We start from the raw sequence: 72,089 nt of genomic DNA, 5'->3' as shown, positions 1-72,089 counted from the left end.
TAACGCCCACTCATGCACCTGTGGCTATTCCATGGCCTGTATATTATTAACTACCCCTGTTTCCATAACTACAATTCCAACTACAACCCCAAATGAATGGGAAAGATAAGCACCATATCATTTCCAGATCTTATTGGGTGCTATACTCTTTCCATTCATTTGGGGTTGAGACATTTAGATGGATCGACAGAATTGATGGCGTGAGACCTGGATTCGTCTTGACGTCTGGCAAATGTACATTTTTGACTGTAATATCCCTTGAAAGCTATTTGTGCTCTGTTTGTCCCTGGATCTGCTTATCAGTGAAACTCAATGCCTCAGAGGCTCCGTTAAAAATAACACATCGGCAAGAAGAGTGGGATGCTGCTTAGTAACATGAGGTATTGTTGGCCTGCATAAGTGTCTGCTGAGCCTTTGAAGTGAAAAATGAATCACGAACTGAACTGTACCGTAATGGGGAAGCTATCGGGGTTTCTCAAGTCATTCACGAACTGAACTGTACCGTAATGGGGAAGCTATCGGGTTTCTCAACTCATTCACTAGGGAGCATTCTCGCACTGCCTCCTTCATTTGTCTCTGTTTGTCTTCTCCCCCTCTTCCTTTATGTCTATGTATGTTTGTCTCCCCTCTTTCTCTCTCTTTCTCTACTCAGTGTCTCCTGAGCTGCTAGGGGTCCTGTCCTCCATTGCAGCCTTCATGGGCCTGATGGCTCTATTTTTTCTTTACCTCAGCAACAAGCTGTCAGTGGAGAGCACAAGCGACCTGTCATGTCTAGACGACTATAGCCCCGACCAGCAAGGTAAACACGTCAAGGTGTATAACATGCAAAGTCTGTAAACAGTTTGTTTATTGTTCAATGGGCCTGAGATAGTTTCTCGGACCAAGATTAAGCCTAGTTCTGGACTGAAAATAATATTTTTCTTGTCCAGGTTTAGGTGTAATCTGGGCCTGGGAAATTGTCTCATAATGACATAAATAAATCCATATACATTGCCTTATGAAAGTATTCAGACCCCTTGACTTTTTCCACATTTTGTTACGTTACAGCCTTATTCCAAAATTGATTATATACATTTTTTTCCTCAGCAATCTACACACAATACCCCATAATGACAAAGCAAAAACAGGTTTTTAGACATTTTAGCAAATTTATTAAAAAGAAAAAACAGATACCTTATTTACCTAAGTATTAAGACTCTTTGCTATGAGACTCAAAATGGAGCTCAGGTGGATCCTGTTTCCATTGATCTCCAACTTGATTGGAGTCCACCTGTGGTAAATTCAATTGATTGGACATGATTTGGAATGGCACACAACTGTCTATATAAGTTCCCACAATTAACAGTGCATGTCAGAATAAAAGGGAATTGTCCGTAGAGCTCTGATACAGGATTGTGTCGAGGCACAGATCTGGGGAAGGGTACCAAAAAATGTCTGCAGCATTGAAGATCCCCAAGAACACGGTGGCCTCCATCATTCTTAAATGGAAGAAGTTTGGAACCACCAAGACTCATCCTAGAACTGAGCAATTGGGGGAGAAGAGCCTTGGTCAGAGAGGTGACCAAGAACCCAATGGTAACTCTGACAGAGCTCTAGAGTTCCTCTGTGGAGATGGGAGAACCTTCCAGAAGGACAACCATCTCTGCAGCACTCCAGCTATCAGGCCTTAATCGTAGAGTGGCCAGACGAAAGCCACTCCTCAGTAAAAGGCACATGACAGCCCGCTTGGAGTTTGCCAAAAGGCACCTAGAGACTCTCAGACGATGAGAAACAAGATTCTCTGGTCTGATGAAACCAAGATTGAACTCTTTGGCCTGAATGCCAAGTGTCATATCTGGAGGAAACCTGGCACCATCCCTACGGTGAAGCATGGTGGTGTGGGGATGTTTTTCAGTGGCAGGGACTGGAAGACTAGTCAGGATCGATGCAAAGATTAACGGAGCAAAGTACAGAGAGATCCTTGATGAAAACCTGCTGCAGAGCTCTCAGGACCTATAGTCACTGCCAAAGGTGCTTCAACAAAGTACTGAGTAAAGGGTCTGAATACTTATGTAAATGTGATATCAGTTTTTTTATATACATTTGCAAAGCCTGTTTTTGCTTTATAATTTTGTGGTATTGTGTGTAGCTTGATGAGGAAAAAAATGTGTTTAATCAATTTTAGAATACGGCTGTAACGCATCAAAATGTGGAAAAAGTAAAGAGGTCTGAATACTTTACGAATGCACTGTATATGATTGTCTGACTAACAACTTAAAACTCTCATAATCACTGTTGAGATACATGCTTGTGGGTGAGAATGTTGTGAATAGACATGATCCCTATTCCCAACCACAAATTGTCCTCCTCATACATGTATAAAGTGTAAGTCATGGATTTCAGATAGTAATACCTTTCCCACACACTCTCATGAACCAAATGTCCCTGCCAGAGCTGTGATTATGATATAATCTAGAACCCACCAGACAGTGTGGAGAAGGACAGCAGCCCCAGCCATCAGCGAATCCAACCAACATGGCATTCTTCAAGAGCTTCGGTCAGAACCTACCATCGGTCAGCATCTCCTCCATCTTGGATTCAGTCAGCAGCAGAGTGGACGACCTAGCCAGCGCTGTCACTGATGCCACCTACAGCGTCAGTGACCAGCTGACCGAGCTCAGCGACCAGGTCATCAAGAAGGTGCAGACAGAGGAGGAGGAGGCTGCAGATGCGGCAGAGGGGGGCCAGGACAGCAAGGAAGGGAAGGCCCAGGAAGGGATGGCCGAGTCAGTGAGGAGCAAAATCAAGCGGCAGGCTTCTGAGGCCTGCTCAAGCCTAACAGACTACAGCTCCAAGCTTAACCAATCCAGTGACTATGGTTTGAAGAACAACCAATCGAGTGAAGTGACCGCAGATGACTATGTTCCAGCCCACTTGGAATGGGTGTGGAAAGACGGAGGCTGGCGAGTCGTAAAACCAGGGGAGAGTTCTGCGGGGGACACGGAACCAGAAGAAAAAAGGAAGGAGGAGAAGAATAAGAAGGAGAAGGAGAAGAGGAAGGCAGATAAAGAGAAGAAGAAGGAGGAAAGGCTGAAACAGGAGGAGGAGAGGCTGAAACAGGTGGAGGAAAATAAAAATAGTCATGGAGAGACCATCAAGGAAGAGCCTAAAGATATAGAAACCAGCTTGTCCCCTAAAGAGAACCACACTACTTGTCAGGACAAAGAGTGCCAGAAAGAGGACAAATCCAATGGGCTCCACCAGAGTGACGACCGTAGCGATCCACCACAGTCTCCTTGCCCCGAGGAAGACTCGAGAGCATCCAAAAAGAAAAAGAAGGGGGAAGCTGAAGAAGAGGAGAACGAGGTGAGCCCTGAGGGAGACGGAGAGCAGAACGAGACTGAAGCCGCTATATCTCCCGCTTCTGAGGGAAAGAAGAAAGAGTGTGACAAGAAGAATAAGAAGAGGAAAGAGACCAAGAAGAAGAAGAGAGAGGATAAAGGTGAGAGGGTGTGCTGCTTCCCTCCAAATGTCTCTCTGGATCTCTCCTACTCTCTTCTACCACATTCCATCCCTCTTCTTCACTTCTGCTCTTCATGTCTGTCTGTGACGTTAATTAACTGAAGTCATGGGTTCTAAAACTGAAAACAAATCCTATTTTAAGTCATGGATGGATCAAAATACATCTGTCTGTAGCTGTCATGTTTACACTTTCAGTTCTTTCTCCTCACGGCTCTACCTATTTCTCTCAAATGATTGTTGTAGATGTGATATCATGGACACAGCAGAATAGCTTATCAGTTAGAAATATGATAATTCTCTTCTCTGACGTTCGGCCAAGATCAAGTGTAGTATCCATTCTTATCAGTCTGCTATCTAATACGTCCCCAATCTGGAGAACATGAAATACATTTTTGGAACAGGGTCCAAAAAAAATATCCTTACATTTTTTTGTGAGGACACATCCTCTGTGGTCTGTGAGTGGAGATGTGTCTTATGTCGGCTGATTGTGATGATGTACTATGATCTTGTGTGTGTGTATCTGTTTGTCCAGACCAGAGCTGCCCAGAACGTGGCTCCGAGGAGGATAGTGAGGAGGACAGACCAGGGAGACACTCTGAACCCTCAGCCCAGCACAGAGCCTCAGTCTGGGATAACAGACAGAAACACACCAGCGATCACAGCAGTGAAGCCTCCATTGGACAAAGTGAGAAACTCATTGATGTGACAACATACACGCATGTACACATACACACATCCGAGATGTTTACTAAGTCACAGATTAATCGTATCCATCACTCTGTTCCACAGCCAACAATATCCAGAGGATGAGACGGGGCTCTCCCCTCAACGAGAACCAGCCTCCCCCGTATCAGGACGAGGATAGACCGATCCGGGTGTCTCTCTCATGGTCGGAGGTAGGGGGCCTGGGGGAGTCGAACCCTGACGGCAATGGTACAAGGCACTCCAGCAAGGCCAGCGTTGACCAGGACACTGAGAGTTACCTCAACAAGGGCTATGATGAGGATGTACCTAGTGACAGCACTGCCGTCCTGGGACCAGAGGTGAGCTAGGACAAAGACATTCATGCACCAGATGGTGGACTGTTAGCATTTTCCATAGGACACTGTGTCACGCTAGCCGAGCATGCCAACACTAACTGAGCATGCTCACTGGCGTAGCACAAACCCCCACAAGGCGGGGCGGGGGGGGGACAAATACACATCTCTCAGCCTCATGGCAAAATGTGTAGAATAGCAGGCTCAGGGATTCTTGAAAGTCAGGACAATCCTTGTCCTGCAGGGAAACTATATTTTATTTTGTTGCATTATTTGAGCTTAAAATGTACATTTAGGGGAATGTTATAAGGAAAATATTTTTTCAAGAATTTTCTAAATACTTTCGATATATACTGCTCAAAAGAATAAAGGGAACACTTAAACAACACATCCTAGATCTAAATGAAAGAAATAATCTTAAGTACTTTTTTCTTTACATAGTTGAATGTGCTGACAACAAAATCACACAAAAATAATCAATGGAAATCCAATTTATCAACCCATGGAGGTCTGGATTTGGAGTCACACTCAAAAGTAAAGTGGAAAACCACACTACAGGCTGATCCAACTTTGATGTAATGTCCTTAAAACAAGTCAAAATGAGGCTCAGTAGTGTGTGTGGCCTCCACGTGCCTGTATGACCTCCCTACAACGCCTGGGCATGCTCCTGATGAGGTGGCGGATGGTCTCCTGAGGGATCTCCTCCCAGACCTGGACTAAAGCATCCGCCAACTCCTGGACAGTCTGTGGTGCAACGTGGCATTGGTGGATGGAGCGAGACATGATGTCCCAGATGTGCTCAATTGGATTCAGGTCTGGGGAACGGGCGGGCCAGTCCATAGCATCAATGCCTTCCTCTTGCAGGAACTGCTGACACACTCCAGCCACATGAGGTCTAGCATTGTCTTGCATTAGGAGGAACCCAGGGCCAACCGCACCAGCATATGGTCTCACAAGGGGTCTGAGGATCTCATCTCGGTACCTAATGGCAGTCAGGCTACCTCTGGCGAGCACATGGAGGGCTATGCGGCCCCCCAAAGAAATGCTCCTCCTTGCACAAAGGCGGAGGTAGCGGTCCTGCTGCTGGGTTGTTGCCCTCCTACGGCCTCCTCCACGTCTCCTGATGTACTGGCCTGTCTCCTGGTAGCGCCTCCATGCTCTGGACACTACGCTGACAGACACAGCAAACCTTCTTGCCACAGCTCGCATTGAGGTGCCATCCTGGATGAGCTGCACTACCTGAGCCACTTGTGTGGATTGTAGACTCCGTCTCATGCTACCACTAGAGTGAAAGCACCGCCAGCATTCAAAAGTGACCAAAACATCAGCCAGGAAGCAAAGGAACTGAGAAGTGGTCTGTGGTCCCCACATGCAGAACCACTCCTTTATTGGGGGTGTCTTGCTAATTGCCTATAATTTCCACCTGTTGTCTATTCCATTTGCACAACAGCATGTGAAATTTATTGTCAATCAGTGTTGCTTCCTAAGTGGACAGTTTGATTTCACAGAAGTGTGATTGACTTGGAGTTACATTGTGTTGTTTAAGTGTTCCCTTTATTTTTTTATGTATGTATGTATGTATGTATGTATGTATGTATGTATGTATATATGTATGTATGTTACTGTATATACACACACAAATGGCAATAATTAACATTAACAGTAAAATTATATTTTGTAGTTTCTTACAATAGCCCTCTGTGACTTTATAAAATATTTCTCTCAAAACTATGATTCATAAAAGATGTGTCCGGAGATTTTTGTCAGATTTGTAAAAGATCCGGAAAGACCAGGATCAGCTATACCATAAGGACCCCTTATTCATGTCCTCATTACATGCAGTGCAACATGACCACTCATGGTCTGTAAAGTAATGTTTTTATTGGGATTCCATATTTTACAAGTGTTTGTATTGAACTTTTATTTGTAGAGGCAAAAATATGTCTGTTTTGAGAATCTGTTGTCAACTCCGTGAGTAGCTTGTCAACTACGTCACTGATGGCTAACCCCTCAATATCCTGAAAAAAGATTTCAATCACTGTTCCACAGCATATGCTTAAACAATGGAAGCATTTGCTGTGCTAGACCTGTTTGCTTAATAAATGTTTTTTTAATGTTTTAAATCTAGAAAAAGATGCCAAAATGCTAAGAAATTTGCCCTAGTGCATTTAATAGTGCTATTAAACAAAACAAAAAGGAGTTTGAAGGTTTGTATGACATATTTGATCAAGGCCTTTAAACACTTGTTGGTGAAATGCCTTTCATGGTGTCTGACGGAGTTGACAGAAATCTATATAGTTGCATTTTATGAGAAATAACATGGTGTGAAAGCTAATACTTTGATCTATCAAAATATGTATTTCACATTTTGTTAATATTAAGACATATGTGTGGGAGATTATCCCGTCTTTCCAGAATCCCTGAGCTTGCTCGTACCTTGTGGTTTTATGCATTAAATATGAATGTTATCATCCCCTCTCTCCCCTCTCTCTCTCTCTAACACCCTCCCCCCTCTCCCACAAGATGGTTCACTATCCCATCTGCCCTTCACCCAGTGCTCTAAGGGACTATATCTACCCTCACTCTGTGATGTCATAGATGAGGACTGACTAACAGATTCATGCATTAAAATGCATATTTTCATTATCTCTGTCTCTCTCGCTCTCTCCCTCTCACCCCTTCCTCCTCACTCACAGGATGGTTCACCCTCCCAGCTCCCCGGTGGCTATGAGCCTGAGCGACTGGCTAAGTACGGCACGCTGGACGTGGCCTTCGAGTATGACTCGGGCAAGCAACACCTCGCCGTCACTGTCACCGCGGCAACCGACATCCCCGTGCTCAAACAGACAGGCAATATCGCGTGGCAGGTGAAAAAAACTTTACTGTTGTACTTGTCTTACTTGCTCTCACACGTAAACATATTTTCTTACTAGCACTGATTTTACTAATAGCGTTTATTTTCCAAGAAAGTTTAACTTGCAATGATTGTGATATGTGATTGTACCTACTACCTTAGTTGCCAGCACTGACTGCAAGTCACCCTGGATGAGAGCATCTGCTTCAGCTTAAATTACGTTGAATTATACAAAAAGAGAAATAATATATTATAAGACATTATGAAGGCTCATGCATGCCTATAGCAAGCTATAAAGCATTATACCAAATTCTCCTCCTGGAGATCTACCACCTGTAGGTTTTTACCCCAAACTTAATTTAGAACACCTTTTTCTAATTGTTAGCTGTTCGCCAAGACCTAACTAGCTGAATCAGGTATGTTAGGTGAGGTTTGAACTGAAAACCTGCCGGACGATAGATCTCCGGGAAGAGGTTTGGGTAGCCCTGCTTTACGTAAAGTGCTACCTACAGTGCATTCGGAAAGTATTCAGACCCCTGGATTTTTTTCCACATTTTGTTACGTTACAGCCTTATTCTAAGATTGATTCAATAAAAACATTTCCTCATGAATCTACACACAATACCCCATAATGACAAAGCAAAAACAGGTTTTTAGAAAATGTTGCGAATTTACATAAGTGTTCAGACCTTTTGCTATGAGACTCAAAATTAAGCGAAGCTGCATCCTGTTTCCATTGCTCATCCTTGAGATGTTTCTACAACTTGACTGGACCTGAGGTAAATTCAATTGATTGGAAATGATTTGGAAAGGCACACACCTGTCTATATAAGGTCCCACAGTTGACAGTGCATGTCAGAGCAAAAACCAAGCCATGAGGTCAAAGGAATTGTCCGAAGAGCTCCGAGACAGGATTGTGTTGGGGGAAGGGTACCAAAAGATTTCTGCAGCATTGAAGGTCCCCAAGAACATAGTGGCTTCAACATTCTTAAATGCAAGAAGTTTGGTACCACCAAGACCCTTCCTAGAGCTGGCCACCCGGCCAAACTGAGCAATCAGGGGAGAAGGGCCTTGGTCAGGGAGGTGACCAAGAACCCGATGGCCACTCTGATAGAGCTCCAGAATTTCTCTGTGGAGATGGGAGAACCTTCCAGAAGGACAACTATCTCTGCAGCACTCCACCAATCAGCGTTTATGGTAAAGTGGCCAGATGGAAACCACTCCTCAGTAAAAGGCACATGACAGCCCTCTTGGAGTTTGCCAAAAGGCACCTAAAGACTCTCAGACGATGAGAAACAAGATTCTCTGGTCTGATGAAACCAAGATTGAACTCTTTGGCCTGAATGCCAAGCGTCACGTCTGGAGGAAACCTGGCACCATCCCTACAGTGAAGCATGGTGGTGGTAGCATCATGCTGTGGGGATGTTTTTCAGCAGCAGGGACTGGAAGACTAGTCAGGATCGAGGGAAAGACTAACGGAGCAAAATACAGAGATCCTTGATGAAAACCTGCTCCAGAGCACTGTCGTGTCTGTGACTATCATTAATGTGAAGACTGTTATTTTATCAAATCAATTATCTATGTGTAATTATTATTATTATTACATGATTAAACTAATCATGTATACTTTAATTAACTAGGAAGTCGGGGCACCATGGGAAAATGTTTATAGTGTCTCTCTTTCCCGAATCGACTCTTTCAGATATTTTCAATACCTTATCAAAACAGTCACTTATTAATGAATTGTACCTCATCAGTTCTCATTACTGAACGTCACAATCCCTTGGATATCTGCACGAACCCTAGCATAAATTATGAATCAGTGATAAATAAATAAATATACAAATTGGCTTATTTATTTACTAACTAATCAAATCATAGAAAAACATGAAAACACACACAATTAGTTCATACGCGGGGTATTACATGATACAAAGAAAAAGTCCCTAGTGGACAAAACCGATATGACAGCTTGGTAGACAAAGGAAAGGGGGTGTGGACCACTCAAGGGCGGGAAACTCATAGCTGATAACTACACTCATAGGAATTGCTAATACTTTACATGAACGACCACTCATTGGAAAATAATTAGCAATTTACATATTTACGAGCGTATGTCTTGACTCTCTCTGTGGTCGCCAGTCCATCTGCTGGAGAGAGTCGACAGAAAAGTCTCTGGTTGTGTTCCCCAGAAGTCAGTCTGTCGTAATTGTTATAATGGATACTTCAGTGTCCCATTCGGAAATCTTCTTGGAATCAGATGCGTTTACCAGACTAAAGTATTTAAACAGCTGCAGTCTGAATAATTATTCTTTAGTTTGTAGATGTCTTTGCCATTTCAACGTGGGAATGATCTCCACGTTCTCTGGTCTTGTCCTTTGGTAGAGTTGTAGTTTAAACCACTTCACACACCAGCGTCACCAGGCATGTTTTGGTCTTAGGAATTCAACCGTTTGCAACCTTAGCTTACACCGTGGCTTGCGTGGTCTGCTGTGAATTGTGCCACGGGGGCTTTTATTCTTGAGTAGAAAAGGGCCGTCTCATCATGTTTGTGCCCACCTGGGCATGGCTACTGACTGTGCATAAGTTACCATAAAACAACCAATTCTCATTTAGAAGACTAAATCACATTGTTATCTTTCCAAAAGTATTATTGTACTTATTCATCCATCTTATACAACATTCAGAAGTAAACCTGACGGGGGGGGCACGATATACACCCAAAAGACCACGTAGTGACAGCACTCAGGACCTCAGACTGGGGCGAAGGTTCACCTTCCAACAGGACAATGATACTAAGCACACAGCCAAGACAACGCAGGAGAGCCCAGCCAGAGCTGAACCCGATCGAACATCTCTGGAGAGACCTGAAAATAGCTGTGCAGTGACACTCCCCATCCAACCTGACAGAGCTTGAGAGGATCTGCAGTAAAGAATGAGAGAAACTCCCCAAATACAGGTGTGCCAAGCTTGTAGCGTCATACTCAAGGCTGTAATTGCTGCCAAAGGTGCTTCAACAAAGTACTGAGTAAAGGGTCTGAATACTTATGTAAATGTGATATTTAAGTTATTTTTCTTTTTATACATTTGAAAAAATTTCTAAAAACCTGTTTTTGCGTTTGTCATTATGAGGTATTGTGTGTAGATTGATGAGGGGGAAATAACAATGTAGTCTATTTTAGAATACGGCAATAACGTAACATTGTGTAAAAAGTCAAGGGGTCTAAATAGTTTCCGAATGCACTGTATGTAGGTACACCTGGTATTACTGCCCACTAAGAAGCAGCGGGCCAAGACGGGGGTGCAGAGGGGGCCGTGCCCAGTGTTCACAGAGACCTTCCGCTTCTCCCGGGTGGAGCAGGAGGCGCTGGCGGACCACGCCGTCCGGTTCCGCCTCTACAGCGTGAGGAGGATGAAGAAGGAGAAGGTTTGGGGGAAAAAACAAACATGTATGCAATAATTGTTGTAAGTCACTTTGGATAAAAGCGTCTGCTAAATGGCATATATTATTATATTATTATTTATGTTAGGTGTTGGGCGAGAAGGTTTTCTATTTGACTAAACTCAACCTGCAGGGCAAGATGGCGCTGCCCGTTACACTGGAGCCTGGCACTGCACTAATGGTGAGTGGCTGCGAAGATAGGGGTAAAAAGGGGTGTGTGTATGTTTGTTTTACTATACTTGTGGACCAGAAAAGAGAATTCGGACAAGTGAGGACATTTGGCCGGTCCTGAAAAGGATTAGGTTTAGGAGTTAGGTTAGGTTTAGGGAAAATAGGATTTTGAATGGGCATCAATTGTTGGTCCTAAATTTAGTGTAGTAATACACAACTGTGTGTCTGTGGTAGGGGTCTGTTTGTGCAATTTCTTGCCAATAAGAAGCAGCCTGATTTGCATGATGTCCACTTAGATAAATGATCTTGGCATTTTTCCTATTTTGTTGCCTTACAACCTGGAATTAAAATAGGTTTTTTTGGGGGGGGTTGTATCATTTGATTTATACAACATGCCTACCACTTTGAAGATGCAAAATATGTTTTATTGTGAAACAAACAAGAAATAAGACAAAAAAACAGAACTTGAGCGTGCATAACTATTCACCCCCCCAAAGTCAATACTTTGTAGAGCCACCTTTTGCAGCAATTACAGCTGCAAGTCTCTTGGGGTATGTCTCTATAAGCTTGGCACATCTGGGATTTTTGCCCATTCTTCAAGGCAAAACTGCTCCAGCTCCTTCAAGTTGGATGGGTTCTCAATTGGATTGAGGTCTGGGCTTTGACTAGGCCATTCCAAGACATTTAAATGTTTCCCCTTGAACCACTCGAGTGTTGCTTTAGCAGTATTCATAGGGTCATTGTCCTGCTGGAAGGTGAACCTCCGTCCCAGTCTCAAATCTCTGGAAGACAAACAGGTTTCCCTCAAGAATTTCCCTGTATTTAGCGCCAACCATTATTCCTTCAATTCTGACCAGTTTCCCAGTCCCTGCCGATGAAAAACATCCCCACAGCATGATGCTGCCACCACCATGCTTCACTGTGGGGATGATGAGAGGTGTTGGGTTTGCGCCACACAGCGTTTTCCTTGATGGCCAAAAAGCTAAATTTTCACACGACTATGAAGCGTGGCTCCAAAACGAGGCGGCAAAGTGTTAATGGTGCACCATGGAAATCATTTCCTGGAACCCGAGGTAGTAGGAACAGATAACACAATATCTTTTAGATGGTAGGTTCATATAGCCAGCTATCTAAACTTTTAGTAATCATGGTCGAATTACCGACCTGGGCCCCCATTGATTTTGTTAGTTACGCTCACATTAAAACATGTCTGTGTAACCGATGTGAAATGGCTAGTTAGTTAGCGATGGTGCGCGCTAATAGCATTTCAATCAGTGACGTCACTCGCTCTGAGACTTGAAGTAGGGTTTCCCCTTGCGTTGCAAGGGCCGCGGCTTTTGTGGCGCGATGGGTAACGATGCTTCGTGGGGTGTCAGTTGTTGATGTGTGCAAGGGTCCCTGGTTCGAGCCCGGGTTGGGGCGAAGAGAGGGACGGAACCTACACTGTTACGTTGATGCTGTTGACCCGGATCATTGGTTGCTGCGGAAAAGGAGGTCAAAGGGGGGGGTGAGTGTAACCGATGTGAAATGGCTAGCTAGTTAGCGGTGGTGCGCGCTAATAGCGTTTCAATCGGTGACGTCACTCGCTCTGAGACCTGAAGTGGTTGTTCCCCTTGCGTTGCAAGGGCCGCGGCTTTTGTGGCGCGATGGGTAACGATGCTTCGGTGGGTGTCAGTTGTTGATGTGTGCAAGGGTCCCTGGTTCGAGCCCAGGTTGGGGCGAAGAGAGGGACGGAACCTACACTGTTACATCTGCAAACATTTCTCTCCACCCTATGGTAAAATTTGTAGAATTGCATGAAATTAGCTGTAAAACTGCACATTTTTGCCCCATGGCAAGTAGAGTAGGATTGCATGAAATGAGTTCTAAAATGACTAAATCTTCTCTTCGCTCCATGGAAAAATGTGTAGAATTGTAGCAAACGTTCTTTAAAACAGCAACATTTTCTCTACACCCCATTGCAAAATGTGTAGAATTGCTGGAAATTAACTCTAAAACTTTTTTTCTCTCCTCTGTCAAGAGGGGGGATGCTAAAATCTTTTGCTCGCAAGGCTAAGGCCAGCTCTGACTGCATGTGTGGATATGGATGTGGGTACACCGACTGGCGAGCCACTGCGGCTTCTCATGTTGAGTTTAGATTTTTTTGTTGCTCCCACCCATCAAAGTTGCCCATCTATACACTCGATGGTGATGGACTGAGAGATCAGCCAATTAAAACCAGCGGTTGTTTTATGCTCTCCTGTGTCGCTTGAAAACCAGACAAGAGCACTTTAGACAAAGCATACTCTCACCCAATCCAAGCCATTCAGTTGCATTGTGCTGATTCCTACCTGCCTCCAACTCTGCATGTGGTGTTGTCCGTCCTCCCTACAGGGCTGTGGGTCGTTGGTGAGTGTGTCCCGTAGTGCAGGGGCTCTGTCCTACCGTTCCACCGGGGACTCCACACCAGAAATTCTACTGGGCCTCATCTACAACGCCACCACTGGTAGGCTCTCTGCAGAGGTCATCCAGGGCAGCCACTTCAAAAACACAGCCTCAGACAAACCTCCCAGTGAGTGGACAAATAACGTTTCTATTTTGCCTTTGATAATGTTATGGAGTAGTTGGGTAGCTTAGCATTCTAATCCATAGAACTGAATACCTGTTCTTATTCCTAGTTTTGTTTGTCTACCAGCTATTTCATCAGTCTTCATACGGTCTTATCTCTTCTTTCCTCCCTCCGTTGTGGCCCCCAGGTGGTCTGTTTTGTTGTATGAAACAGTTCATAGGGGGACAACTTTACATCATGAGAGGTGAGCCCTCTTATCAATCCATGTATCTCTATACCAGAGTCACTGTCTGTTCCTCTCTGGGTCTACTGATAATGTTGGCATATTGGGAAAGGGGGATACCTAGTAAGTTGTACAACTAAATACATTCAACTGAAATGTGTCTTCCGCATTTAACCCAATCCCTCTACATATTGTATTGTGAAAAAGAACCCCAAAAAATGGCTGGTATCAAAAAGCCATTCGTATTCTATTGTGGGTCAACATAATTTCTTGAATTTTTTTTATTTTACAGGTTAGTCTCGTTGAGATTAACAATCACTTTTACGAGAAACCTGGCCAAAATAGCAGCACACAAAGTTGAGTTGTTTTAAAAACATGAATTTACACATTGAACAGCAAGATGTATTGGGAAAGCGTGGTGCAACTAGGGGTCAAAACATTGACAGCCCCGCCCCCCCCACACTATTTTCCATCTTAGTGTTTAAACTCATTTAAAGGGATGGGCTCCTGTAATTTCAGGGCCGTTTGAAGCTCGTTCCAGGCAGAAGGGGCAGAGAACTGGAATGACTTCTTCCGAAATACACCATTTTCTATTATTCTCCACTAGATGGCAGCCTCTCACCATCTTCCTCCTCCCGTCCCCAGACACCTATGTGAAGCTGACCATGCTCGACTCCAAGGGCAAGGAGATGTCCAGGTGCAAGACGTCAGTTTGCCGCGGCCAGCCCAACCCCACTTACAAGGAAACCTTTGTCTTCCAGGTGAGAGAGTGAGAGAGGAGATATGATGAAGGAATACATTTTAAATACATGGACCCTGTTAAACAGCCCACCCCATCTCATCTTCCAGGTGGCCCTCTTCCAGCTGTCCGAGGTCTCCCTGGTGGTGTCCGTGTACAGCCGGAGGAGCAGCATGAAGGCCAGGGAGAGGGTGGGCTGGGTGTCCCTGGGGCTCAACAGCACCGGAGAGGAGCAGCAGGTCCACTGGAGCCAGATGAAGGAGGCCGGGGGACAGCAGGTGTGCCACTGGCACACGCTCTTGGACTCTTGAACAGGTCTTAATGAGAATCACAAGATTTCATCTCGATGACGGAGGAGGAGAAATATAGAGGCAGATTATGGGGTATCTTGATCTCGGTGTTGAAAAGGGATTGGTTCCTTGACATTCCGTCAGAGATGCAGACGAGGAACCATCTACCAATGCTATGCATATGAACCTGGAATGGGATGTGTGTGAGGGTGCAGCGCTATGAGAGGCACGTGGAGTCTCTGTTCATCAAGTGCTGCTTTAAATACCCTTTAATATGTAAAACAACCACTTGACCTGAGAAAGACTGACTGGTTCTTAGCAATGACTTCCTGCTCCTGTCATTGGGGACTGTCAGACTGATCTTTTAATACAACAGCTGATAGACCTCAGTTATGAACTGATCCTGAAATAGACGAAACTGCTACTGAAATGAACACAGCTGGTCCCGAAATGGACCATTCAGTCTCAGATTGAGGCCAATTGTGTGTAATTCATTTCCCATATTCTGGTCAATAATAATATTTTTGCATGTAATTGTTTACAGAAGATGATCAATATACGACCATACATATCTCGTACAATGGATCATTTTCATCATGAACCGAGGACCAAAGTGTGTGGAAGAGCAACGACCAAAACAAGCCAGCCCCCTCACATTCTTCTGGAGTTGTACCGGCCATAGAAATAGAATTACAAGAAGGGGAAAAGCCCCTCAGACCACTGCAATTTAAATAATACAATCATGGATTCACTCAATATGGCCGACATGGTAATTCTATTTCTAATGGTACCGACTTCAAATAACACCAGCATCAGTCATTTCTCGACTGACGCTCGCAGCCATTGGTAACAGGTATGATTGCAATGGAAGACTGTTGCCATGACTTGTGACATTATGCAACATTCATTTGACTGATTTGTAATATTTTGTTTTATTTTTACAGCTGTTTCATCTCTTGTTATAATACTGTGTATTTTTGTGTGTGCATGTGTTCAAGAACACAAAATACAAAGTACATCTTCAGAGTGGTCTTGCATCACATTTAGCATCATTTGAGAATAGAAAAACGATTTGTTTTGTTGTGGCTCACTGAATCAGACAACTCTGTAGCCTATACCATCCTTATAAAAAAAGACCCATCGCCTTTCATGTATTACATATTCGAGCAACAGTGCCTTCAGGAAGTTCACATGACTTTTTCCACATTTTGTGTTACAGCCTGAATTTCAAAAAGGTTTTGTCACTGGCCGACACACACTACCCCATAGTGTCAACGTGGAAATTGTAAAAAAAAAAAAATATATATATATATAGATTTAAAAATGACAAATATCTTGAGTCAATAAGTGTTCAATCCCTTTGTAATGGAAAGCCTAAATAAGTTCAGGAGTAAATTTGTGCATAACAAGTAACATGAGAGATAAATATATAGAAAAATGTAAAATATCTTGAGTTGTAATGGCAAGCCTAAATAAGTTCAGGAGTAAACTTATGCTTAACAAGTCACATAATAAGTTGCATGTACTCACTGTGTGCAATAAGTGTTTAACATTTTTTGAATGACTACCTCATCTCCATACCCCACACATAAATATAATTGTAAGGTCCCTTGCAAAGAAGGGCACCTTTTGGTAGATGGGTAAAAAAATAAAATAATTGAATACCCCTTAGAGCATGGTGAAGTTATTAATTACACTTTGGATGGTGTATCAATACACCCAGTCACTAGAAAGATACAGGCGTCCTTCCTAATTCAGTTGCCGGAGAGGAAGGAAACAGCTCAGGGATTTCACAATGAGGCCAATGGTGACTTTAAAACAGTTACAGAGTTGAATGGCTGTGATAGGAGACAACTAAGGATGGATCAACATTGTAGTTACTCCACAATACTAACCTAAATGACAGAGTGAAAAGAAAGCCTGTACATATTACAAATATTCAAAAACATGCATCCTGTTTGCAACAAGGCACTAAAGTAACACTGCAAAAAATGTTCCAAAGCAATTAACTTTTTGTCCTGAATACAAAGCGTTATGTTTGGGGCAAATCACTTTACTGAGTACCACTCTCCATATTTTCAAGCACAATGGTGGCTGCATCATGTTATGGGTATGCTTGTAATCAAGAAGGACTGGGGAGGTTTCCTGGATAACTAAACACAGGCAAAAACCCTAGAGGAAAACCTGGTTCAGTCTGCTTCACCATTCAGCAGGACAATAACCTAAAACACAAGGCCACTTACCAAGAAGACGGTGAATGTTCCTGAGTGGCCAAGTTACAGTTTTGAATCTCTATGGCAAGACCTGAAAATGGTTGTCTAGCAATGGTCAACAACCAATTTGACAGAGCTTGAAGAATTTTTTAAAGAATGTGGAAAGTTCTTAGAGACTTACCCAGAAAGACTCTCAGCTGTCATCGCTGCCAAAGGTTCTTCTACAATGTGTTGACTCGGGTGTGAATACTTATGTAAATTAGGTATTTCATTTTCAATAAATGTACAAAAATGTCAAAATACATGTTTTCACTTTGTCATTATGGGGTAGTGTGTGTAGGTGGGCGAGAAAATATATATTTAATTCATCCCCACTACAGTAAGCTCTTCCATAGAAATATAATCTAGTCATTATATTTCTATGTAAAGAATCACTGGTGAATCAGAGCATTATGGGTACTGAAGTTATGCTACAAAGGTGTACAGTATGACAAGCAGGATTCCACACAGTGTGTCATGCTGACTCTGAAGCAGGCCTGGACACAGGGTCTGTTTCACATTTCACTGTGAAACATGTTTGATGGCTGCCATCGAGAAGCAGAGGTGAACACTAGTCTCTCGTACTAGCACCACACCCCTGCTTTACTGTAACAAGAACCCCCCCACCTCCCTCTCTACCCTGGCTGGAGATGAGGGGAGTATTCTCTCATCTCCCTCTTGTGAAGTTAGTGGCTCAGGCTTGCTGCCCGACGCCCCACACCCCACTCCCATTGGGCCAGGGTTTCTACAGTGTGCAGCCACACCTCCCAGCATGGAGTCATGGGTGACATATTGCACTGAGATCCACAGTATGCTGACTGAAGTAAATCCCAGAGTCTAACTTCCAGTATCATTGATTAAGCTGAACATGCTCATAGTGGCTAATAACGTGTGAGAATAGAGAGCGTCAGGAAATGTATGCCTACTTTTTAATTTCTGCGGTGAGAGGAGGAGACAGGGAGTTGGACGACAAAAGAACAACATGAGTCAGAGACACGCTTTAAACTAACGTCGAGAGATTTTAATTCCATGTCTGGCCTTCAACGGTTTGTTTCACCCTGTCATCAGTGGTCAGTCTGGTACAGAACAGGGCAGGCAGCAGTAGTTGCAGTTGGCTGGGAGCCTAGCCCAGGGTCCTATTCATTGGGGAACACTAGCAAACAGCTTTAAAGCGTTTATTTTTTGTTGTTGACCAACACCAGGTAGGGACTTCCTGTTTCAGTCTGTTTGGTGCCTAATGAACAAGACCCAGGGCTGGGCGTGTGGGGGGGGGGGACAGTCCCATGAGCGCATAGTTTCAGAACACAAACAGCTAGAGGAATGATTGGTGGCTTTTTCCTGGCCCTATTTCTTCATCTGTTGACACTAGAAAAACCAGCTGTGTCATTGTCCGCCGAGGGGGAAAATGGGGAGGGGAGAGGTGGGCCTTCCAAAGCACTGCATGAGACGTTACCCGAGTCGACCCCTCCCTGCCCCAGGAAATGTTAGGAGTGTGTCTGTCAGCCAGGTAATTATGCAGGCAGCATCTGGAGCTCAAACTCAAGCCACTGGTATGTGTTAGTGCATATTATTGCAAATGGACTGACTCAGTCAAAAACAGGTTTGAGCACATACCCAGACTGTAGTGGTCTCCAAGACTTGATCTCAGATCAGTTTTGCTTTTCACCTCTTAAAAAGGTTCAGATTAGGATTGGCGCAGGCTAGAGATGATCCCTAGATCTGTGTTTTAAGTCGAGCTGTCAATGCCACCTGCTGGTTCTCGTTAGTGTTCTAATGAGGCACACACACTGGTTGAATCAACGTTGTTTCCACGCCATTTCAATGAAAGGACTTTGAACCGACGTTGAAGTGGGCCAGTGATGCGTGGTCAGTCAGGCGAGGAGGTTCCGTTGACCAAGGTCACGTTTCATTTTATTGCAGTCATCATTTCTATTCACAAAGTTAACCCCTTCAAAAGCAAGCCTTAGAATGACCCATTTTCTATATTCAATTCAATAAATATACAGACATCACGGGGACGATAATGTGGAGTTCCTTAGTTTGAACTTCCCAGAATCAAATAGATTCCTATTGCTGATCAACAGTGTCGTCACATCTCCTGAATCATCTCAAATAAAGGATCTAGTGTTACAGATTAGATCCTCAAGTCAAATCAATGGAATGAAGCCAGAAAAGGTCAAAGTACGTTAATTAATAAGGGCTGTATAGGCACTGCCATTTCAATAGGTGAGGGGGGAGGCAACTTTTTTGTTTTAGGAGGGGGGATACTGTCTAAAAGGGGTGAGGGGGCAAGGGTGTACCAGACCGCATCCTATTAACAAGCGTTCACATTGTGCACTTTGCAAAACATTGTGCTGTTTTTCAGCAGTTAAAAATCGTACCTATTTGGCAAAGAAAACATTCATTGAGCATCAATCGTTACAAAATGAAACTTGAGGGACCTGACGTGGAGGCGCTGTACAGAGAAGCAGCTCATTTTGGAGGTTAATACTGAATGGAACTGTGATGATGGATAGAAACACCAAAATATCTTCTGTCGAAATAAGCTTGTTTTTCAGTTTCTTGCACTAAGGTCTGATATATTTATATAGACTTGTGTTTCCCACAAGTGCCCAATTGAAACCATTATTAAATGTTCTGGGGTGAAGTCTTCCCCTAGGTACAGATCTGGGATCAGCTTCTCCTCCCCCAATCCTAACCTTAAAAAGGTCCAATGCAGACATTTTTATCTCAATATGAAATCATTTCTGGGTAACAATTAAGTACCTTACTGTGATTCTTTTTGACCATTTTAATTGAAAACAAACAAAAATAGCTTCTTAGCAAAGAGCAGTGGTCTGAGCTGTTATTGGCAGAGATGTTTGAAACAGTCTTATTTACCACCTGGTAATGTCACCAGGCAGGCCAAAACTCCCTCCCACCAAAACAGGCTGAAATGTCTGTCTTTGCAAACAGCTCTTACACGAAAAAAGGCATTATAATTTTCACAATTTCAAAGTATCATTCCAACCTCACAGTGTGGAAATGCATGATAAAACCCCAAAATCCACTGTTTTGACTGCACTGGGCCTTTAACCATTAGTGGGGGAAATGCAAAACTGACCCAATATCAGAATCTAGGGGCAAGTTCACCCTCCTCCATTACTGAACACTTCATTAGAGGACTATATAGGAACGACTACTCCGTCATTTAACGCCGACCATTGATAGGTAGCCTAATACCACCAAGGTCCAGAAAGTCACAAAAAGCCGTGTAAACGCTCAGTGACAGCTGGAGACAACCATTCTGAAAACAACTAGGCCTACTAAGTGTTTCGGTCCAGCTTCAAACCATTGTAGTCTGCTGTAGCATTAACAAACGTGTTAGGTAATTGCTTTCCCATTTTCCTATGAATATTTGAGCGATTTTTTTTTGGGGGGGGGGGAAATGTGTAGAACGTGTGACCTAATGGTCCTGATCTTTAGTCTCCATCTGTAGTCATTGAGAGGCAGAGTGACAAACGGGACACTGTCTGGAGTTAGCTTAGGTCTGCCCATAGAAACAAAATCTACTCTGAGAATGCCATGGTCTGAGGGGCTTTGCCCATTCTAGTAATTCTATTTCTATGGGTCTGGCGACTGATAATCCCACGTCGAGATTGAGGTTTACAAAATTAAAAACCACGTTAAAAAAAAAAAAAATCATCGAAAAAAAAAAATACTTCTGCGACCATCAGTGCTTCTCTCGCGGTTTCATATACAAGAGTAGAGTATATAAATGTAAAATGAGTAAAAAAAAATAAAAATAAAGAAATGAGTGCAATGACAAACCATATATGCCTTTGCCCCTTTGTTTCTCTCCCAAAAGGTTACATGTCTAGCTAGCGATTCAGGAGCTCAGGGCCCACTGCCACAGTCCACTGTCTCTCGGCCTCTCTCTCCCTGTGTCAGTTTAAAACCAGTCTGTTTACATTGTCAGTTTGAGTTTGGCTCTGAGAGTCAAGTCAAGTCCTTGGGTAGGCAGTGTTACCACCTCTCTTGCCCATAAAAAGTGGCGCAAAAAAATGTATCTGTAGTGGTTGCTGATAAAACACACAGACGACATGACAGAAAAATAAAAAATGAAAAGGCTTTTTGATTGGCAGCGGCCCTTCTCTCCTTCCAGCCTATCAGGGGTTCCAGTAAAGGTGTGGGGGGGCGGGTCTGAGGGAGTTGTTATTGTACATCCGAGATCCAATTCTTGGGTGTAGGCCCTCACCCCCAAACCTCCATCCATCTCAGAACCAGCCCTCTCTGCTCCCTCTTCTGCCTTTCTTCCGTTTTGCCCGAGTTCCTCATTATCTTGCTCCGTTCTGCCCAACTTCCTTAGCTGGGCCTAGCCCTGGGCTAGATGAACTTGAAGCACTTAGTCTTGTCATGGGGCAGACGTGTCTTGAAGAGTACAGAGTCCACGCGGAACTGTGTGTAGAGTAAAGGCATGTAGCCGTACACCTTGACAAAGAAGTTGATGCACTTGTGGCGCTCGTGGAAGTGAGAGTCATCGTGCGACAGGGCTTGCGGGCAGCCGGGGCAGCGGAAGGTCCAACGAGACGTCACCTAAGAGGGAGGAAATGGAAAGGGTGTGTATCTAATCACAATGCTACAACCATTTTGATTGCTTTGTCGATACCATGAACATGTGGTCGTAAAATATGGCAGTGTGTGCCAATGAATATTGGGACAGAATACTTGCACAGAATTGTATACCGCGACACATATTACAGTGCATAAAATGAGGTTGACTCTTGGGGTTGATTCTCCAGGAAAAAGAAAGTCACTCATTGGTTATTGGAGGTTACTTCCCACCACATGCATTATTCACCTGCCTTTTTCCTACCAGGGCCAACTTGCTGTCAAGTCATACACGCTATCGAAGCCTGTTCTAATTCCTGAATGGAACACCTGGGAATATTCCAAGATTCCGGGTCCCACAATTCCCCCTGGCTCGATTGGCATAATTAGTCTGCTAGCCATAAATATGTATATACTAGTATAAATGTCCTGCAAATAGATGTCGAGGGAAACGCAAGCGTAGGGCAACAATCCAATCTTGTTGTGCTCTGATTTATAATTTGCCACAGAATAATGAGCATGTCAGGTTGAGTAATGGTTGGCTAAGTGAGCAGAAATATAAATAAACAGTACCCGGGGTGTGTGTGTCTTTTTGGAGTATACGTGGGTGTGTGCGCCCCACTGACCTTGATAGGGGGCTTTCGGGTGATGTGTGACACCAGGAAGTTCATGGCGATATCCTCGCAGTTGATGTACTCGTCCACCATGTCGCGGATGGCCTGAGGCATCACATACGAGTACAGGTACGCGTAGTACTGCAGCAGAGAGACAAAACATATGAGGGAATCAACCGGCGTCCCGTGCATTAGAACACGCAACGTTTTAAAACATTTTGCAACAGAAAATGAAAATGAGCGAGTCCAATGGGGTGGCAGGTTAGCCTAGTGGTTAGAGCGAATCCCCGAACTGACAAGGTTCAAATCTGTCGTTCTGCCCCTGAACAGGCAGTTAACCCACTGTTCCTAGGCCGTCATTGACAATAAGAATTTGTTCTTAACTGACTTGCCTAGTTAAATAAAGGTAAAAAAAAATTATAATAACTAAAATGGACAAGTCATCCCTCCCTGTTTTACGTTCTTTTCTTCCGTTTGGTGCCTAATGAATATGGCCCAGGTGGAATGACGAGAGGGTGAGACAGGTCAGACCAAAGAACGGAAGTCATGAAGAGAAGGGATGAGGGTGATGCATCTTATAGAAGACGGGTAAGTTTCGGAAAGCATTCGGAAAGTATTCAGACCTCTTTCCTTTCTCCATTTTGATACGTTACAGCCTTATTTTAAAATGGATTAAATAAAACATTTTACTCATAATTTTACACACAATACCCCATAATGACAAAGTGAAAACAGATTTTTAGATTTTTTTTCACATTTAATAAACCTAAAAAATTGAAATACCATATTTACACAAGTACTCAGACCCTTTACTATGAGACTTGAAATTGAGCTCAGGTGCATCCTGTTTCCATTGATCATCCTTCAGATGTTTCTACAACTTGATTGGAGTCCACCTGTGGTATATTACATTGATTAGACATGATTTGGAAAGGAACACACCTGTCTATATAAGGTCCCCAGTTGACACTGGGGACGGGAACCAAAATGTTCCTGCAGCATTGAAGGTCCCCAAGAAAAAAGTGGCTTCCATTATTCTTAAATGAAATAAGTTTGGAACCACCAAGACTCTTTCTACAGCTGGCCGCCCGGACAGATTTAGCAATCGGGGGAGTAGGGCCTTGGGTCAGGGAGGTGACCAAGAACCCGATGGTCACAATGACAGAGCTCCAGAGTTCCTCTGTGGAGATGGGAGGACACCTCTCTCTGCAGCACTCCACCAATCAGGCCTTTATGGTAGAGTGGCCAGGTAGAAGCCACTCCTCAGTAAAAGGCACATGACAGCCCTCTTGGAGTTTGCCAAAAGGCACCTAGAGACTCTCAGACAATGAGAAACAAGATTTTCTGGTCTGATGAAAGCAAGGTGGAACTCTTTGGCCTGAATGCCAAGCGTCACATCTGGAGGAAACATGGCATCATCCCTACGGTGAAGCATGGTGGTGGCAGCATCATGCTGTGGGGATGTCTTTCAGTGGCAGGGACTGGGAAAATAGTCAGGATCTAGGGAAAGATGAACAGAGCAAAGAACAGAGAGATCCTTAATGAAAACCTGCTCCAGAGCGCTCAGGACCTCAGACTGGGGCAAATGTTCAACTTCCAACTGGACAATCACCCTAAGCACACAGCCAAGACAATGCAGGAGTGGCTTCGGGACAAGTCTCCGAGTGTCCTAGAGTGGCCCAGCCAGAGCCTGGACTTGAACCAGATCGAACATCTCTGGAGAGACCTGAAAATAGCTGTGCTGCGATGCTCCCCATCCAACCGGACAGAGCTTGAGAGGATCTGCAGAGAAGAATGGGAGAAACTCCCAAAATAGAGGTGTGCCAAGCTTGTAGCGTCATACCCAATTAGACTCGAGACTGTAATCGCTGCCAAAGGTGCTTCAACAAAGTACTGAGTAAAGGGTCTGAATACTTATGTAAATGTGATATAATTTTTTTTTTAATATTAGCAAAAATGTCTAAAAACCTGTTTTTGCTTCATCATTATGGGGTATTGTGTGTAGATGAGGGAAAACAACTATTAAATCAATTTTAGAATAAGGCTGTAACGCACAACAAAATGTGGAAAAAAGTCAAGGGGTCTGAATACTTTCCGAATGCACTGTATGATATAATAATATACGCCATTTAGCAGATGCTTTTATACAAAGTGACTTGCAGTCGTGCATACATTTTACATTACGGGTGGTCCCGGGAATCAAACCCACTATCCTGGTGTTGCAAGCCCCATGCTCTACCACCTGAGCTACAGAGGACCACCAAACAGAGCTATGTGCAGCATAGAGGTCAGGGCTCACAGGGTTGAAAGGTGTCACGACGGGGGAGGGAGAAGGGGAGTACCTTGTGAAAGAAGGCGGCGCCCGTCAGCACCATGGAGAGTTCACAGGAGTAGTTAGAGTTGTAGAGCCATGACTGGTGGTTGACATCCCAGGCATGGAATCTCCCGGGGAAGCCCACGATGCGGTCCCTGGCCTCCCGCCACACCCTGATCCACACAACCAGACCAAGAGAAACATGACGAAAAAGGCAGCAATATACTGGGGAGAATGAGCTGCGACCACAATATATTAATCTTGTATTGTACATGTAGGCCTATAAGGAAAATCATACAGCTGACAACAAGGTCTCCACAGCTCGTCAGCAAGGACAGCAATCTACAAGGAGAAGAGATATGTGTTCTGTTGTGTGTTATTTTCGGACGTGCACACAGACACACACGAGACTACAAAGACGTGCTCACTGAGTGAGGAGTATCAACTGCTACATGTAGTTATCAGACGACACGTTCCTACTTCTGGAAGTCTCCAAAAACATGCTTGCACGTATAAGAGTATAACCTCTTCCCTTGGAGATATAGTACATTCACATTAAATCCACGCTATAGAAAGTCCCAGTGGGAATTTAGCGGTGGTTCTAGGTGAGGAAAAAAATTATTCCAGAATATTTCATGACAAATGACCCCCTTCATACGGTGCCTGCCTGGACACGCTGCAAAAGCGGCAAAACCTTTGGACAATGCTGCAGTCGGGGATTTTGGGAAGCTGTTCAATGGTCATTTCAATACTTGATATTTACCCATTGATTCTTGAAGAATGTAACTTATGAATAAATGACTTACGGGCAATGATCCATCTTTATGATAACCCAAAAATATAGGCTAAGGTTGTATTTCTCCATTGTTTACAAACAACAAAGAATGTAAACAAAGTACGTATAGCTTCAAGATTCGGTTAACCTCTATGGGCTAGGTGGGACGCTTGCGTTCCACCTACTCAACAGCCAGTGTAATCCCGTGGCGCGATATTCAAATACCTCAAAAATGCAAAAACTTCAATTTTTCAAACATATGACTATTTTACACCATTTTAAAGACAAGACTCTTGTTAATCTAACCACACTGTCCGATTTCAAAAAGGCTTTACAACGAAAGCAAAACATTAGATTATGTCAGCAGAGTACCCAGCCAGAAATAATCAGACACCCATTTTTCAAGCTAGCATATAATGTCACATAAACCCAAACCACAGCTAAATGCAGCACTAACCTTTGATGATCTTCATCAGATGACAACCCTAGGACATTATGTTATACAATACATGCATGTTTTGTTCAATCAAGTTCATTTTTATATCAAAAACCAGCTTTTTACATTAGCATGTGACTAGCATGTGACTAGCATTCCGACCGAACACTGCCGATGAATTTACTAAATTACTCACGATAAACGTTCACAAAAAACATAAATTATTTTAAGAATTATAGATACAGAACTCCTCTATGCACTCGATATGTCTGATTTTAAAATAGCTTTTCGGTGAAAGCACATTTTGCAATATTCTAAGTAGATAGCCCGGCATCACAGGGCTAGCTATTTAGACACCCAGCAAGTTCAGCACTCACCAAAGTCAGATTTACTATAAGAAAAATGTTATTACCTTTGCTGTTCTTCGTCAGAATGCACTCCCAGGACTTCTACTTCAATAACAAATGTTGGTTTGGTCCCAAATAATCCATTGTTATATCCTAATAGCGGCGTTTTGTTTGTGCGTTCAAGACACTATCCGAAAGGGTAAATAAGGGTGACGAGCATGGCGCATTTCGTGACAAAAAAATTCTAAATATTCCATTACCGTACTTCGAAGCATGTCAACCGCTGTTTAACCTGTTAGGGCTAGGGGGCAGTATTGACACGGCTGGATAAAAAACATACCCGATTTAATCTGGTTACCACTCCTACCCAGTAACTAGAATATGCATATACTTATTACATATGGATAGAAAACACCCTAAAGTTTCTAAAACTGTTTGAATGGTGTCTGTGAGTATAACAGAACTCAAATGGCAGGTCAAAACCTGAGAGATTCCTTTACAGGAAGTGGCCTGTCTGACCATTTCTTGAACTTCTTTTCCATCTCTATCTTTTACTAAGGATCTCTGCTCTAACGTGACACTTCCTACGTCGTCCATAGGTGCTCAGAGCCCGGGAAAAACCTGAATGTCGTCATCCCAGCCCCAGGCTGAAACACATTATCGCCTTTCTCAAGTGGCCGATCAAGGGACTCTGGGCTTAGGCGCGTGACCCGACCGACCCCGCCTTTGTGATTTTTTCCTCTGTTTGCCGAAAAGGAGATTCTCGGTCGGAATATTATCGCTTTTCTACGAGAAAAATGGCGTAAAAATTGATTTTAAACAGCGGTTGACATGCTTTGAAGTACGGTAATGGAATATTTAGAATTTTTTTGTCACGAATTGCACCATGCGCTCGACCCTTCTTTACCATTTCGGATAGTGTCTGGAACGCACGAACAAAACGCCGCTATTGGGATATAACGATGGATTATTTTGGACCAAACCAACATTTGTTATTGAAGTAGCAGTCCTGGGAGTGCATTCTGACGAAGACAACAAAAGGTAATCAAACTTTTATAATAGTAAATATGATTATGGTGAGTGCTAAACTTGCCGGGTGTCTAAATAGCTAGCCCGTGATGCCTGGGCTATGTACTTAGAATATTGCAAAATGTGCTTTCACCAAAAGCTATTTTAAAATCGGACATATCGAGTGCATAGAGGAGGTCTGTATCTATAATTCTTAAAATAATTGTTATGCTTTTTGTGAACGTTTATCGTGAGTAATTTAGTAAAATGTTAGCGAATTCCCCGGAAGTTTGCGGGGGGGATGCTAGTTCTGAACGTCACATGCTAATGTAAAAAGCTGGTTTTTGATATAAATATGAACTTGATTGAACAAAACATGCATGTATTGTATAACATAATGTCCTAGGGTTGTCATCTGATGAAGATCATCAAAGGTGAGTGCTGCATTTAGCTGTCTTCTGGGTTTTTGTGACATTATATGCTAGCTTGAAAAATGGGTGTCTGATTATTTCTGGCTTGGTACTCTGCTGACATAATGTAATGTTTTGCTTTCGTTGTAAAGCCTTTTTGAAATCGGACAGTGTGGTTAGATTAACGAGAGTCTTGTCTTTAAATAGCTGTAAAATAGTCATATGTTTGAGAAATTGAAGTAATAGGATTTTTAAGGTTTTGAAAATCGCGCCACAGGCTTCAAGTGGCTGTTACGTAGGTGGGACGAATTCGTCCCGCCTAGCCCAGAGAGGTTAAAATCAATTTTTATGCCATTTTTCTCGTAAAAAAGCGATAATATTCCGACCGGGAAATCGTTTTTTATTACAAAGAGAGTGAAAGGTAAAGCATGCTATCCCCTCATGCACGAGCCTCAGTCTAATGGCCCTCTGATAGAGCACTTGCCAAACGCGCTAATGTGTTTCAGCCTGGGAATGGAATTACATCGTTCAGCTTTTTCCCGCCTTCTGAGAGCCCATGGGAGCCGTAGGAAGTGTCACGTCATGCCAGAGATCCCCTGTATTTGTTAGAGATGATCAAGGAGGGCAAGAAATGGTCAGACAGGCCACTTCCTGTAAGGAATCTTCTCAGGGTTTTGCCTGCCAAATGAGTTCTGTTATACTCACAGACACCATTCAAACAGTTTTAGAAACTTTAGGGTGTTTTCTATCCAAAGCCAATAATTATATGCATATTCTAGTTACTGGGCAGGAGTAGTAACCAGATTAAATCGGGTACGTTTTTTATCCGGCCATGTCAATACTGCCCCCTAGCCCTAACAGGTTAAAATATGAACAAACATGTCCAGTCATTGCGCCTAGAGCGCTGTCTATGGATTTGAGAGGTGTTACATTCCCTAGCTCAGATTTTTTCCCACTCCTCTGTTTTGAATCCCACAACGTAGCTTTGCACATGGCCCTGATGTGATATTCAAGGTGAGGCAAGTCTAGTGCGCTTGAAAAATCAACATGGTCCATTTCTTTCTTGTTGATCTGTCAGGGTCAGTTGCATTAGTGTATGTTTTGGTTTATGCTGTGGTACTGAGCAGAAAATGCTTTTAAAAATGTCAGTGTGCGTTGAATGTTTTTTCTTTCTTCATTATTATACATTTTATTTATTTTTTACTTTTGGAATAAGTGTCGATTAACACGACGCTTGTCGATATCTGTAGACAGATCATCGGTCTGCTGGGTTCCAAAGAAAAATGTATCTCTTTGAAAATCAATGAAGCACAAAACAAAGTACACTTTCTTTCTCCAAAAAGCTTTGGATCCAATGACTGGTCCCAGACTCCCCTCTAACTGACCTGAACCCAAACATAATCTCGTCATGGCGGAGGTGGGCGTCATCGTCGATGGACAAGATGGCCTCCGTTTCCACAGCGTCCCAGGGCAGGAAGCGGTTGTTGAGGCTGTTCTTCTCCGTGCGCACCACCTGCAGGACAGGAGAAGTGTTAAATAGAAAATATGAGTATTTTCTTAATTAGTTAACTGTTAATACGATCGCAAGAATGTGTGCATGTCGGTAGTCAAGTTTTCAAGATAGAGGACTTTTAAGTACAGAGCAAAAACACTATGTTTTGCATGACTATCCATTTAATGTCGAATTTCATGAAAGTATAGCACAGGGTAATGGTCCAAACCACTCAGCCCCCCTTTCTCAACAGCTTTATTAGGCTAACCCATCTAACAAAAAACATGAAAGTATGGAATGATCTAATAGCATTCAATAGTTACGCGGTTTGTCAAATGTGTGGACCAATTAGGCTATTCATTCAAGATCATTAAACTATCCTCCCATATCTCCCTACACAGAGGTAATCTCTTTCCTACAGACAGTGTAATTGGGATACTTGAGTATTCCGTTTAAGTTCCAGACCTATTCTGTGGACGTCACACCTCCTATTTCCTTTATATCAGCTGGTGTAATTTGTCCGGCTGTCCTGTAGAGTTGTAAGTGAAGCAGGGAGAGCAGATGAAATCAGCATCAGCAGCTAGACCAATGTGCTTGAGCACACTCTCAGACACCCATGGCCTTCCAAGATTGCTGCGCCACAACACAAGTTACACTATTTGCATTTCAGAAAAGGGTAGACGAGCAGGGCCTTTCAGATCACTCTCTCCCATTCAATCATATTGTTCGGTCTGAGTAGTGAGCACTAAGCAGCGGGGCATGTTTAGTATTGAGCGGCGGTGGAAAGTACTCACCACGATGGGCAGGCCGATGTCTGGCCACAGCAGGTCGTCTGAAGGAGGCTTGGGGGAGTTCCACACTACTACCACCTTGTTGAGGTAGGGCAACCCGTTGAGCCTTTCCAGGGAGTTCATTAGCACCTCCTCCCTTTCGTAGGTCAGCATGACCACTGTGAACTGCTCCCGGGGCACGTTACCACCCAGCGCTGCCTGAAACTCCTTCCCCGAGCCCCCAGCACCGCCGGCAATGGGGCGGAAGCCTGTGCCCGAGCCCAGGTACTTGGCCTCCGAGGGCAGCACGGGGTCCAGCGGCGTGTGGGGGAACAGATGGAAAGGCCCCGGGGCACGGTTCCAGGTCTGGTAGGTGTTGGCTGACGTGTAGGTAAAGTTGCGGAGGAAGCGCGGCGAGGCGTAGGGTGGCTCCGTCTCCACGGGGCCCAGGTCCAGGTCACCGTTGTCGGCCAGGTTGGCGTCCGTGCCGGCCATCTTGCCTGCTTTGTGGGGGATCTCCTGGGCGGGCTCCTCGCGGATGGGTGCGGCAGGCACCTGGATGCTGGTCCGGACGCTGGCCAGGATGGTGCCCAGTACATTCTCCGAGGTGGAGAAGTAGGTCTCCCACAGGAAGCGGCCCTGTCGTCGCATGGCCAACAGGTCGTTGTCTGATAGGCTGCGCAGCAGGAAATGCAGCTCGGTGATGCGGGGCTTAGGCACCATGATGGCTGCCTCGCTCCAGCGGATCAGCTCATGGTAGGGCAGCCTGGCGTGGTCCCCAAGCACCACAGGGATGGCCCCCACCTCTAGGGCTTCAAACAGCCTCATGCTACTGCCTGCCGAGGCCACCAACTGACAGTCCCCGGGGGAGATAACCAGGGCGAAGGTGGAGGCCTTGAGGACCTCGAGCCGCTCCTCCCTCTCGCCACACAGAGCCCACTCGGTAGGCAGGCTGGGCCGTGGGGTCTTACAGGTGAACTCCACCAGTACCTGGTCCAGGTGGCTGTCCTGCACCGCCTTGAGCGTGCCGATGATGCGGTCGTCGTAGTCGGCTGGCGCATCTCCCTCCATCTCCTCCTCAAAGGACTGGTGCGGTCCCTCCTGCAGGCTACTTCGCAGCGACTCCACCTTCTCGCCCTGGAAGGTGAACAGGTACTTCCTCTTGACGGGCACCTGGGGTGGCACCTCCAGGAAGTTGGGCTCAGAGAGGGCGTGGACCAGCGGGGACACCACCAAGTCAAAGCCCTCGCGGTACTGCTGCTCCAGGAAGGTGGACTGGGCCACTGCTGCTCGGCCCGTGCTCACATTGTACAGGAAGTTCTGCGTCATGGACTTCCTGGAAAGATGGACCAGGAGGTGGTTGTGTCCATCGGACCTCCAGTAGGGCAGAGCCTTCAGCTGCTTCTCCAGCTCCAAGGGAGCCGGGAGGGGGGAGGAGGGAGTCTCCTGCAGCTCCCCAACCAGCACCACATACAGACAGGCGATGCTGGGGTTGTTCGTCACGTAGATACTGCTCTTTACCGAGGTGGCGAAGGCCTGCTTGACCAATGGGTCCAGGGACTCGCCCCAGGGGTAGGAGGCCGTGTCATACACGTACACAGGGAAGCCAGAGGTCAACGGGCAGCGGGCGTAGTCGAAGCAGGAGCGCAGGCGGCAGGCACGGGCAGACTTGGGCGGGGGCAGGCCCGGGTCGTCCTTGTCAGGTAATAACCTCACGGGAAGCGAGAGCTTGGGCTGGTTCTGGGCCATCAGCTCTTTGTATGAGTGCTCCGTCTGGCTGATGACATTCTTCAGCTGCAGCAGGTCCTGCTTGGCACTGTCGATGCTCCGCTTGCACGCCTCAATGCGCAGGTTGAGCCGGGAGATCTCCCCGTTCAGCTCCTGCCGCTTTGCCTCCAGCTGTAGCAGCTCCTCACTGACTGACTCACGGATGCGGCACAGGTCTTGCACGTGCTTGGCCTCACATAGTTCGCCGCCGGGCCGCGGGCCAAAGATGCGCTTGTCGGGGCCGCCCGCCTCGTCGATGGTGGTGAGGTAGTAGTGGGCGATGAGTGGGAAGAAAACCAGGATGAAGAAGAGCATGAAGCTGAGCCAGGTGAGGCGCACGCGCCGCAGCAGCCACGGCTGGCCACCGGGCCCCACCCCGCCACCGTTACGCTGCATCATGGGTTAGGGTCACTGGGCTTAGCTCAGCGCCGCGCCGGAGTCTCTACTAGTCTACAGGGATCAGCAGCCATGGTGCAACCTCGTCAACATGGTGAAACAGTGTGTCTGAAAACCATCAGAATTGTTAAATCAACTTGTTTTGTCCTCATAAAATGTAATCTGAGTGGATCTACTTGATCGTGGTTTTCCTTTTGGTATCAGATGTAGGGGGACTTCACCTTTGTCTTGCTGGTGTGCCATAGTTCAAACAAGTCCTTGCCATCGTTCCTCTTGTATGGTGTAGTTGTATTTCTGACCTACGTGAGTAAACTGTCGGGTGGAGAGGAGCCCCGTTTGGGAAACGCTGGGGAGGGAGAGCATGGCTGGTCACAGTCCTGCAGAGTGGCATCATGGGTCAGCTGCTACTGCCCTGGTTGTGCCCATTTTCTAGGTCCCGGTTGGGTCTTGTCAAAGAATGAAAGGCCTCCAAATTCTCCTCCAACGTTGAATAACAAGACCTGAAACTGATAGAGAGAAACTATGTTAAAATGATAATATGTAAGGTCACTTAGTTGGCATTCTAGTATATCAGATTAAAAAGAAAAAAAAATCCAGAAAAGTCCAGCCTTCACGTCATTGCCCAAATAAGTACCATACCAGAATTCTGATGATATCACTAGGATAAATAACATTCTTAACAATTAAATTGTGTGCGTGACGTGACATATGTTTTAAGTTAACACAAAAATGCATAATTTGAACATGCATTTGAACATAAATACAAACTAGCCAATGTGAAACTGTATTTCCCCAAATAATGCTTCTTTGATGGTTTAAACATGGTTGTGTTAACATGACGATGAGTGTAGTTTTTCCATCTCTCTCCACAAGCTTGAAACAGAGAGCAGTAACCTGACTGATAAGCAGCACTGTGCATACTGTATCAAAACTGCTGACACAAGGTAAGGTTCATAGTAACAGCATCTCATCCCTCTAGGCAACATCCTTATTAGGAACTAACGGTTTTCTCCTCCTTGCTGGCTTTCCCAGGCTAAATCACAAAGGAGACAGGTCTTCCTGTTGAACAGCTCATTTCTAAGAAGAGAGACTGCAGAATCACAATACCAACTAGGCTACTCTGTGTTGGAGGAAACAGTAACAACAAAGTTTTGGGTTTGCAATCAGCAGACCATTAGCAGATAAATCAAAGTGCTGATAGGAAAGACATACTGATTAAAATGGTACGGGCAGCCAGGGACAGGAGGAGACCAAAAAGGACATTTTGGACATTTGTTCTCAGACAAGAGTCCTAATGCATCAGATAAGAATGAAAAAAGACTATTCCCCAGCAGACCAAAGACAAAAAAGGCATGGAATACAAACTAATCAATGCTGGTTCACACCAGTCTTGGGGAAGGCGACAGAACACAAACAGGACTAGACTATCTAAAGGCCAGAGAGTACAGTATCCTCACTGCTCCATATTGGTAGATAAGGCTTGTTTGGCTGAAGGCCTATAAACTAGGCCTACACACTAAACCCAAAACATTATGTTCCCTGATAAGACTAACATTACAGAATGGAGTTCAGAATGAGATTTCACACGGACATATAATATCACAAAATACAAAGTGTGAACAAGTACGTGTTTACCTTGGCAACAGACAAGGTTCAGTTGCAGATGAGCCATAAACTCACAGTCCTGACAACTAGGCTGCACCATTCATTGGGCTACTGTGAGACCTAATCTGCAGAAGGGCCACTTTCACTGCTGTCCGATTATAACATGTTTGCCTGCTTGCTCGATTATAACACAGATTACTAAAAGCTTTGTGGCGATTTGGAGACTCAAGCATCCAGCATATGCATTTTTCTCCCCTAATGGAGCATCTTGCAATATGGCCACACAGGTCTGCTCTTATTTTCCACACTGTACTCTAGCTATCTGGGGCTAGCCTTGCTGCTATCAGGGGCTAGCCTTCTTAACACAGTGTGTGCCATTACAGCAGCAGTGGTCATCAGCACAGCTCCCAGCAGGTCAGCTCCAAAATGCTACTGTGTCACATGACGTCATCTCTGCCTGCTGGCCCTTGCACCTCCGAGGTGCCACTGGAAGACAGAGGTGCTGGCACTCGAACCCTCTAGGGGCCACTGGGAGACCGGAGAGAGTGCCTATCAGGAGCCTCCGATTAATTTCTGCGGGGCTGGGATGCAGATCGACAGTGTAATGGGAGGCAGATGCCGCAGCCTCTCGGGGTGCGCCACATCTAATCTGGGGCCATAAACACACAGATTAGAGCCCCAGCTCGTGTTAGGCCTTGGGTGAAACACAGTCTCATCTACAACGGCAGGACTTCGGTAATCCTCAGAGTACATAGTCTTTACTCTATACCACAGAGTTGAATCTGTAGAGCATGGATGTGGAACACACAAACACACACATCCACACCAGTGTTTCCTCTGGAAGGTTTTGTAGCAGTGGGGGGGAAAGGTCACGGAGTAGATAGACTTCTACAGTCCAGTGGGACTGAGAAGCTCAGTTCTGGTGACCTTTTAAAAGGACATTCTAACAAAAATAGGTTTAAATAAATGATGCTGACACCATCTAAAAAAGAAATCCACATTGAGAAATGAGCCCAATAACATATTGGTAAACTTTGCATGGCCCATATTATTAGGCATGTTATTAGCAATAAGAATTGCAGTGTTTTCCACAAGTGAATAGAAAACATAGCCAGCCAGGCGTCCCCGGGTCGGAGCTCTATTTTGGTGGCCTCTGGTACATTCTAACGCCTAGATTCCATCTGAAATACACAGCAAAATTATTGCATACTTGAATACGAGTTTACCTCTCAGATTGGAAATATTTGTTGTGGTATTGTGTAGGAAAGCCATGACTTTACAATTTTAATGACAGAAAATGTATGAATTCAGTATATTGTAAGTTGTTTTGGATATTGTCTAGGTCTAGGCCTACAGGGCCTTCAGAAAGTATTCATACTCCTTCACTTATTCCACATTTTTTGTGTTACAGCCTGAATTCAAAATGGACTAAATAGATGATGTTTTCCCCCTCACCCATCTACACACAAAACTCCATAATGACAAAGTGAAAACACATTTCGAAATTTTGGGAAATGTATAAAAAAAATACAATTGCAGAAATCTAATTTACATAAGTATTCATACCCGAGTCAATCCTTTGTAGAAGCACCTCTGGCAGCGATTACAGCTGTGAGTCTTTCTGGGTAAGTCTCTAAGAGCTTTCCACTCGTGGATTGTACAATATTTGCCCATTATTCTTAAAAATAATAATCTAAAAGCACCGTCAAGTTGATCATTACTAGACAGTGTTGCCCTAGAATTTCAAGTCGATTTAGGTCAAAACTGTAACTAGGCCACTCGGGAACATTCAATGTTGTCTTGGTATGCAACTCCAGTGTAGATTTGGCCTTGTGTTTTAGTTTATTGTTCTGCTGAAAGGTAAATTCGCCTCCCGGTGTCTGTTCCAAAGCAGACTACCAGGTTTTCCTCTAGGATGTTGCCTGTGCTTATTGCTGTATTCCATTTATTCTTATCCCCCCAAAAACTCCTTAGTCCTTGCCGATGACAAGCATACCTGTTACATGATGCAGCCAAAATGCTTGAAAATACTCAGTGATGTGTTGGACTTTGCCTCAAACGTAACGCTTTGTATTCAGGACAAAAAAATGCATTTCTTTGCCACATTAGTCATTTAAAAATCATGTTAAACACTATTATTGCACGCAGTGAGTCCATGCAACTTATGAGACTTTTTAAGCACATATTTACACCTGAACTTATTTAGGCGTGCCATAACAAAAGGGGATGAATACTTACATAAATCTGAAATGTCTTGAGTCAATGAGGGGCTATGCGTTCTATGGAAAATAATGAACGACGTGGAAGGTGTGTTCCACAACACGCTAGCGGAGAGGACCTGACCTTCCACGGAGTTTCATTATTTTCCAGACAAAGCATAGAGCCCCGAGTTGATTATCCCTTTTATACCATGGCTATAATTTAACACATTTGCTGCTAGAAATGTGTCCATTTGACGATATAATTGCGTTAAACATCCACTGAAGTAGCTTGCAATTTTACTAGATAGCTACAGTAGACGCCTTTGTAACCAAACCGACTTGCTGGTTTAGCTAACCAAATCATCAGTCCTAGCTTGCTTTCATGAAAATCAAATTCAGCAATGCCAACGATGTTTTCAATTATACTTTTGCATTCAAAAGCAGCTCAAAATATAGAACATGAAAAAATTAACTATAGCCATTGAATTCTACCGTGCTGATATACTGTGCATTATAATCAGAAATGAGTATTCAACAATGACATGGTATAACAATTTAATAGATTTTAAGTCAGGCTGTAACAAAATGAGAGAAAAGTAAAGGGGTGTGATTAACTGTACATGATCAGGACTAAGAGAACAACTAAGCCAACAAACCTGTTAACAATTAACCTTCTCTTGAGATGAAAGTCTTATTTACAGTTGAACTGCAAGATATGAATTTCCACAATGTATGTTTTTCAAATTATGTATTTTATTAAAACAGAACAATGTAAGGTTTCGTTTTTTCAGGTTTCCACGTTTCCCCGTTTTCACTCTGAAAATCAAAAGCCCACAGCAATGCTTAAACCGCATCAGGAGACCACTTTTGAGTTCTGGGAAAAATCTGGAGGAATTTTAGGTGTAGTTACTCTTTATTTCAAGTGCTCACCAAGCTGTGTTTTTGTAGTGCACGTGTGATGGTAAAGGTTGCAAAACAAATACCCACTGGATTGATTAAAATAATTAGGATATCATTCTGCCAGGGAAGCATAACTTGTTAACTTGTAGTTAACATTTAATTGAGAAGGTTTTTGGGAAAGCCTTTTCATCTACCAGAAGAGTGTTTTTATTAGCATCCTCCCTAATGGCCACACAAAGCGTTAGACGCCCGCACTGCGCGCACACACACACGGGCATTCACTTTGCCTCTTCAGAAAGTTTCATTTTTGACAGGTTTTGGCGAGAGTGAAACCGCTGGCTTCACCTCTTTCTCGCTGCTGCGTTTCTCTGTCACCGTTCGCTTGGTGACTGACCGGCGCCTATCCTATCAATAGATCACTAGAAGATGCATATCGTTCATTCTAGCTGGAGAGGGCTCGGCGGACTAGCGAACTGAAACTTTTAAATGGAAAGTAGCCTGGTTAATATGAAGTGGAAAATGTAACCGGCTCATTAGCCAACACCCGGTGCTAATGGAAAACACTAGCATTATCACCTTTAGCACCAACTGAAGCAGCATAAAGAAGAAACAAATGCTTGGTTAAAAACAACCCAATTTGGGTACTTTGGTAACCCAGCACTGGGTAAATATTGGACTGAACACACAATGGGTTATTTTGACCCAGTTGAGTTTAGAGGTCAACCGATTAATCGGAATGGCCGATTAATTAGGGCCGATTTCAGCTTTTCATAAGAATCGGAAATCGGTATTTTTGGACACCGATTTGGCCGATTATTGTTATTTATCTTTTTACATCTTTATTTAACTAGGCAAGTCAGTTAAGAACACATTCTTATTTTCAATGACGGCCTAGGAACGGTGGGTTAACTGCCTTGTTCAGGGGCAGAACGACAGATTTTTACCTTGTCAGCTCGGGGATTCAATCTTGCAACCTTACGGTTAACTAGTCCAATGCTCTAACCACCTGCTTTACATTGCACTCCACGAGGAGCATGCCTGTTACGCGAATGCAGTAAGAAGCCAAGGTAAGTTGCTAGCTAGCATTAAACTTATCTTATAAAAAACAAATCAATCAATCATAATCACTAGTTAACTACACATGGTTGATATTAGTAGTTTATCTAGCCTGTCCTGCATGGCATATAATTGCTTAGGTACACGTTGCTCCAAAGTGTACCTAACCATAAACATCAATGCCTTTCTTAAAATCAATACACAAGTATAAGTTTAAACCTGCATATTTAGTTAATATTGCCTGCTAACATGAATTTATTTTAACTAGGGAAAATGTGTCACTTCTCTTGCAACAGAGTCAGGGTATATGCAGCAGTTTGGGCCGCCTGGCTCGTTGCGAACTGTGTGAAGACTATTTCTTCCTAACAAAGACAGCCAACTTCGCCAAACGGGGGATGATTTAACAAAAGCGCATTTGCGAAAAAAGCACAATCGTTGCACGAATGTACCTAACCATAAACATCAATGCCTTTCTTAAAATCAATACAGAGAAGTATATATTTTTAAACCTGCATATTTAGCTAAAAGAAATCCAGGTTAGCAGGCAATATTAACCAGGTGAAATTGTGTCACTTCTCTTGCGTTCATTGCACGCAGAGTCAGGGTATATGCAACAGTTTGGGCCACCTGGCTCGTTGCGAACTAATTTGCCAGAATTTTACGTAATTATGACATAACATTGAAGGTTGTGCAATGTAACAGGAATATTTAGACTTATGGATGCCACCCGTTAAATAAAATAAGGAACGGTTCCGTATTTCACTGAAAGAATAAACGTGATAGGTCATTAATATGGTCGAATCCGGAAACTAAGGCTCGTATTTCTGTGTGTTATGTTATAATTAAGTCTATGATTTGATAGAGCAGTCTGACTGAGCGATGGTAGGCACCAGCAGGCTCGTAAGCAGTCATTCAAACAGCACTTTCGTGCCTTTTGCCAGCAGCTCTTCGCAATGCTTCAAGCATTGAGCTGTTTATGACTTCAAGCCTATCAACTCCCGAGATTAGGCTGGTGTAACCGATGTGAAATGGCTAGCTAGTTTGCGGGGTGCGCGCTAATAGCGTTTCAAACGTCACTTGCTCTGCATGGGTAACGCTGCTTCGAGGGTGGCTGTTGTCGATGTGTTCCTGGTTCGAGCCCAGGTAGGAGCGAGGAGAGGGATGGAAGCTATACTGTTACACTGGCAATACTAAAGTGCCTATAAGAACATCCAATAGTCAAAGGTATATGAAATACAAATCGTATAGAGAGAAATAGTCCTATAATAACTACAACCTAAAACTTCTTACCTGGGAATATTGAAGACTCATGTTAAAAGGAACCACCAGCTTTTATATGTTCTCATGTTCTGAGCAAGGAACTTAAACATTAGCTTTCTTACATGGCACATATTGCACTTTTACTTTCTTCTCCAACACTTTGTTTTTGCATTATTTAAACCAAATTGAACATTTTTCATTATTTATTTGAGGCTAAATTGATTTTATTGATGTATTATATTAAGTTAAAATAAGTGTTCATTCAGTATTGTTGTAATTGTCATTATTACAAATAAAAATACAAAAAAACAAAAAACAAATCGGCCGATTAATCGGTATCAGCCTTTCCCCGGCCCTCCAATAATCGGTATCGGCGCTGAAAAATCATAATCGGTCGACCTCTAGTTGAGTTACATGAATAACCCAACATGTTGGGTTATTGGGATTACCCAAACATGGGTTAATTTAACCAACAGTTTCTTACTTTCATGCTGGATTTTATCCCAACAATGAGATTTGCATATGCTTTTAGGGAACTCATAGGTCTGTATGCCTCATTGAAGCTACACAAATTTGAATGTTCAACCTTAAACTATACAAAAGAACAGGAATACATTTTACACAGGTGGAAAGCCAACACGTCCAGTCTTCTGATCTGACCTGCTGGGTCATATCGTAATAACTCAGCACCAAAACACATGAACAACCCACCCTGGCTCTTTTCAAAGAAAACCCATCACCTGCAACCCAGCAGTTGAGTCAACCAAACAACCCAGCATGTTTTAGTGTAGTGGCAATAAATAAAGAGACTGAAACATGGGGTTGCCTATCTGCATTTACTCAATTGAGCTCATCATTAGTTAGATCCAAAATGTGATATTTTAACTAGTTAACATCCATTTAATTAAATTGAAGTCCCAAAAAACCTGCACAAACACAGTTAATATAATCTAGGCCTATCTGTTCGGGTAACGTGATTAGTTACCACAGTTATTCATTGGATGGTTCTCCCATCGATCGGGTTCCCGCCCATAAATATCTGGGCATTTGGATTGACAATGTTAAAAAAAAGTACGGACGAGCTAGTTAAAAAGCAAAGATTTAAATAGATCTTGCCTCACTGTAAATAGCAGGAAGCAGATTGTACAGTCAACTTTCCTGCCAGTTCTTGACTATGGTGACACCATTTACCAGATTGCATGAGCCACTACTCTTAAACATTTGGATGCCGTCTACCATAGCGCCCTTCGCTTTATCACAGGTGACAGTTTTAATACTCACCACTCCATCCTGTATCAAAAAGGTTGTCTGGTCCTCATTTAACTACTGTAGGCAACTTAATTATTCCCTTTTTGTTTACAAAGCTCTACTACAAAAGCTTCCGACTAACCCAACTCCGCTGTTAGAATATAAAAACATGATACCAAACCCTTTCACAAAGACGGTTAACTCTTGAGGTTCCTCGGGTCTCCACCGAACTAGGTAAATCCACTTTTAGTTTTAAAGCATCTCATTGCTGGAACCATCAACAAAATACAGTGTACAAAACATTATGAACACCTGCTCTTTCCATGACAGACTGACCAGGTGAAAGATATGATCCATTATTGATGTCAATTGTTAAATCCATTTCAATCAATGTAGATGAAGTGGAGGAGACAGGTTAAAGAAGGATTTTTAAGCATTGAGAGAACTTAAACGCATGTATTACATGTATTGGGGTCCAGAACTGTAGATTAATTTAAAATACAATAGAAGAATCTTAAAATTAATTCTAAAACTCACAGGCAGCCAGTGCAGAGACCTTAAAACCAGTGTAATATGTGCTCTCCATCTGGTCTTGGTCAGTACACATGCTGCAGCATTCTGTATGTTTTGCAGTTGACCAATGGCTTTCATGGGTAGACCAGACAAGAGAGCATTACAGTTGTCAAGCCTGCTTGTAATAAAAGCATGGACGAGTATTTCTCCATCAGCCCGAGAAAGAAACGGTCACACCTTGGCAATGTACCTCAGGTAGTAAAAAGCTATTTTGGTCACATTTCTAATGTGTGATACAAAACTGAGTTCAGCATCTAAAATAACACCTAGGCTTTTTACCTGGTGTTTTATCTTTATTGCCCGTGAACTAAAATGTGCAGCCAGATTCTCAGCTCTGTGCTTTTGACTCCAACAATAAGTACCTCGGTCTTGTCTTGATTTAGCTGGACGAATGTGTGAGCCATTCAAGTATTTAAATTACTAATACAGTCTAATAATTCATCTGTGGCGCTAAAATCCTCTGGTGACACAGAAATGTGAAGTTGCGTATCGCCTGCGTAGCAGTGGAAATCAATGCTGTGCTTTCTGATGACGCTGCCTAGAGGTAACATGTACAGTTGAAGTAAGAAATTTACATAAACTTAGGTTGGAGTCATTAAAACTCGTTTTTCAACCACTCCACACATTTTTTGTTAAGCTGTTAGGGCTAGGGGGCAGTATTGACACGGTTACCACTCCTACCCAGTAACTAGAATATGCATATACTTATTACATATGGATAGAAAACACCCTAAAGTTTCTAAAACTGTTTGAATGGTGTCTGTGAGTATAACAGAACTCAAATGGCAGGTCAAAACCTGAGAGATTCCTTTACAGAAAGTGGCCTGTCTGACCATTTCTTGAACTTCTTTTCCATCTCTATCTTTTACTAAGGATCTCTGCTCTAACGTGACACTTCCCACGTCGTCCATAGGCGCTCAGAGCCCGGGAAAAAACAGAATGTCGTCATTCCAGCCCCAGGCTGAAACACATTATCGCCTTTCTCAAATGGCCGATCAAGGGACTCTGGCCTTATGCGCGTGACCCGACCGCCCCCGCCTTTGTGATTTTTTCCTCTGTTTGCCGAAAAGGAGATTCCCTGTCGGAATATTATCGCTTTCTACGAGAAAAATGGCGTAAAAATTGATTTTAAACAGCGGTTGACATGCTTCGAAGTACGGTAATGGAATATTTAGAATTTTATTGTCACGAATTGCGCCATGCGCGCGACACTTCTTTACCATTTCGGATAGTGTCTGGAACGCACGAACAAAACGCCGCTATTCGGATATAACGATGGATTATTTTGGACCAAACCAACATTTGTTATTGAAGTAGACGTCCTGGGAGTGCATTCTGACGAAGACAACAAAAGGTAATCAAACTTTTATAATAGTAAATATGACTATGGTGAGTGCTAAACTTGCCGGGTGTCTAAATAGCGAGCCCGTGATGCCTGGGCTATGTACTTAGAATATTGCAAAATGTGCTTTCACCAAAAAGCTATTTTAAAATCGGACATATCGAGTGCATAGAGGTCTGTATCTATAATTCTTAAAATAATTATGCTTTTTGTGAACGTTTATCGTGAGTAATTTAGTAAAATGTTAGCGAATTCCCCGGAAGTTTGCGGGGGGTATGCTAGTTCTGAACGTCACATGCTAATGTAAAAAGCTGGTTTTTGATATAAATATGAACTTGATTGAACAAAACATGCATGTATTGTATAACATAATGTCCTAGGGTTGTCATCTGATGAAGATCATCAAAGGTGAGTGCTGCATTTAGCTGTCTTCTGGGTTTTGGTGACATTATATGCTGGCTTGAAAAATGGGTGTCTGATTATTTCTGGCTTGGTACTCTGCTGACATAATCTAATGTTTTGCTTTCGTTGTAAAGCCTTTTTGAAATCGGACAGTGTGGTTAGATTAACGAGAGTCTTGTCTTTAAATAGCTGTAAAATAGTCATATGTTTGAGAAATTGAAGTAATAGGATTTTTAAGATTTTGAAAAATCGCGCCACAGGCTGCAAGTGGCTGTTACGTAGGTGGGACGAATTCCCACCTAGCCCATAGAGGTTAACCTGTTGGGGCTAGGGGGCAGTATTTTCACGGCTGGATAAAAAAACGTACCCGATTTAATCTGGTTACTAATCCTACCCAGTAACTAGAATATGCATATACTTATTATATATGGATAGAAAACACCCTAAAGTTTCTAAAACTGTTTGAATGGTGTCTGTATAACAGAACTCATTTGGCAGGCAAAACCCTGAGACATTTTCTGACAGGAAGTGGATACCTGATGTTTTGAATTACCTTTAAGCCTATGCCATTGAAACACACAGGGGCTGATTAATGTTTTGGCACTTCCTATTGCTTCCACTAGATGTCACCAGCCTTTACAAAGTGTTTTGAGCCTTCTACTATGAGATCTGACCGAACAAGAGCCTTGGAACGGTGATGGCCGATTAGACTCTGGCGCGCGAGGTCATGTTGGGTACCCTCGTTCCAATACGTTTTAAAAGAGAATGCATTCGTCCACCTTGAATATTATTCATGTTCTGGTTAAAAAAGGCACTAATGATTTATGCTATACAACGTTTGACATGTTTGAACGAACGTAAATATATTTTTTCCCCTCGTTCATGAAGTGAAGTCCGGCGGGCTTAGATCATGTGCTAACAACACGGAGCTTTTTGGACATAAATGATGAGCTTTTTTGAACAAAACTACATTCTTTATGGACCTGGGATTCCTGGAAGTGACATCTGATGAAGAGAATCAAAGGTAATGGATTATTTACATAGTATTTTCGATTTTAGATCTCCCCAACATGACGTCTAGTCTGTATCGCAAAGCGTATTTTTCTGGGCGCAGTGCTTAGATTATTGCAAAGTGTGATTTCCCAGTAAGGTTATTTTTAAATCTGGCAAGTCGATTGCGTTCAAGAGATGTAAATCTATAATTCTTTAAATGACAATATAATATTTTACCAATGTTTTCTAATTTTAATTATTTAATTTGTGGTGCTGACTTGACTGCCGGTTATTGAAGGGAAACGATTTCCTGAACATCAACGCCATAGTAAAACGCTGTTTTTGGATATAAATATGAACTTGATAGAACTAAAAATGCATGCATTGTCTAACATAATGTCCTAGGAGTGTCATCTGATGGAGATTGTCAAAGGTTAGTGCATAATTTTAGCTGGTTTTATGGTTTTGGTGACGCCTGTCTTTGAATTGACAAAACATTACACACAGCTATTGTCAATGTACTCTCCTAACATAATCTAACTTTATGCTTTCGCCGTAAAACCTTTTTGAAATCGGACAACGTGGTTATATTAAGGAGATGTTTATCTTTCAAAGGGTGTAAGATAGTTGTATGTTTGAAAAATTTGAATTTTGACATTTATTTGGTTTCAAATTTGCCGCTCTTGAAATGCACCTGCTGTTGATAGGGTGCACCACGGGTGGCACGCTAGCGTCCCACATAGCCCCAAGAGGTTAACAAACTATAGTTTTGGCAAGTTGGTTAGGACATCTACTATGTGCATGACACATCATTTTTCAATTGTTTACAGACAGATTATTTCACATATAATTCACTGTATCACAATTCCAGTGGGTCAGAAGTTTACATACACTAAGTTGACTGTGCCTTTAAAGAGCTTGGAAAATTCCAGAAAATGATGTCATGGCTTTAGAAGCTTCTGATAGGCTAATTTACATAATTTGAGTCAATTGGAGGTGTACCTGTGGATGTATTTCAAGTCCTACCTTCAAACTCAGTGCCTCTTTGCTTGACATCATGGGAAAATGAAAAGAAATCAGCCAAGACCTAAGAAAAAAAATTGTAGACCTACACAAGTCTGGTTCATCCTTGGGGGCAATTTCCAAACGTCTGAAGGGACCACGTTCATCTGTACAAACAATAGTACGCAAGTATAAACACCATGGGACCACGCAGCCATCATACCGCTCAGGAAGGAGACGCGTTCTGTCTCCTAGAGATGAACGTACTTTGGTGGGAAAAGTGGAAATCAATCCCAGAACAACAGCAAAAAGACCTAGTGAAGATGCTGGAGGAAACAGGTACAAAAGTATCTATATCCACAGTAAAACAAGTCCTATATCGACATAACCTGAAATGCCGCTCAGCAAGGAAGAAGCCACTGCTCCAAAACCGCCATAAAATAGCAAGACTACGGTTTGCAGCTGCACATGGGGACAAAGATCATACTTTTTGGAGAAATGTCCTCTGGTCTGATGAAACAAAAATATAACTGTTTGGCCATAATGACCATCATTATGTTTGGAGGAAAAAGCTGAGGCTTGCAAGCCGAAGAACACCATCTCAACTGTGAAGCACGGGGGTGGCAGCATCATGTTGTGGGGGTGCTTTGCTGCAGGAGGGACTGGAGCATTTCACAAAATAGATGGTATCATGAGGAATGAAAAGTATGTGGATATATTGAAGCAACATCTCAAGACATCAGTCAGGAAGTTAAAGCTTGGTTGCAAATGGGTCTTCCAAATGGACAATGACCCCAAGCATACTTCCAAAGTTGTGGCAAAATGGCTTAAGGACAACAAAGTCAAGGTATTGGAGAGGCCATCACAAAGCCCTGACCTCAACCTATTGAAAATTTGTGGGCAGAACTGCAAAAGCGTGTGCGAGCAAGGAGGCCTACAAACCTGACTCAGTTACACCAGCTCTGTCAGGAGGAATGGGCCAAAATTCATCCAACTTATTATGGGAAGCTTGTGGAAGGCTACCTGAAACGTTTAACCCAAGTTAAACAATTTAAAAGGCAATTCTACCAAATACTAATTGAGTGTATGTAAACTTCTGACCCACTGGGAATGTGATTAAATAAATAAAAGCTGAAATAAACCATTCTCTCTAGTATTATTCTGACATTTCACATTCTTAAAATAAAGTGGTGATCCTAATTGACCTAAGACAGAGAATTTTTACTAGGATTAAATGTCAGGAATTGTGAAAAACTGAGTTAAAATGTATTTGGCTAAGGTGTATGTAAACTTCCGACTTCAACTGTACATTAGTGTGTCTAGTTTGAGAAACAGACGCCTCACAAGTCTTCAACTGGCAGCTTCATTAAATAGTACCTGCAAAACACTAATCTCAAGTGGTGACTAATCTCAAGTTGTGTGATGGTCTGGGTGTGCTTTAGTGGTGGGAGATGTGTAAAGGGTAAAAGGGATCTTGAAGAAGGAAGGCTATCACTTCATTTTGCATCGCCATGCCATACCCTGTGGACGGTGCTTAATTGGAGCCAATTTCCTCCAATTTCACAACAGGACAATGACCCAAAGCACGGCTCCAAACTATGCAGAACTATTTAGGGAAGAAGCAGTCAGCTGGTAGTCTGTCTATAATGGAGTGGCCAGCACAGTCACCGGATGTCAACCCTATTGAGCTGTTGTGGGAGCAGCTTAAACCGTATGGTATGTAATAAGTGCCTATCGAGCCAATCCAACTTGTGGGAGGTGCTTCAGGAAGCATGGGGTGAAATCTCTTCCAATTACCTCAACAAATTGACAACTAGAATGCCAAAGGTATGCAAGGCTGTAATTGCTGCAAATGGAGGATTCTTTGACAAAAGCAAAGTTTTAAGGACACAATTATTATTTCAATTAAAAATCATTATTTATAACCTTGTCAATGTCTTGACTATATTTCCTATTCATTTTGCAACTCATTTCATGTATGTTTTCATGGAAAACAAGGACATTTCTAAGTGACCCCAAACTTTTGAACGGTAGTGTATACAATACCAGTGAAAAGTTTGGACACACCTTCTCATTCAAGGGTTTTTAATTTTTACTATTTTCTACATTGTAGAATAATAGTTAAGACATCAAAACTATGAAATTACACATATGGAATCACGTAGTAACCAAAAAAGTGTTAAACAAATAAAAATATATTTGATATATTTGAGATTCTTCAAAGTAGCCACCCTTTGCCTTGATGACAGCTTTGCACACTTGGCATTCTCTCAACCAGCTTTATGGGGAATTCACCTGGAATGCATTTCAATTAACAGGTGTGCCTTGTTAAGTTAATTTGTGGAATTTATTTCCTTCTTAATGCGTTTGATCCAATCAGTTGTGTTGTGACAAGGTAGGGTTGGTAAACAGAAGATGCCCTATTAGGTAAAAGACCAAGTCCATATTATGGCAAGAACAGCTCAAATAAGCAAAGAGAAACGACAGTCAATCATTACTTTAAGACATGAAGGTCAGTCAATTCGGAAAATAGGGCCGGGCAATGAAGTTATAGCTACTGTAAACCTTTACAGACATAGAACACCGCTACATGTTGATCGTGGCAATTGATAACTTTTCAGACTAAAAAAGGCAGCATGTACCTTTTCCAACAGTAGAATTCTGCTCCGGCATAAAATATTCGGTATTTTTTTCCCCTGACAACAATAAACGTTGCTGATTGATGTGCTGCAGTGTTGTTTTTTATGCTGTTTTTTTATGCTGTGTTAGGTAGATGTGTTTATTTATACTAAATGTCTTGGTAAGTCACGGTATTTAACTAACTTTAAAGTACTTTTTTAGGAAAGAGTGGTCTGCGCGCAGGCAGCAGGCTGCATGCGTCAGCTCACGATTATTTGATTGACAGTTCTGGTTGCCTAGTGATGGATTTTAGTCCCGGTTCAGACGAGGCATTCTTTTACAGGTAAGTAAAATGTCTGTTCATATCACCAGCGAAGGTTTCATGTCGGCATAAAAAAACGTAGTGTAGCCTACCCTAACAGACATTCCATAGCCAAGGCACTTTTAAGGAGCCACATTCCATTGTCTGAAAAGCGTAAATCGATCCAGGCTACCGGAAGCCTACTGCAATTTCATATGAGGCAAAAATGAAGAGCAGGCTAACCCGTGCCTGCAAGACTGGCCCGAAGACATCAGTGCCACGAATAGGCTAGGGTTTCCTTAACTCAGTCCTCGGGACCCCAAGGTTTGCACATTTTGGTTTTTGCCCAAGCACTACAACACAGCTGATTCAAAAAATATGCTAATCATCAAGCTTTGATCATTTGAACCAGCTGTGGCGTTAGGGCAAAAAACTAAAAGGTGCACCCCTTGGGGTCCCGAGAACCAAGTTCGGGAAATGCTGCTAGATAGTCTACACGCAACAGACCGGAGACTGTGGAAGAAGGCAGAAGGGTACTCATACATTTTGGTAATCTGAATGTCGCAATGTCTTGTCTTGCATATTCACCAAGTAGCCTAAAGTTTGCCTCTTCCTCTCTGGTTTTACTTGAATTACACAACTTCCCAGGCCTTTAGAGCCTATCGGCTATAACATGGTAAATCATATTTTTTGGTGATAACTGAACTGTGATTTTAATTAAGTGGAGAAAAAAATAATCTGTTAGGGATTTTTCTTAACGTTAAGGATCTCAACTTTGTTTAAACGTTTTAATGTTTAAACCTTCACACCCCTAGTCTCAATGCTAACTCCCCGCTTAAATAAAGGTTAAAAGATACACTATATATACAAAAAGTGAACACCCCTTCAAATTAGTGCATTTGGCTATTTCAGCCACACCCGTTGCGGACAGGTGTATAAAATTGAGCACACAGCAATGCAAGCTCCATAGACAAATATTGGCAGTAGAATTACCTTACTGAAGAGCTCATACTTTTAACGTGTCACCGTCATGGGATGCCACCTTTCCAACAAGTTAGTTAAATTTCTGCCCTGGGCAACTGTAAGTGCTGTTATTGTGAAGTGGAAACGTATTGGAGCAACAATGGCTCAGCCGCAAAGTGGTAGGCCACACAAGCTCACAGAACGGGATCGGTCTGTCCTTGGTTGCAACACTCACTACCAAGTTCCAAACTGCAACTGGAAGTAACATCAACACATGAACTGTTCATCGGGAGCCTCATGAAATGGGTTTCCATGGCTGAGCAGCCGCACACAAATGTAAGATCCCCATGCGCAATGACAAGCGTTGGCTGGAGTGGTGTAAAACTCGCCACCATGGGACTCTGGAGCAGTGGAAACGCGTTCTCTGGAATGATGATTCATGCTTCCCCATCTGGCAGTCAGGCGGACGAATCTGGGTTTGGCAGTTGCCAGGAGAATGCTACCTGCCCCAATGTATAGTGCTAACTGGCAAGTTTGATGGAGGAATAATGGTCTGGGGCTGTTTTTCATGGTTCGGGCTAAGCCCCTTAGTTTCAGTGAAGGGAAATCTTAACACTACAGCATACAATGACATTCTAGACGATTCTGTGCTTCCAACATCGTGGCAACAGTTTGGGGAAGGCCATTTCTTTTTTCACAATGACAAGCACAACGCGACCTCACTAATGCTCTTGTGGCCTAATGGAAGCAAGTCCTCGCAGCAATGGTCTAACATCTAGTGTAAAGCCTTCCCAGAAGAGTGGAGGCTGTTATAGCAGCAAACTCAATATTAATGCCCATGATTTTGGAATGAGATGTTCGACGAGCAGGTGTCCACATACTTTTGGTCATGTAGTGTAAAATAGGAATCCACCCCTGGTAACAAGCCCCCTGCCTGTACTTTTCACAGAAACCACTTCATGTCACAAAAAGTATGTGTAGAATGTTCTAGCATCTTTAAAGTGCGCCTCGACAGAATTGTTTTCTTAAATGTTCCATATTTTTTGGGGCGTGGTGGCAATTCATTTGCAGTGGCACAGCGCCACAGCTAAATTACTTCAGGGGAAACACTGATCCACACACACAGTATTGATCATGCCAGACACAGCTTATGTGAGAATCAATGATAATCTAATCATCGGCGTTGCGAGGCAGTTTTATGTTCAGCTCCTAATCGACGGCAGCGCCGCGGCAGTGTCCGTTTGCACTTGCACATTCGGAGAAAGACAACCACAAGGAGGTACAGACTGAGGCTGTAAAAAGCAGCCCGGAACGCATTGTATTACAGCGGCATGCATTACGATACTGTTTCTTTGTCTTCACCTTAAAGCGGCTACATCAACAGGAACATGTAAGGCTTGGGCCACCTCTATTATTTCAGCTCTATTTCAGAATTCTGCAACATGATCAAATCAGGAGGCCCGGGCTGTTCTCCCGGGAGGGGGTAGAGGCAGAAGCACAGTCTGATGACCCAGATAAAGGAGCAGCCAGTCGAGGGGTTAGTCAGAATGTCGGTGCTCAGAGCTGTCTAATCTAATTGCGATTTCAAAGTTAATTTCATTTCGGCCATATAGTGAGGCTGCTATGAACTCTTGAGCTATTAATGTCTAGCTAACTTTTTTAAGTTATAGAATGTGCATCAGGTGACAATGACAGGGCAACATGATGAAGTTGGCATGAGGAAAGCGGAGTAAAAAAGGGAGAATTGAGCGTAGAATCATGAAAAGGGCCAAATGTAAGCCTAGTTAGTTAGGCTGGAAGGCTTTAGGCCTATATTTTTATGGTAAAGAGGAAGACCAGACAGGTGTAGACTGGGCTCGTCAGAGCGTAGGGCCCTATAAAACCTGTGATGCGGCGAATGCAGACGGAATCACAGAATCCAGTTATTAAAATTGAATTCAACAATATTCCAAATGGTTCTAACTTTAGTAGGTAATCAACTAAATGTATTAAACTAGAAAATGTATTTGCCCAAGATTATGACAAGACAATAAAATGCATAAGTGATAGATATTTCCCTTCATCTTTTCTGAAGAGGCAATGGCGCGGGAATGCCCGTCTGTGTGTGTGTATGTGTGCGTGTGTGTCTACCACTTTGTGTAGCCATTAGCAATGATGCTAACTAATGACTGTCTTCCAATAGATCGAATGGCTTTCCTGAAAAATCTTCTAATTTGAATGTTCAAATTGGATGTTCTATAAAAAAAAAAGGGTGATTGAGTGAAAGCAACAAAAAAAAAGGAGGAATTGGGCAAAAAATACTAAATGATTTTAGAAGGCCCTAAGAGAAGTGAGTAAGGCAAGCATCAGTGGCTCTAGTTTCGGAGGTTGAGACGAGTTGAGCCACCACTGGCTAACCCTCCAGACAGAGTTTAAGAAGCACAGTCAGAGGAACAAACTTCCCGGTTCCCACACTATCATTTTGCTAGGCAAGCGACAAGTGCATCTCTAAATGTTTGAACAGTCTCTCTGCACATTGGCTGGGTGAGTGAAAGAGAGGGAGTCCTAGGACACTTCTGGCCAAAATATCATATCAGGGTATAATTTTTTTTAAATAATTGACAGTATTTTATGTTTTTGAATAATAAAAGTTCTACATTTGCTTTATGAGTAGTGCGTGACCCTAGAGTGGCAACACATACATTCTAAGTGATTTCAATGGGTCTTTCTCTATTATGATTGTTTTATACTGTTCAATTCAACCAAAAATAATTTTCAGCATTTTCAATTTCTGCATTTCCTGCACTCATTTGAGATAATTTCCACACTGGCACTTAGGGCTGCACGATATGGGCAAACAATCTAAGCCTTATTTTTAACAAAATGTTGCAATTGCGATTTGACTTGTGATTTAGAGCAACACACTTGGGTGAACAGTTGGAATCATGAAAATAGAATGATTATTCTAATTCTATAATTATAATATAATAGCGGGCACTTTGAATACAGTGTTTGACAACAAATGAAAATGCCAAGGAGTTATTGTGACAGGTAGGAACCAAGTGTCGACAAGTGCTTCTTAGGGGGCCATATAATCTTTGGCTACATGTAATGTTCTCTCTTAGCTACCTCATGTAGCTAACCTTCTTGTTTCGCGTATTCCTCTTCGATTTAAAAAAATATATACTATTGCACAAAAAACATGAATGTAGGTCTACACAATCACAGGGATTATCAGGCTGTTTAGCAAGTTATGTTTGCTCTGACAGTACATGTATTAGCTAGCGATTAGTATTCGTGATTAGCGGCTAACAATATTTGGGCCCAACTTGCTAAGAAATGACAAACTTGCTGTTTGCAGATGTAAGAAGCAAACTAACAGTGTATTTATAAACAGCATCGTCGTCGTCAACATTGTTGCATGTGCTGCATTGACCGCGTGGTCGAGGAACGACAAATGCGCTCCATGAGTGACGGGGGCGGGGCAAGGTCTGTGTGGAAAGCGGCATGGAGAGAGAGAGCGGAGAAAGATTACTAAAGCAAAGTAAACTATAAAAATGGACATTACACACGGCGAATCACATTTAACAAACCAAACATTCAAAAACCGTTATAGAAGGTCAAGTAAAAACCCAAACTGGTCCGTGCATCAATACCGGTATATCGTAAAATACGTAATACCAGTCAGCCCTAGGAGAGAAGGATGGCAGAGACAGAACTGGCAGTCAGTCAGGCACATCCGGAGAGAGAGCGAGAGAGAGAGAGATTAGATGTGAGTGGACTCAAATAGACCGGGGGCATTGTCTCAACTAGATTTGGGGATGGCAGGAAGAGAGATTTTGTAGCTTGTCTGCGGTTGTCAGTGTGAGTAATGAAAAAGTTTATGCAACACCAATGAAGAAAAAAAAAAAAGTGCACAGACCTGAGGCCTGCCTGGCTACGGAGTTATTTTTAATGTGAATTTGACAGAGAACCAGACAGACAGACAGAGAGAGAAAAATCCGTGGGCAGACAGAAGGAGAGAGATCACACAGCCTGTATTTTTAATAAGGCCCAGTGTACTGTGTGTACACTCCTCCAGATGGGTACAGAGATCGCACTCTGACGCTTCGATTTTTCTGTTATTGTTCAGTTCTTGCATCTGTGTTGTAAAGTAGCCTATAGTTCCGCAACGCACAACTTATTATATAGGTCTTAAATGGAAAGGTTCACACATGTTGAATGTTATTGTTTTTCTACATCTGAGTGATGTTCTGTCGATTCAATGGGTCATTTCATGTTTGAAAATACCAAAATACAACATCTGTTCACAAAAAAATAGAGTTATTTAACACTGTAAATGGAATTCAGTGGTTTTGGGTGGATTTTTATTTGAGTTCACACAAAGCAGACTTTAGATGACATGGTTAAAGCTTGCTGACCATTGAGGACAGGGGGCCTCGGTATACCTCGAGGGGGCATCATCGTTGAGCAGATATTCGCCAGTCATGAACAGCACGAGGGACTTAGGGATCCAGAATCAGAATGCACAAGACTTTGCACAGAATGTCTGAGTTTGCTGCTTGCTGAGGCAGCAACTGGCACAGGCCTCTGGAGGTGCTCTGCTATTGAACAGATGATCCCAGCAGATGACACTGGCTGCATCCCAAATGGCACCCTGTCCCCTACATCGCGCACCACTTTTGACCCGGCCGTGCGCTATTCAGGGAACAGGGTGCCGTTTGGGATGCAGCCAGTGTGAGCACTAAGCGAGTACGGAGTGAGAACAGTATCTGAGAAATGTGCCTGCGCATGTCTGATTTCCTAATAGGGTCCCTCCCTTTGTGCTTCAGTAAACTACCAACTGAAATCCCTAACTTCATGGCAAGGGGAGTATTCTCTGAGGAGGAGAAGAATGAGGAAGAGGAGGAAGGTAGCTTTGGAGCAAGGTGAGAGGGCTGTGGGAGGGAGTGGAGAGCAGCAGCTGTTTCAGCCATGGCTCATGCCTCATCTGCAGCCAGCTGACTGCCCTGAGGGCCTGTCTCTAGCTGAGTTACAGTGGACCCACAGAGAGGAAGAGAGACACAGAGAACCTTCTTCTAGGACTCCTCATTAAAATCAGATAACTCAGCACCAATAACTAACAATGAGCTGGATTGTGATCAGACCGTGTCTGTGGTGGTGTGCATACATTGGTAATTGGAATGCTCTCCACCACTGTGTGTGCAGGTATAGGTCTCGTGTGGCTCAATTGGTAGAGCATGGCGCTTGCATCGCCAGGGTTGTGGGTTCAATTCCCACAGGGGGACAAGTACGAAAAAGCATATAAGTCGCTCTGCATAAGATTGTCTGCTAAATAACTAAAATGTTTAAAAAATGGTGCATACGGTGTGTTCCACTGACAGATGGGCCTGGGTGCCTCCAAGCCAGCTCTCCAAATATGAGACTATAAAGAGCAGTTGTTTGAGTGTAGTCCTATTGACATGTGGACAAGAACAGAAGCAAAAGCCATGATGCATAATTTAACATGTTGAGAAAGACTAATGTCCAGCCAAGTAAATATTTAACAAAAATAAATGTGCAGGCTAGCTACCCATTTTGATTGGACTTTATTTACCTTGAACTCCCTCTGCAGAACAGGCTGCCCGTGTCTCCCCAACAACTGGGTTTCTCAATGAAAATCAGTGCACACACATCAAGTGTGGCCAGCTATTTCACTGACAAGCTCTATCCTTGTTTGGCACGGTCTGTCTCGTGACAACAACAAAAATGACCGGGTTTCGTTTGAGACATACTCCTCATACAACCAAGCGAAGAACGTTGAGTGTGACCCCGTCCGTCTGTCCGCGCCACATCGTTTAGTCTGCACACCACTACGTTGGCAAGACAACAACAAAAAACCGACAAGAAAGACAGTCATTTAATGTGAGAGGCTCAGCATTGTCAGGATTTTGAAAGCCGTGCACTATATGCCTGGTATTAGAAAACTAGGCGACGCATGGCCCCGTGTGACGCATTGGTGCACCCATCGTCAGGATGAGAATCCATCTTCACAGGGGATTTACAAACTAAAGGGCTGTGAGTGATTGCCGTTTGACCCTTTCATTAGCGCAATCAAATTACAGACAAAGGCCTCACGGTACTCGTTAAATCCTATGTGCCAGCCTAATTTGGCTAGATAGAGGAGGGAGTGGGGTGAAATTAAGTTAGTAGACACTAGAGTAGCCTACATGTCAAAGTCCGGTTCTGTACACAGACAGCGTTATGGAGCAGCAGAGCAAACATCTATTGTTATGAATGAAATACTGCAGCAAAAATGTCTGCAAGCAATACATTACAAGCATGTGCATGAGCGAGCGAGGTGAAACAGCAGTAAATGCAGAAGCACTGACCAGAAAAACAGCCCATTTCCCTAAAATACTTATGACACGATCAAACTGAAAAACACCTAAATTTAAAGCTCCTTGGTTTATTCCCAGTTAGCCTCGCAGGCAGCTACATTCAAATGATTTTGAATCATGGGAAACATCTGATACAGATGGGGTAGTGCAGGCCCGTCCTGATATCGGCTGTAAATCTACCGGGAGGAGAATGACCAAGGGCTCCAAATGAAATGCATTACTTCCCTTTCCAGGTCTTTCCAATCACAGCCTTCGCTCACTTACTTATTCTCTGACCGGGAGTCTTTTGCATAAGTGTATTGGCTATAAAGCTCAACGCTAATTTTCTTATGTCATTGAATGCCCCCTAAAATACACATTTCTACTCTTTTTCTTTTTTACACTTTAGGCAGCAGATCAAACAGTGCGTAGAACTCTGACGCAGTTCTTGATGAGGATGGATTGGCGCCCATTTAATCATGAGCTGAGGACCAGCGCTCGCTTTGGTATTTGAAGGGCAGGGCAACCTTAATTAGTCAACCGGGCTGTAATCAAGCATCGTCTCCAGCAACGCAAAGCCAGACATTACACCCCACAAGCACTGCGACGGCTTAGCGTCACAGCATTACAACAGGTCATTCAAGGGAAGTGAGAGAAGAATTTGAGGGGAAAAAACAAGTTCCTTTTTGTATTCTAGAGTGGAGGCGGCTGGCTTCGGTGATTGATTCCATTTCAAATTCCCTGCGGCTGACGCTCTCTCGGAGTGTCAGACGCACGCACACGGACACGCACGCCTCTCCTTTTCTCTGGTCAGGACTGACATCCGCAGCGGTGCGAGTTGCAGCCATCCGAGGCGAGGCGCTGCAGTGAAGTGCCCCAGGGCAGAGGGCACAACAGGAGACGCTGGCTGTCTGTGCTAATGGAGAAACTAAGTAGCGAGCAGCAGAGGAAGCAGCACAGGCCAGATCAGCTCCATCCATGGCACACAGACAGACAGCACTGCAGTCAGTCAGTAGGACCTTGTGCCAGGCAGAGAACAGAGACCAGTTTAACCCACAGACAGGATCTGTCAAGCAGCGCAATAACGAACAGGCAAACACACAGAAAAATAACAGGTGCTCTGAATGTTAACGCCACAGCATATTAAAGTCTACCTGCCAAACATTGTCAGTGTAATGACTCAAGCTTAGTCAATATAACTGTACAGTGCTACAGTTTCCTTTTGGGAGGGCGGAGTTTGTGCAAGAACTCTCCATTTCTAACAAATATGAACACAGAAAGTTGATCATGCAGCTGACTAAATTAAAGGGATACTTCGAGATTTTGGCAATGATGCCCTTTTTCTACAGATTAACTTGTGGATACCATTTTTATGTCTCCTTGTCCAATATGAAGGAAGTTCAAGGTAGTTTCGTGAGCCAATGCTAACTAGCGTTAGCACAATGACTGGCAGTCTATGGGTATCTACTAGCAGATAGCGCACTGTTCACCTGACTCTGAAAGTAGATAAAGGCCCTCATTGTCAAAATCCCAAATATCCCTTTAAGCAAGATTAACAGAGATTAGAAGCAACCCAATGGAAACAGCGGTGTAAAAAATCTGCCGAATTAGCCTAACACTTGCACACAGCAAGCCAGTTCTAAATAAATAAATCCTACCTCTTGTAATCTGGCCACAGCAGCGGTGGCAGTCCTGGTTTCCAGGGCCTCCTGAGAGCCTCTCTCTCTCGCTCTATCCCAGCCTAGGAAGATAGCTTAGCCCATCACAGATGGAGATAAGCCCTGCCAACAGCTGCCAGCTGCCAGCCCCAGCCCACCCCTTCCCCCCCCCCATTCTCTCTTGGATTGTGGGAGAGGAGCCAGGGTGATTAGCCCCGACCATGGGGGATTTACTTCGGTATACCGCCCCAATGGAGACGGCACACCAATCTTAACGGTTAACGGAAACATTCACAAGGCATAGGCCTACATTTCACTTGTATGCATTTTGTACGTCAATGAAAGAGCAACAGTGAATATCTGGCGTTGGAGACTGCCATTGATCCATTCCAGTAACAAGCAAGCACCATTCCAACAGCATCTAGCCAATAGCTTTCAAGAGCCCAGAGGCCAGAAAACAGAGGGCCATGGCACTAGCAATTTGGTCTGAAAAGGACCCACGTAGACCACGTCCTGTTCATTGACAGCCTATTCACAGGACGTTATGTTCTGCCACCACTAACACAACACACTGACTGGGCTTCCATTCAAATATTTACCCTTGGCCCGTGCTAGGCTAGCTATTTATTTTTAACTGCTTTCATCTTAACAACACATATGTTTACATTGTGTGGGGGTGGGATTGCCATCGGGATCCTCTGGGGGGGGAAAGAAATAGGGCAAACGGGGCTCGGGAAAAATGGAGCTTGGGAGAGGATGGATTAGCTAAGTAATCCCAATAGTGAAGCGGGGCCAGGATTTAACATGCGTGTTCCTCTGCTATCCACCGTCTCTGCCAAGAGCACATGAATTCTGCCACCTCTCTCCCTCCCTCTCACATACCAACATTTTATCACAGTGCAATGCCTTTACTCTCCATGCTGATTTAATCTGCCTCTGATCCCTTCATGTTCTCTACCTACACAGTGGACTACTCTGCATATTCTCTGAAATGCAATGAACCGAACTTCAGAAGTGGCGCTTGGCCCATATAAATACCTTTTCCCCTCTGACAGAGAGAGAGAAAATAAAACAGATGTTGATGATTCAGGCTTTAGAGCCCGCCCTGCAACACCAACATTCATCGACAAACACGGCCAAACTTCTGCACCCTCTCAGCGCTGTCGGGAGAAAGTCGAGCAGACACTGCAAAAGGCAACACCTCTGGCTTATTTGCTCATTTATTGTCATTAAACTGGCACCAGTAGACATAGCTTGCACATTCAAAAAATGAAGTAATTCCCCACGCACATAGACGCCTGAGCAATGGATCAAACGGAGCAGCTGCATCCATTCTCTCACAGGAGCTTCATGAAATGGGTTTCCATTGCCAAGTAGTCGTAGACAAGCCTAAGATCACCATGTGCAATGCCAAGCGTCGGCTGCAGTGGTGTAAAGCAACGGGACTCTGGAGCAGCGGAAACGCGTTCACTGGAGTGATGAATCACGCTTCACCATCTGGCTGTCTGACAGACGAATCTGGGTTTGGCAGATGCCAGGAGAACGCTACCTGCCCCAATGTATAGTGCCAACTGTAAAGTTTGGTGGAGGAGGAATGGTCTGGGGCTGTTTTTCATGGTTTGGGCTAAGCCCCTTAGTTTCAGTGAAGGGAAATCTTAACACTACAGCATACAATGACATTCTAGAAGATTCTGTGCTTCCAACATGGGTAAGACCCTTTCCTGATTCAGTATGACAATGCCTCCAGTGCACAAAGGGAGGTCAATACAGAAATGGTTTGTCAAGATCGATGTGGAAGAACTTGACTGGCCTGCACAGAGCCCTGACCTCAACCCCATCCAACAACTTTGGGATGAATTGGAACACCGATTGCGAGCCAGGCTTAAATGGCCCAAGATCAATGCCCGACCTCACTAATGCTTGTGGCTGAATGGAAGCAAGTCCCCGCAGCAATGTTCCAACATCTAGTGGAAAGCCTTCCCAGAAGAGTGGAGGCTGTTATTGCAGCAAAGTGGGGGACCAACTCCATATTAATGCTCATGATTTTGGAATGAGATGTTCGACGAGCAGGTGTCACATACTTTTGTATTGCATTTTATTTTATTTTTTTTAGAGGTGGAATGAAAAACACTTTTTTCACAAATTGTGCTCTGATGGACTAACAGATACTCTAAATCATGATTCCTTAATATGAAAATGTATATTATTTAATGACGTGTTATTTGTGGTTTACATGATAACCACTAAAAAGCAACTATATCTTCTATAAATACGCAAGTAAATACAAAACAGTTGATTAGGTTACCTTAGGTACAACTTAAAGATGGATGGCAGTGGATAAGAATGCAGAAGTATTTGGGCTGAAGCACCACAAGCACACTAATAACCAAGGCGGCTGAATTAATGAAACTGTCTCAAAGTCAATCTGAAACTTTCCACAAGATCAAACTATGCATTGAAATCCTGTAACATGCAGTTCATAATGTCACCACTTTGTATTGAGTAGATTCACTACATTGCTTTACAACAGTCAAAGGTCATGTAAAGAAATCATTTTCTCCATCTCTGGCTTGTTATCAGATAATGTACTAGCACACGCTAGCTGTTCATTATGAAAATGTTTTCTTACTGAAATCAATGTAAACTACACTGTTATCGAATTCAAAATGTATTGGCTATATATTTCAACTGTAAATGGTGTGCGCTGGTGACTGAAAACGTCAATGCAGGAAAATGCTTGCAGCACTGGTTTTAGTCACACGCTCAAATTTATCTAGCTAACAATATTCTCATCATGAATGAAGCACATGGCCTGAATGATAGATCTTCACCAACTCAGGGTTTCCCAAACTCGGTTTGTTTATTCGCTTCTTGATCAGTCTTGGTCAAAAAGCCCTGAGTAAAGTAGGCGCAGCCACATAGGGCTGGGTGATATGACCAAAATATCACATCACAGTATTTTAAAAAACATGGTATTTGACGGAATTTTATCTTTTTGAATAATAAATATTCTACATTGCTTTATGAGTAGTGCGTGACCCTAGAGTGGCAACACATACATTCTAAGTGATTTCAATGGGTCTTTCTCTATTATGATTGTTTTATACTGTTCAATTAAACTTCCACATAAAATTATTTTTGACATGCACTCATTTGTGGTCATTTACACACTGCCACGTAGGGTTGCACAATATGAGCAAACAATATGGGCCTTATTTTTAACCAACTGCTGCAATTGCGATTTGACTTGCGATGAAGAGCTAAACACTTCGGTGAACTGTTGGAATCAGTGGGCACTTTGAAGTGTTGTTTGACATGACAACGAATTAAAATGCCAGGAGTTATTGTGGCAGGAACCAAAGTGTTAATAAGTGTTTCCTAGGGGACCGTAGAATCTTTGGCTCTCTTTATTTTTTATACCTTTATTTAACTAGGCAAGTCAGTTAAGAACAAATTCTTATATACAAAAGGCCTCCTGCAGGGACAAAATAAAAAATATAGGATAAAACATCACAACAAGAGACACCACTACACTACATAAAGAGAGACCTAAGACGACAACACAGCATGGCAGCAACACAACATGGCAGCAGAACAAAATATGGTACAAACATTATTGGGCACAGGCAATGGCACAAAGGGAAAGAAGGTAGAGACAACAATACATCACACGAAGCAGCCACAACTGTCAGTAAGAGGGTCCATGATTGAGTCTTTGAATGAAGAGATGGAGATAAAACGGTCCAGTTCTTGCAGCTCGTTCACTAGCTGCCGCAAACTGAAAGAGAAGCGACCCAGGGATGTGTGTGCTTTGGGGAGCTTTAACAAAATGTGACTGGGAGAACGGGTGTTGTATGTGGAGGATGAGGGCTGCAGTATACATCTCAGATAGGGGGGAGTGAGGCTAAGAGGGTTTTATAAATAAGCATCAATCTTGCAACAGGTATATAGGGATGACCAGTTTACAGAGGAGTATAGAGTGCAGTGATGAGTCCTATAAAGAGCATTGGTGGCAAATCTGATGGCCGAATGTTAAAGAACATCTAGCCTCTCGAGAGCACCCTTATCTGCCGATCTATGAAATTAAGTCTCCGTAGTCTAGCATGGGTAGGTTGTTCAGCTGAATCAGGGTTAGTTTGGCAGCAGGGGTGAAAGAGGAAACAATGTCTAGATTTAACCTTATCCTGCAGCTTTGATATGTGCTGAGAGAAGGACAGTGTACCATCTAGCCATACTCACAAGTACTTGTATGAGGTGACTACCTCAAGCGCTAAAATCTCATAGGTAGTAATCATACCGGTGGGGAGAGGGGCATTCTTCTTACAAATCCACATGACCTTTGTTTTGGTGTTCAGAACAAGGTTAAGGGCTTAGAAAGCTTGTTGGACACTAAGAAAGCTTTGTTGTAGAGCGTTAAACATAAAATCCGAGGAGGGGCCAGCTGAGAATAATACAATCATCTGCATATAAATGGATGAGAGCTTCCTACTGCTTGAGCTATGTTGTTGATGTAAATTGAGAAGAGCGTGGGACCTAGGATCGAGCCTTGGGGTACTCACTTGGTGACAGGTATTGGCTGAGAGAGCAGATGTTCTGACTTTATACACTGCACTCTTTGAGGTAGTGAGCAAACCAGGTCAAAGACTCCTCAGAGACACCAATACTCCTTCGCCAGCCCACAAGAATGGAGTAGTCTACCGTATCATAAGATTTGGCCAAGTCAATAAAAATAGCAGCACAACATTGCTTAGAATCAAGGGCAATGGTGACATCATTTATGACCTTTAAGGCTGCAGTGACACATCCATAACCTGAGTGGAAACCAGATTGCATACCCGAGAGAATACTATAGACGTCAAGAAAGCCAGTCAGTTGATTATTGACAAGTTTTTCCAACACTTTTGATAAACAGGGCAAAATAGAATTTGGCCTACAACAGTTAGGATCAGCTTGATCTCCCTCTTTAAATAAAGGGTGCACTGTAGCTGCCTTCCAAGCAATGCGAACCTCCCCAGAGAGGAGAGACAGGTTAAAAAGGTCAGAGATAGGGTTGGCGATGATAGGGGCAGAAACCTTAAAGAAGAAAGGGTCTAAACCATCTGACCCAGATGCTTTTTTGGGGTCAAGTGTAAGGAGCTCCTTTGGCACCTCAGACTCAGTAACCGCCTGCAGGGAGAAAGACGGAAGAGCATCGGGGATAGACGCATTAGAAGGACTGGGAGATGAGGAAATGTTGGACGGGCAAGGAGGCATGGCAGAGTCAAATAAGAATCGTGACTTAATGAAGTGGTGATTAGAGAGCTCAGCAATGTGCTCGTCAGTAACAACAACATCGACATTAAGGGACACGGGTAGCTGTGAGGAGGGTTTATTCTCCAGGTCTTTAACCGTTTTCTAGAACTTCTTGGGGTTATTAAATAGCTCCATTAAATAGTACCCGCAAAACATCAGTCTCAACTTCAACAGTGGAGAGGCGACTCCGGGATGCTGGCCTTCTAGGCAGAGTTGCAAAGAAAAAGCCATATTGCAGACTGGCCAATAAAAAATAAGAAAAAGATGGGCAAAGGAACTCTGCCTAGATGCCATCATCCCTGAGTCACCTCTTCACTGTTGACATTGAGACTGGTGTTATGCGGGTACTATTTTATTAAGCTGACAGTTGAGGAATTGTGAGGCGTCTGTTTCTCAAACTAGACACTGTAGTTGTCCTCTTGCTCAGTTGTGTACCGGGGCCTCCCGCTCCTCTTTCTATTCTGGTTAGAGCCAGTTTGCGCTGTTCTGTGAAGGGAGGAGTACACAGCATTGTACGAGATCTTCAGTTTCTTGGCAATTTCTCACATGGAATAGCCTTCATTTCTCAGAACAAGAATAGATTGATGAGTTTCTGAAGAAAGTGATTTATTTCTGGCCAATTTGAGCCTGTAATCAAACCCACAAATGTGGATGCTCCAGATACTCAAGGCCAGTTTATTTTCTTCTTTATCATAACAACAGTTTTCAGCTGTACTAACATAATTGCAAAATTATTTTCTAATGATCAATTAGCCATCTAAAATGATAAACTTGGATTAGCTAACACAAAGTGCCATTGGAACACAGGAGTGATGGTTGCTGATAATGGGACTCTATACACCTATGTAGATATTCCATTAAAAATAATCAGTTTCTAGCTGCAATAGTCATTTACAACATTAACAATGTCTACACTGTATTTCTGATCAATTTGATGTTATTTTAATGGACAATAAATGTGCTTTTCTTACAAAAACAAGGACATTTACAAGTGACCCCAAACTTTTGAACGATAGTGTGTGTGTATGTATGCATGCATGTATATATCTATACACACACACACATACCTATATCTATACACACACACACACACACACACACACACACACACACACACATACATACATATATATATATATATATTCTACCGGTCATAAGTTTTAGAACACCTACTCATTCAAGGGTTTTTATTTTTACTATTTTCTACATTACAGAATAATAGTGAAGACATCAAAACCATGAAATAACACATATGGAATCATGTAGTAACCAAAAAAAGTGTTTAACAAATCAAAATATGTTTTATATTTTAGATTCTTCAAATAGCCACCCTTTGCACACTCTTGGCTCTGTCGCATACTGGGTAAGTACATATTCAACGGTAGGCTGTGGAAATTGTCAAGGGGTCTGAATACTTTCCGAAGGCACTGTGTGTGTGTATATTACACACACACACACACACACACACACACACACACACACACACATCATTTAGCAAACACTTTTATCCAAAAGAGACTTACAGTCATTTGAGCATACATTTTAAGTATTGGTGGTTCCGGGACTCCAACCCACTACTCTTTAGCGCAATGCTCTAAAAACTGAGCAACAGAGAACCACATAACATTTGGTTTTTGGGCATGCTTTTTGAAGCATCTTGCCATAGGCCCTTCCACTCCCATTGTTTCAATAGCGGTGATGCTAATGCTAGCTGTGGGGTAAGTAAATAAAGGCAACTAAGCCATATTCTCTATCATTTTCTCTTAGGATCAATGGATGAAACACTGTCAATAAAATTAACTATATATACACATTTGATGTACCGCCCCTTTTACAGAATATACACATTAAGTGTAATCTTCCTCAAATAACAGTCTGTTTTGGTTATTTTATTGCAGAAGACATTATTTACATGTCTAATGATGTTTTGCTATGATTGTTTCTTTTTCCAATAGTTTCTTATTGAGGTCAAAATGACCCTAGTTGGTAACCCATGCATGTAAAATATCAATATAGCTAACATATGAAATCCCAAAAACTATAGTGTTAAGGAAACCTGAGGTTTGCAATTACCTCTATTTAGTACCACTATCACTAAGTAGTAGCTTTTCTGGGGACCTCTACTGAGGCTTACAGTAACAGAACATAACAGCCTTGTCCCAAGTCCTTGTTGTTGGTGTGGTGTCACCCTTCTTCGTACCATGATTCACTCCATGCCAATGGCACTGAATTGGTTAAGTGTTGTGGCAAGCCAACTTCATTGCAGCATGCAAATCAAATGGGAAAAAGACTCGCTAGTTGCATTGACTAGGTAACCAGCTAACTTACTAGTTAGCTGCAATAAACATTTTTGCTTGCCTGTAACACTGACACCAAGTACCGTTTGGTCACCTTAATCATGTAATGTCTATACACTACATGGGATCCCGAGTGGCGCAGAATCCCAGTGCTTGAAGCGTCAATAGACACCCTGGTTCGAATCCAGGCTGTATCAGCGGACAACTGGCCCAGCGTCGTCCAGGTTTGGCCGGTGTAGGCCGTACTTGTAAATAAGAATTTGTTCTTAACTGACTTGCCTAGTCAAATAAAACTACATTAAAAAGTATCGCTAGCTAATGACTTACTGCTGGGTTGATGTGTGTGTCGTGTCGGTCAGAGATCAAAGCAAACACGCTCGCGAGGGTACTAAGAACGACCGACACAAACACAACGCTGGCTTTTAATAGCGAAATACTCGAGGCGGAATGGCTAAGTTCATTACTGAATAGTTAAGAGTAATAGACCTGTCCGCACAACAAGATAAAGGGATTGGAGAAAAGGCAAAGGGGGGACCATGTCTCATCTGACCAATAAACCAGCTAGCCACAACAGGCATTTACTTGCTAGCAGACGAATGTTAGTTTAGCTAGCTAGTTAGCTTGCTACTCACCCGGTATGAAGCTCCAAAATGTCTCCAAATAAAACCTTCGAAAGGCTTCAAAATATATGTCACGTTATGCGAGTTGATAACAAAATGGCATGCTCGGTGTTTAATGTAACCATGTACGCGTAGCGAGCTAGCTAGATCCCCCTGTGTGCACGATCAATTTTACATTAAGCTGCATTGTTGGAGAAGGCTAGGCAAGCATACTGAAGCATTCTGGGAGTGGGAGTTGCTGAACCTTGGACAAACTGTAGCGGTGAAGTGCTACACCTTGTGGCCATAAAAAGTACACTGTGTACTGAGCAGTTGTGGTTGTGCTGTTATACGGAGTATGCCCACAACATGTACCGTACAAGCTAAATAAAACAATACATCCATAAACAGTCGATTTCATCATTTAAACAGTTCAATTGTGTAAACTAAGGGGTATGTAGCAGGGGCATCATATTAAGCACGACAGCCTCTGACAAAAGGTCTTGACTAGACTTTACCGGTGGCACATGGCACAGCGCAGGAGGTACTGTAAAACCCCCTCCAAACCCTAAACTATTATGGCATTAGGCTTAGCAAGTATTGAAGGAGGGAGCCAGCTGCCCATAAAAGCACATCTATCATGATACAAAGTGAGAGGTATTAAAACTGCCCTGCTTGTAGACCATGCATACCTCTTTTGAGCAAAGGAAAATCATACATACATTTCATTTACTTATTTTGTATGCTTCTTCATCTGTAATTAAATCTAGAGCAGCATTAATAAAGTAAGCACTATGTAAAGGCTTTAAAAGTAGCCTACACCGTACAAACACAGATTAAAGGGTGTTAGTTGTCATAATCTTTGGTACAAACTAACGATAAACCCTGGATGGCAATTTCTAATTTGACACGTTTATTCTGTATTGAAGCCGCTGCGCAGCCATCTTGTTATTCCTCTTCAAGTGTAAAAACATATTTCGGAAGCTATACAAATGCATTTATTAATTTATTATATTACAGACACCTTACTGCATACTTTCAAATTATGGCATGTGAGCTAGACATAACCGATTACAAATTAAAACATTTGAAAAACTTTTTTTTAGAGCGCTAATATTGCTGTTCTCACAACTTAAATGCATGTAATTTTGTTCTTGAAACATTCAATTGAAATACTGTCTAATTCCATTCATTTTCATGGACTGCTCCTTCCAGGGAGGGCAATATGGCCAATACATAGCATCTGCCGTCCAGGGTTTTACATACATCGTCGGTAAAAGCACTCGGAGTATGACCAAAGAGATTGCTGTATCTGACAGCCTGCACAGTAGAGGGCGATAAAGTGCTTTATCTAGCTGTAGTTAGCTGATTTACAAATAAAATACCCGTAATAATAATAATAATAATTATTATTTATTTTTTAATTTGTTTATTCATAATACAAAACAACAATAGGATACGGTGCACTGGGTGAGTTTCACGTAAGAATACTGTACCAAGTTATCTAGCTGAATAAACTAAGTTTAAGCCTATTCCTGGAAACATTGAACCACTGTAGTTTACATCAATTATAATTCCTAAAGTGGAAGTTGGAAAAGTTTATTTGAGTGTTTCAGTGAATGGTTAGTGAGGGAGGCCCTGCTCTCTCGCTTCCCCAGTTGTTTAGTTAATTTACATTTCAATCTCCTTTGCATTAGCGTAGCCTCTCCTGTAGCCTGTCAACTATGTGTCTGTCTATCCCTGTTCTCTCCTCTCTGCACAGGCCACACAAACGCTTCACACTGCATGGCCGCTGCCACTCTAACCTGGTGGTCCCAGCGCGCGCGACCCACGTGGAATTCCAGGTCTCCGGCAACCTCTGGAACTGCCGGTCTGCAGCCAACAAGGCAGAGTTAATCTCAGCCTATGCTACCCTCCAGTCCCTCGACTTCTTAGCGCTGACGGAAACATGGATTACCACAGAAAACACTGCTACTCCTACTGCTCTCTCCTCGTCTGACGACGTGTTCTCGCATACCCCGAGAGCATTTGGTCAGCGGGGTGGTGGCACTGGAATCCTCATCTCTCCCAAGTGGACATTCTCTCTTTCTCCCCTGACCCATCTGTCTATCTCCTCCTTTGAATTCCATGCTGTCACAGTCACTAGCCCATTCAAGCTTAACATCCTTATCATTTATCGCCCTCCAGGTTCCCTTGGAGAGTTCATCAATGAGCTTGACGCCTTGATAAGTTCCTTTCCTGAGGATGGCTCACCCCTCACAATTCTGGGTGACTTTAACCAACCTACGTCTAACTTTGACTCATTTCTCTCTGCCTCCTTCTTTCCACTCCTCTCCTCTTTTGACCTCACCCTCTCACCGTCCCCCCCTACTCACAAGGCAGGCAATACGCTTGACCTCATCTTTACTAGATGCTGTTCTTCTACTAATCTCACTGCAACTCCCCTCCAAGTCTCCGACCACTACCTTGTATCCTTTTCCCTCTCGCTCTCCTCCAACACTACTCACTCTGCCCCTACTCAGATGGTATTGCGCCATCGCAACCTTCGCTCTCTCTTTCCTGCTACTCTCTCCTCTTCCATCCTATCATCTCTTCCCTCTGCTCAATCCTTCTCCAACCAATCTCCTGATTCTGCCTCCTCAACCCTCCTCTCCTCCCTTTCTACATCCTTTGACTCTCTATGTCCCCTATCCTCCCGGCCGGCTCGGTTCTCCCCTCATGCTCCGTGGCTTGACGACTCATTGCGAGCTCACAGAACTGGGCTCCGGGCAGCCGAGCGGAAATGGAGGAAAACTAGCCTCCCTGCGGACCTGGCATCTTTTCACTCCCTCCTCTCCACATTTTCTTCCTCTGTTTCTGCTGCTAAAGCCACTTTCTACCACTCTAAATTCCAAGCATCTGCCTCTAACCCTAGGAAGCTCTTTGCCACCTTCTCCTCCCTCCTGAATCAGTGTGGATGATGGATCACCACCTCAAGCTGAACCTCGGCAAGACGGAGCTGCTCTTCCTCCCGGGGAAGGACTGCCTGTTCCATGATCTCGCCATCACGGTTGACAACTCCATTGTGTCCTCCTCCCAGAGTGCTAAGAGCCTTGGCGTGACCCTGGACAACACCCTGTCGTTCTCCGCTAACATCAAGGCGGTGACCCGATCCTGTAGGTTCATGCTCTACAACATTCGCAGAGTACGACCCTGCCTTACACAGGAAGCGGCGCAGGTCCTAATCCAGGCACTTGTCATCTCCCGTCTGGATTACTGCAACTCGCTGTTGGCGGGGCTCCCTGCCTGTGCCATTAAACCCCTACAACTCATCCAGAATGCCGCAGCCCGTCTGGTGTTCAACCTTCCCAAGTTCTCTCACGTCACCCCGCTCCTCCGCACACTCCACTGGCTTCCAGTTGAAGCTCGCATCTGCTACAAGACCATGGTGCTTGCCTACGGAGCTGTGAGGGGAACGGCACCTCCGTACCTTCAGGCTCTGATCAGTCCCTACACCCAAAGAAGGGCACTGCGTTCATCCACCTCTGGCCTGCTTGCCTCCCTACCTCTGCGGAAGCACAGTTCCTGCTCAGCCCAGTCAAAACTGTTCGCTGCTCTGGCACCCCAATGGTGGAACAAGCTCCCTCACGACGCCAGGACAACGGAGTCAATCACCACCTTCCGGAGACACCTGAAACCCCACCTCTTTAAGGAATACCTGGGATAGGATAAAATAATCCTTCGAACCCTCCCCCCCCACCCTCCCCCCAAAAAGATATAGATGTACTATTGAAAAGTGGTTGTTCCACTGGATATCATAAGGTGAATGCACCAATTTGTAAGTCGCTCTGGATAAGAGCATCTGCTAAATGACGTAAATGTAAATGTAACTTACATCGCTACACCAAACATGTCTTACAAAACAAAACACAGGTATAAACAAGAAAATACTAAATACATACAAAACATTTAATATATAAAACATTTTTTTTTAAAGAACAACAATTCTAGTGCAATTGCATTCACTCAGAAAAAATCTCATTATAATGACTCAGGAAGATGTTATTATTGTTTTATTCACTAGGTATAATGTCTCAACAAGATAATTAAATTCAATCAAAAATATTTTTAATTTTGGTATAGAATTCTGGAATTTTGGTTTGTGTCTAAAGTATTTGGCAAATGTTTTAAATAATTCACAATAATTTAAATTGTCTTGTTATCATTGCAAAAGTAACATATTATATCCTTCATGTCAAAAACTTTGGTAGTGTTCAAAAAGGTAAATAAGTATTCTGTAAGGTTTTCCAAAAATTGTATTTATGCTGCAATAGTTTATGTGTCGGTGGGCTAGGGTCAGTCTGTTATATCTGGAGTATTTCTCCTGTCTTATCCGGTGTCCTGTGTGAATTTAAGTATGCTCTCTCTAATTCTCTCTCTCTTTTCTCTCTTTCTTTCTTTCTTTCTCTCTCTCTCTCAGAGGACCTGAGCCCTAGGACCATGCCACAGGACTACCTGGCCTGATGACTCCTTGCTGTCCCCAGTCCATCTGGTCGTGCTGCTGCTCCAGTTTCAACTGTTCTGCCTGCGGCTATGGAACCCTGACCTGTTCACCAGACGTGCTACCGGTCCTAGACATACTGTTTTCAACTCTCTAGAGACAACAGGAGCGGTAGAGATACTCTGAATGATCGGCTATGAAAAGCCAACTGACATTTACTCCTGAGGTGCTGACCGGTTGCACCCTCGACAACCACTGTGATTATTATTATTTGACCCTGCTGGTTATCTATGAACATTTGAACATCTTGGCCATGTTCTGTTATGATCTCCACCCGGCACAGCCAGAAGAGGACTGGCCACCCCTCATAGCCTGGTTCCTCACTAGGTTTCTTCCTAGGTTCTGGCCTTTCTAGGAAGTTTTTCCTAGCCACTGTGCTTCTATACCTGCATTGCTTGCTGTTTGGTGTTTTAGACTGGGTTTCTGTACAGCATTTTGTGACATCAGCTGATGTAAGAAGGGCTTTATAAATACGTTTGATTGATTATCACAGATTTACATTCATAGAACAAGTGAGTCAGATTTTCACATTCTTTTTTGCAAAAAATGCAGATATCATCAATAGCCACAAATTTGGATGACATAGAATCTTGTGTAGAATCTTAAAGTGCACTTCCTTAAATTTGTTTGGTATACAATATTTGTAAGGCATCAACCAAGACAATGTCAGGAATAAGCATGTTCCAGAAAATGTTTCCTCTAGGCATAAGTTGGTTCCGTGAATGGGAAATTTGTCTTATGTATTTATTACAACAAGATTTCTCAAGTAAGCCAACGCCTTACAAACTGAGATCTGGATAAGCTCTGTGATCATCACCAAAGCTAAGATGAGTTTTCATTAGTGTAGTTAGACCACTGGGAATGGCTTTGATCACAGAAATAAACTCTCTGAAAGGTATTGGAAACTCATTCAATGTTATAGATTGTGCATATGCAAGAATATTACCCCTGTTGTCGAAAACATCAAAAACAAAGTAAATGTTCCTCTCATGTCAGCTAGGGTAGAACAATGACTTATTCCTTACAGATATGTTTGAATTCTTCCACAAAATAGCTTTATGATGGGAAAAATTATGAAGAAAACATATTTTCTAGGACATTAAAGCTTGTTGGTGAAACCTGGCCAATTTAGTGGGTAATGTTTCAGGAATATAATTACATTTCAGTAAAAATTGAAAACCCCCAAACGTATTAAACACATTGTTTGGAATGAAATACCAAATAGATTTTGTATTGACCAAACATCTTTTCAACCAGTTGATCTTGAAAGTGTTATTTATGTCAACAAAATGCAATACTTCCAGACCTCTTTCAGCTCTTTAATTTGAGAGGACTGACTTTTTTAGTTTGTGAGATTTATTTTTCTAGATGAAGTCAAGAAAGGTCTTGTTGATCTCTTTAGAGGTAGAGGGATTTACTAATAAAGATAATGAGGGGGTACACAAAGCGAGACGGTACCTCTGCCTTGGACAGAAGCACTCTCCCAAGTATAGACAGATCCCTTTGTAATTATAAAAAATATTCTTGGTTTTCTTAAAATTTTAGGAGTGGCATTCATATGTTGTCTATGTGTTTTTTGGACAGATGTATTCCTAAATATTTAACACAGTCCTTTACAGGAATATTTTATGTCTTTATCATCAGAGTCATATAAACATAAGGTTTCACATGTAGAAACTTTCAGTTTTAATCCAGATGCAATAGAGAATGCAGTGATAAAATACCCGTAAGAATATCCCTGTTGTCGCGCTATTGATGACGTCAGGAATGAGAAAATATTCGACAACATGGAGAAGAAACATGTGTCCGCTTTTGCATTGTACCAAAATGCGCTATTAACATCGACTCCTGAAGTTAAAACATCATCTGTGAAGGTACTTCGGGTTAAGTTATTACTACTGGTGTTTGCTCGCTTGCAAGTTCAGATAGGGCATGTTTTTTTTTATAGTGTCCTATTTTGTCGGCAAACATCAACTGTGTTGACAAATCAACTGAAATAGCTAGCAAATGTATGTAATTTGAAGTTGGCTTCTTCCATAATGTGTATATAAGTAAGTAACATCTGTTTAATATACTATTGCAATATGTATCTGCGCAATTGACTGTTGATTGCCTAAAACCATTTCAAGGCTGACTGGCTCTGTCTACTGGATGCTTTTGTAGATTACAGCAAAGAAGCGGAAGGAAAATGGTATCCAGCCCCCCAAATCCATCAAAAAGACCAAAAGGAAACAGATGGGCAAGCAGGTCATAAAAGCGGCACAGAGAGAGGAGCGGGTGGAGAGTCTGACAGAGGTTAGTTTGCGGCATCAGCATATAGCCTATGTAATTGTTTGACTGTGGTTCCCTTGGTTTTTCAGTCATTGTGCGTGTTTTAGATAAAACTACATTGTATTCAAACTGAGCAGAATCGCTGCTCAACAATCACTTAGCATCCCAAATCGCTCGAGACTGATTGTGATCAATATAAGCTATTCTGTGCCTCGCTGGTCAAACTGACCCCCTTACACAGGCTGATTGTCTGGTTGCATGCAGGAGGTACAGTGTGGAGAGAGAAGCGGAGTGGCACTAGATGCTCTGCTGAGTGGCCTGGCTAAAGTCAGCAACAGCAGGGTGAGAGCCAGCAAACTTTTCCAGTGGCTCATCCACCCAATTTCCTCCAAGAGTTTCTTCAGGTAATGATGTCGGTGTAGCTTTTCACAGTACAGTATTGTAGTCGATTGCACAGGAAGATATCCGTTAACTATTGACTTCCTTGATCTTATAGCGATGCATGGGAAAAGAAGCCAGTTTTGATCAAACGTCAGAATCCAGACTATTATACGGGACTGTTCTCCACAGCAGAGTTTGATCGCATTTTAAGACGGGTAAGGTGTCATGACTAGCTGCACATCTTCTGTGTTTAGTGTCATTTTTGTTGCTCA

The 72,089-nt window shown here is 43.1% G+C and overlaps 3 protein-coding genes and 1 non-coding gene across 5 annotated transcripts in view; 3 read left to right on the top strand and 1 right to left on the bottom strand.

The window, feature by feature from the left end:
- The window catches only part of syt14b (synaptotagmin XIVb), a 20,777-nt gene extending 4,943 nt beyond the window's left edge, over positions 1 to 15,834 (top strand). The window contains exons 3-12 of one of the 2 annotated variants that reach the window (XM_045695810.1): positions 653 to 799; positions 4,034 to 4,186; positions 4,291 to 4,544; positions 7,235 to 7,405; positions 10,646 to 10,819; positions 10,923 to 11,015; positions 13,379 to 13,556; positions 13,741 to 13,797; positions 14,422 to 14,537; positions 14,626 to 15,834. In XM_045695810.1, coding sequence (XP_045551766.1) covers positions 653 to 799; positions 4,034 to 4,186; positions 4,291 to 4,544; positions 7,235 to 7,405; positions 10,646 to 10,819; positions 10,923 to 11,015; positions 13,379 to 13,556; positions 13,741 to 13,797; positions 14,422 to 14,537; positions 14,626 to 14,826 — 1,544 coding nt within the window. In that variant the 3' untranslated portion in view covers positions 14,827 to 15,834. Of the gene's footprint in view, positions 1 to 652; positions 800 to 2,431; positions 3,482 to 4,033; positions 4,187 to 4,290; positions 4,545 to 7,234; positions 7,406 to 10,645; positions 10,820 to 10,922; positions 11,393 to 13,378; positions 13,557 to 13,740; positions 13,798 to 14,421; positions 14,538 to 14,625 lie in introns of those variants that run through there. The other variant, XM_045695809.1, reaches the window with a different exon arrangement.
- LOC123727599 (U2 spliceosomal RNA) lies at positions 3,796 to 3,981 on the top strand. The gene has a single exon (XR_006759593.1). It is a non-coding gene; the product is annotated as a U2 spliceosomal RNA (small nuclear RNA).
- A 2,217-nt stretch (positions 15,835 to 18,051) lies between the features above and the next one.
- Positions 18,052 to 64,858, bottom strand: LOC106571659 (exostosin-like 3). Its single transcript, XM_014144974.2, has 6 exons — positions 64,659 to 64,858; positions 29,838 to 32,482; positions 28,937 to 29,064; positions 24,604 to 24,748; positions 22,274 to 22,402; positions 18,052 to 21,632 (listed from the first exon to the last, which is right to left on the bottom strand). Exons 2-6 carry the CDS (start codon positions 31,977 to 31,979, stop codon positions 21,423 to 21,425), a joined length of 2,754 nt encoding a protein of 917 aa, XP_014000449.1. The 5' UTR covers positions 31,980 to 32,482; positions 64,659 to 64,858; the 3' UTR covers positions 18,052 to 21,422.
- Positions 64,859 to 70,882: 6,024 nt separating this feature from the next.
- Positions 70,883 to 72,089, top strand: part of LOC106571660 (ribosomal oxygenase 1) — a 4,301-nt gene continuing 3,094 nt past the window's right edge. The window contains exons 1-4 of the mRNA XM_014144975.2: positions 70,883 to 71,039; positions 71,329 to 71,460; positions 71,701 to 71,840; positions 71,933 to 72,032. Coding sequence (XP_014000450.2) covers positions 70,953 to 71,039; positions 71,329 to 71,460; positions 71,701 to 71,840; positions 71,933 to 72,032 — 459 coding nt within the window. The 5' untranslated portion in view covers positions 70,883 to 70,952. The remainder of the gene's footprint in view (positions 71,040 to 71,328; positions 71,461 to 71,700; positions 71,841 to 71,932; positions 72,033 to 72,089) is intronic.

The sequence above is a fragment of the Salmo salar genome, chromosome ssa15 (genome assembly GCF_905237065.1).
Source record: "Salmo salar chromosome ssa15, Ssal_v3.1, whole genome shotgun sequence".
Lineage (NCBI taxonomy): Eukaryota > Metazoa > Chordata > Actinopteri > Salmoniformes > Salmonidae > Salmo > Salmo salar.
The sequence above is the reverse complement of the archived record's forward strand: the minus strand, read 5'-3'. Positions and strand labels throughout refer to the sequence as shown.

Bases quoted from the DNA above. Each gene is read 5' to 3' on its own strand.
- LOC106571659 (XM_014144974.2), bottom strand. From the start codon at position 31,979: ATGATGCAGCGTAACGGTGGCGGGGTGGGGCCCGGTGGCCAGCCGTGG. The intron at 29,065-29,837 runs GTGAGTACTTTC...CCTGTCCTGCAG, and splicing joins ACATCGGCCTGCCCATCGTG to GTGGTGCGCACGGAGAAGAA. The intron at 21,633-22,273 runs GTCAGTGGGGCG...CCTCCCTCTTAG, and splicing joins CCCGAAAGCCCCCTATCAAG to GTGACGTCTCGTTGGACCTT.